The sequence below is a fragment of the Prionailurus viverrinus genome, chromosome A2, assembly GCF_022837055.1.
Source record: "Prionailurus viverrinus isolate Anna chromosome A2, UM_Priviv_1.0, whole genome shotgun sequence".
Taxonomy (NCBI): Eukaryota; Metazoa; Chordata; class Mammalia; order Carnivora; family Felidae; genus Prionailurus; species Prionailurus viverrinus.
In genome coordinates, this window is record NC_062562.1 from 162,417,683 (window position 1) to 162,488,303 (window position 70,621).

At 44.0% G+C, this 70,621-nt stretch overlaps 2 protein-coding genes across 4 annotated transcripts; both read right to left on the reverse strand.

Moving 5' to 3' along the window:
• Positions 1-16,543: 16,543 nt before the first annotated feature.
• On the reverse strand, positions 16,544-35,310 carry ZNF786 (zinc finger protein 786). Of its 2 annotated transcripts, XR_007150191.1 has the most exons (5): positions 35,178-35,310; positions 26,610-26,736; positions 22,898-23,050; positions 19,143-21,455; positions 16,544-16,601 (listed from the first exon to the last, which is right to left on the reverse strand). XR_007150191.1 is itself a non-coding variant. In XM_047849099.1 (4 exons), exons 1-4 carry the CDS (start codon positions 35,193-35,195, stop codon positions 19,393-19,395), a joined length of 2,361 nt encoding a protein of 786 aa, XP_047705055.1. In that variant the 5' UTR covers positions 35,196-35,310; the 3' UTR covers positions 18,684-19,392. The 2 variants fall into 2 exon arrangements, 1 of the variants encoding a protein (XP_047705055.1); XM_047849099.1 differs by lacking the exon at positions 16,544-16,601 and having other exon boundaries at positions 18,684-21,455.
• ZNF425 (zinc finger protein 425) lies at positions 25,239-56,767 on the reverse strand. Of its 2 annotated transcripts, XR_007150193.1 has the most exons (6): positions 56,674-56,767; positions 55,179-55,305; positions 51,806-51,961; positions 45,798-49,164; positions 26,320-26,327; positions 25,239-25,249 (listed from the first exon to the last, which is right to left on the reverse strand). XR_007150193.1 is itself a non-coding variant. In XM_047849100.1 (4 exons), the coding sequence occupies exons 1-4, from the start codon at positions 56,689-56,691 to the stop codon at positions 47,210-47,212; spliced, it is 2,256 nt and encodes a 751-aa protein (XP_047705056.1). In that variant the 5' UTR covers positions 56,692-56,767; the 3' UTR covers positions 45,476-47,209. The 2 variants fall into 2 exon arrangements, 1 of the variants encoding a protein (XP_047705056.1); XM_047849100.1 differs by lacking the exons at positions 25,239-25,249; positions 26,320-26,327 and having other exon boundaries at positions 45,476-49,164.
• Positions 56,768-70,621: the final 13,854 nt, after the last annotated feature.

A 70,621-nucleotide genomic window follows, 5' to 3' on the forward strand; every position in this document is an offset into this window, starting at 1 on the left:
TCTCAATTTTGTAGGGCAGAAAGACATTCTGCAACTAAGTATACACTGAGTGATTTATTAGAATGCTATTAGTGTAGAATATTGAATAATTCAATATCATTTTATTTTTATGTATTTTTTAATTCCAGTATATTTAACAGTGTTGTATTAGGTGTATAATACAGTAAATCAACAATTCTATACACTACATGATTCTCATCACCTAGAGCCCACCCAGAATTTTTGTCTTTCATGGCAATTTTCTACAGATCTATATTTTAAAGAAGTTTTTTCAATGTTTATTTTTGAGAGAGAGAGGGAGAGACAGAACATGAGTGGGGGAGGAGGGCAGAGAGAGAGAGAGAGAGAGAGAGAGAGAGAGATGAAGACACAGAATCCGAAGCAGGCTCCAGGCTCTGAGCTGTCAGCACAGAGCCCAGTGCAGGGCTCGAACTCACAAACTGCGAGATCATGACCTGAGCTGAAGTCCGGTGCTCAACCAACTGAGCTACCCGGGCACCCCTCTATAGATCCATATTACACTGAGAGGAAAGAGAGCCCCATGTGCCTGGATGTGGGACAAATACAACCAATTTCACTAAGAATCTCTATTGACACAAGGTGTGAAACGTTTCAAAATGCAGTATGAATATGTGTGTGTGTGTGTGTGTAGTCAGTAGCACATTACTTGTGAAACTAAACACATTCCTTTTTTAAATGTTTACTTATTTTTGAGACAGAGAGAGACAGAGCACAAGTGGAGGAGAAGAAGAAGAGAGAGAGAGAGGGAGACACAGAATCTGAAGCAGGCCAGACTCTGAGCTGTCAGCACAGAACGAGATGCGGGGCTCAAACTCACAAACAGAGATATCATGACCTGAGCCAAAGTCGGATGCTTAACTGACTGAGACACACAGGGGCCCCTAAATACATTCTGTTTTAAAGCATTTGTAGTATAGGGGTGCCTGGGTGGCTCAGTGGGTTAAGCTTCCATGTCTTAATCTCAGTGTTGGGAGTTCAAGCCCCACACTGGGGAATTCATTTCCACAAATACCTGCTTATTCAGCCAGATATTGTGACCAGAGATACACCTGTGTGTAATTTCCTATCCTACATTTTAAACTTAATATTACATTATAATCATTTTTCCCATACTGTTATCTTGTCTTCCTGGAGAACTGTGCTTTCTCTTGAAGGGTCTGCCTTTAACTAAGAAGATGAGAGATGGAGAAGAGGTCCTGGGCCCACACTCAGGACGCTGTTAGTTGCCTGAGAATACCCACCATACTCCTTCAATTCATTCTGTGCACTGTTAGGACACTGTACTTAGATTCTATCATTACATTTTAGGGTATAACGATATTTCAGCAGCTGCAGAAGAGACTGCTTTTGATATGTTTCAAAATAGGGAAACATTCACACATACAGGTGTGGCCAACCATTGAAAGTAAGGCCAAGTTGACATTTTTTTGGCAGGAGGTTGTCTGTGACAAGACATTCTTTCCAAGTTTACAGAAAGAGGTAACTGGCACAGTTATTTCTTGGTTAAGCCAATGGTCTTGGCCACTATTTCTCATTGTTCCAAGGTGAAGGAATTCTTAAGATGGTTTAAGAATAAACTAAGATTATTCCCTTAGTATTGAAATTTTGCTGTCACCAAATGCTAGAAGGTTCCAGGCATTTGGTAGCTGTTACTAAAAAGACATTACTGGTATTTGTGGAAATTAAACAGTAAGAGTTAGGGGCGCCTGGGTGGCTCAGTCAGCTGGGTGTCTGACTTTGGCTCAGGTCATGATCTTGCAGTCTGTGAGTTCAAGCCCTGCATCGGGCTCTGTGCTGACAGCTTGGTGCCTGGAACCTGGTTCAGATTCTGTCTCCATCTCTCTCTGCCCCTCCTCCACTCTCACTGTGTCTCTCTCTCTCTCAAAAATAAAATAAAAACATAATAAATAAACAAACAGGAAGAGTTAAATTAAAGATATAATAAGTTTATATTACAGACAAAAACTACTGTATTTGTTGTGAAAGGGTAGGAGTAGAGGCTCTGGAGTTATATTACATGGTCTTGAGGTTAGACCCGACCACTTTATTCACTCATTCAATATTTATTAAGTACCTACTATGTGCCAAGTAGTTATCAGTGTGCAATCTTCCATGTGCTTTGTAATATTTTATGCTATTATAAAGTACATTTTATTTTTTTTTTTTTAATGCTTATTTATTTTTGTGCGAGAGAGACAGAGCATGAGTAGGGGAGGGGCAGAGAGAGGAGACACAGAATCTGAAGCAGGCTCCAGGCTCCGAGCTGTCAGAACAGATCTTGATGCTGGGCTCAAACCCACTAACCGTGAGATCATAACCTGAGCTGAAGTTGGACACTTAACTGACTGAGCCACTCAGGTGCCCCCAAAGTACATTTTAAAAATTTCAAATTCCTACTGTTCATTGCAAATATATGGGAGTACAATCGATTTTTTGTATTGACCTTGAATAATGCAGCCTTACTAAACTCACAATAGTTTTGGTAGCTTTGTTGTAGATTCCATTGGATTTTCTACATAAATCATATCCTCTGCGAATAAAGACAGTTTACTTCTTTTTCATTATAGATGCCTCTCATTTCTTTGCCTTTCCTTATTCCACTGGCCAGAACCTCCAGTACAATGTTGGAAAGAAGTAGTAAGAGTGAATATCCTTGTCTTGTTCCTGATTTTAGGGAAATAATTCAGCCTTTCCCATTATATAGGATGTTAGCTATAGATTTTTAGTAGATGCCCTTTATCAGGTTGAATAAGTTTCCTTCTGATTCCTAGTTTTCTGGAAGTTTTTTGTTTTTTAATTAGGAATGGTTTTTCTTCTTTAGTCTTTTCTTATAGATTATTATATTGATTTTCTTTTTTTATGTTTATTTTTGAGAGAGAGAGAGAGACAGAAAGTGCAAGTGGGGAGGGGCAGAGAGAGGGGGACACAGAGGATCCAAAATGGGCTCTGCACTGACAGCAGAGAGCCCGATGCTGGGCTCGAATTCATGAACCACAAGATCATGACCTGGGCCAAAGTCTGATGCTTAACCAACTGAGCCACCCGGGGCCCCAATATAGTGATGGATTTTCAAAAATTAAACCAACCTTGCGTTCCTGAGACAAACTGCACTTGGTCATGATGTATTATCATTTTTACATATTGTTGGATTTCATTTACTAAAATTTTATTGGATTTATACATCTACGTAAAAGGGATATTTTTGATGTCACATAATGTTGGCCTCATAGAATGAATTTGGAAGTGTTTGCTCTCAGTTTTTTGGAAGACTTTTGATACATTTTTCTTTCTTAAATGTTTGATAAAATTCTCTAGTGAAGTTTTCTTTGTGGAAAAACTTGTAAGCGTAAATTCAATTCCTTAATAGACATAGGGCTATTCAGGTTTTCTATTTCTTCTTGGGTGAGCTTTGATAGTTAATGGGAATTTCCCCATTTCACATAAGCTATCAAATTTATTGGCATAAAGTACATAATATTCTTTTCTTATATGTTAAGTAACTATAGAATCTGTAGTGAGGTCACCTCTCAGTGCTATGTTGATAATTTTTGTCTTCTCTCTTTTTTTATTAGTCTGGCTAGAGATTTATAAATTTTATTGGGCTTCTCAAAGAATCAGTTTTTGGTTGCATCGATTTTTCTTTACTGTTCCACTGATTTCAGCTCTAATATTTATTTCTTTTCTTCAGCTTACTTCAGGTTTCATTTACCTTTTTTTTCCCTCCAGTTTCTTAAGGTGGAAGCTAAGGTCATGGCTTGGTCGCCTTTCTTCTTTTCTAATATAGGCATTTTGTGCTACAAACTTCCCTCTAATTATAGCTTTAGACCATGAATCGGGCAGGTGGTGATGGTGGATATAGGAGAGTCTACACAAGGAATTAGAACACAAAGGATGGGAAACATAACACAACTTGGATGCATAGTGAGAGGCATTCCATGTAAGGGGAGCCCATGCAAAGAACTGGAACGTGGAGAATTTGGAGAAAAGCAGGTTATTTAGTATAGTTGAGATATAGCCACAGGAGGTACGGCAAGGGATGAAGCTGAAGAAGACAGAGGCAGATAATAAAAGGCTTTGGGGGCACCTGGGTGGCTCAGTCAGTTAGGCACCTGACTGGTTTTGGCTCAGGTCACGATCTCACACTTTCGTGGGTTAGAGCCCCATGTCTGGCTGTGCGCTGATAGTGCAGAGCCTGCTTGGGATTCTGTGTCTCTCATTCTCTCTCTGCCCTTCCCTATTTGTGCTGTCTCTGTTTCTCTCAAAATAAATAAAGAAACTGTAAAAAAGAAAAAAAAAAAAAAAAAGGCCCTGGCCTGATGGCAATGAAGAGTGAGTAAAGAATTTTAAGCAGGGGAGTAGCATGATAATGTTTGCATTTTATAAAGATACTCCGGTGATCATGTGGAAGTAGAGAAGCACCCAGAGTCAGAAACACCAGATAGAAGGTGGTCTTGGGGCACCTGGGTGGCTCAGTCAGTTAAGCATCCGACTCTTGTATCAGCTTCATTGATGATCTCACAGTTCATGATTTCAAGCCCCATGTCAGGCTCTGAGGTGCCAGTGCTGAGCCTGCTTGGGATTCTCTCTCCCTCTGTCTCTGCCCTTCATGCATGCGTTCTCTCTCTCTCTCTCTCCTCTCTCAAAATAAATAAACTTCCCTTGGGAATGAGATTAGTCTCCTTATAAAAGAGATCCCAGACCCTAACCTCGAGGCCCCAGTGACAGACTGACATCTAGGGATCAGGAAGCGGTCCTCACCAGATGTGGAATCTGCTGATGCCTTGGTCTTGGACTTGTAGCCTCTGAACTGTGAGAAATAAGCTTCTGTTTTTCATAATCCACCCAGTCTGTGGAATCCTGTGATGGTAGCCCGAATGGACCAAGACAGGACATGATTCACATTGTATTCCCTGTCGGTTGTGATCCACCATTTACATTCACTTAGATTCCAATGTTAACAGTACTTCCTCAGTTGTGTGCAGAGTGGCCCTGAGGTTTCTTTATGATGTCTTTACAAATGTTCAAGAAGAGGAGATGATAAGCCATGACCTAATCACCTCTCAAAGGCTCCGCTTCCTAATACCATCACATTGGGCATTAGGATTTAACATATGAAATGGTGGGAGAGGGTGGACGGGGACACAGACGTTCAGTCAATAACATACTCCCTTGAGTTGGGCAGTCCATGGCCCTGTCTTTGCTGAAGCACAGTAGAAAAAGCAAAGCTCCCTGTGAAAGGAACTGATTTTGCAGTCTTGCCATCTAGTGCTCAAACCTAATACACACTCTGTAAATGGTATTTTGACATAATCTCTAAGGAATTCTGTTGAAAAAAATAAGTCTATGGCAGTAGACTTGATACATTAAATTGACCCACTCAGGGATTTTGTCCATCACCTTGTTCTCACTGCTCTGGTGAGATGTCCAGTTGAGCTAACAAGCTACTGATAGGCAATAAAGAAAAGCCACGGGGGGGGCGTGGGGAGTGGTGGTGCCCGGCTTTGGCTTAGGTCATGATCTTACAGTCTGTGGGTTCCAGCCCCGCATCGGGCTCTGTGCTGATGGCTCAGAGCCTGGAGCCTACTTCAGATTCAGTGTCTCCCTCTCTCTCTCTCTGCCCCTCCCCTATTTACACTCTGTCTCTCTTTCTCTCTCTCTCTCAAAAATAAATAAACATTTAAAACATTAAAAAAAAAAAAAAGAGGGGCGCCTGGGTGGCGCAGTCGGTTAAGCGTCCGACTTCAGCCAGGTCACGATCTCCCGGTCCCTGAGTTCGAGCCCCGCGTCAGGCTCTGGGCTGATGGCTCGGAGCCTGGAGCCTGTTTCCGATTCTGTGTCTCCCTCTCTCTCTGCCCCTCCCCCGTTCATGCTCTGTCTCTCTCTGTCCCAAAAATAAAATAAAAATAAATAAACATTAAAAAAAAAATAAAAAAAAAAAAGAAAGAAAAAGAAAACCCATTGGAACATACAGTCATTTCCAATGAGGGAAGTCTTTGGCCACTGGTGAATGAGAAAGTTAATTTCATAAGTCTTATGTTCACTGATATTTTAATATGGAATGATTTACTGTGGCTTTTTAAAAAAAAAAAACAAACCACAGAAGCTTGTACATCTGAAACTAATGTAACATTGTGTGTCAACTATACTTTAATGAAAGAAAAGGAGAACCTGGGTGGCTCATTTGGTTAAGCGGCCAACTCTTGGTTTAGCCTCAGGTCATGATCTCAGGGTTTGTTCATTCAAGCCCCACACTGGTCTCTGTGCTGACAGCACAGAGCCCTGAGTGGGATTCTCTCTCTCCTTCTGTCTTTGTCCCTCCCCTGCTCATGCACTCTCTCAAAATAAATACACTTTATAAATAAATAAATAAAATAAAACTTCTCACACAAAAACATTATGGTGATTTAAGTCCTAGAGATAGTTCACTTACATGATTTTAAGCAGCATAGAATAGTTGGTAATTTGTAAAAATCAGCATCATGTTTTTGATCCTCTAAAAAAAGCTGCAGTTGCATTTAGGTGAATTACATTAAATTGCTATAAATGCTGATCTCATTGCCATTGTATGAAAAGCTCTAAAGAGAAACATATTCTGTAGGCTTTAATTTCATGAATGAGCTATGGCTTCTCCATTTGGTTAATCAATATATTCTCAAATTGCTTGGAGGCATTTGGATAAGCCATATTATATCTGTTGTATAACTATGTAGGGATCATAAAACAATAAGCTCTCTTCCATTTTCACAGCCCTTGGATGTATCCATGAAAGTAACTTTTTTGTAAACAAAATGAGATTTAAATTCTAAGTTGGATATCTATGTCTTGTACATAAGGAAATTATTATCAGCCAATGTAAAGCTGAAACATTTCAATGAACAGATTAAGGTTATCAAACATCTGTTATTAAATTAATAATGTTTTAAAGGAGTATCTGGGTGACTCAGTCAGTTGAGCGTCCTACTTCTGCTCAGGTCATTATCTTGAAGTCCGTGAGTTCGAGCCCAGTGTCAGGCTCTGTGCTGACAGCTCAGAGCCTGGAGCCTGCTTTGGATTCTGTGTCTCCCTCTCTCTCTTTGCCCCTCCCCGCTTGCACTCTGTCTCTGTCTCTCTTAAAAATAAATAAACACTAAAAAAAAAAAAAAATAATGTCTCATAAAGCATAACACAATGGGACAACCTACATACTTCAAAAAGCTTTGTGGGGTACCTGGGTGGTTCAGTCGTTTCAGCATCCGATTTCGGCTCAGGTCATGATCTCATGGTTTGTGAGTTCAAGGCCCACGTCCGGCTCTGTGCTGACAGCTCAGAGCGTGTAGCCTGCTTTGGATTCGGTGTCTCCCTCTCTCCTTGCCCCTCCCCTACTCACACTCTGTCTCTCTCTCTCAAAAATAAATAAGACATTTAAAAAATGTTAAAAAGCTTCATTATAACTTGAGAGAGAAAAGTTCGGTTTTTGTTTTGTACAGTTTTGTATTTTTTAATGATTTTTTGCCAATGGCCCTGAAACACCAGCAATACACAGAGAGTATTTTAAGCTGCTACCTTTTGATCCAGGTTGCTGTAGGTTTTGTGCGCAGGGTCTCTGGGTAGAATCCCTGCGCGTGCAACTCTGGAGATGAATCTATGCGTATCCTCATAGGCTTAAGCAACCTGAGTGGTTGCTCGGCCAGTCTTTGCACAGAACTCTTCCCTTGCCTTTGAATTCTGACTTTGAAAATCTGTGTCCTATGGACTATGGCTATCTGACCTTCTCCAAAGCATCTTGTGGAGGAGAAAGTGACTTCTTGAACTTCAGGGAGGTTGTTAATTTCGTCCCCAGATTATTATTGGCATTGACCCTGAATACATGATATACCAAGGTATATGGCGATCAAAATAAGGATGCCAGGACTTGGGCAGATTCCCCATAAAAAACAGAGAAGAAATGGACCCAGATGCCTCAGATCTTCTCAACTATGTTACGGTCACATTTTCAGCTTATGACTGGTGTCAAAGGGAGACTTTGGGATAAGGCTCATTCTATAAAAGCAGAAACTTTATTTTATTTATTTATTTATTTATTTATTTATTTATATTTATTTTTATTTTTTTTTTAATTTTTTTTCAACGTTTATTTTATTTTTGGGACAGAGAGAGACAGAGCATGAACGGGGGAGAGGCAGAGAGAGAGAGGGAGACACAGAATCGGAAACAGGCTCCAGGCTCCGAGCCATCAGCCCAGAGCCTGACGCGGGGCTCGAACTCACGGACCGCGAGATAGTGACCTGGCTGAAGTCGGACGCTTAACCGACTGCGCCACCCAGGCGCCCCTAATTATTTTTAAAGAATGGCTTCCCAGGCCTTTATCCCCCCCACCCAAGTTTATTTATTTATCTGGGGGGCAGAGATGACGTCTTGGTCACCTCTTAGGGTTTTTGTCCTGTTTTTGATATCAGCTTTATAAATCAAACAGTGAATAAACCAACATCTCTTATTCCTTTCTAGAAGAGCAATGAGCCCTCTTTTCTAGTTCAGTCACTTCCATTCCCCGACCCCCCCATACCAAGGAGACTAAGAGAAGGGATTTGTAAAATCTCAGTACAGCGTCTCAAAAGCCAGTGCGATTGCCCCAAAACAGCCACGCTCTGGTCTCTTCAAATCCACAAGCTCACCAGCATGGGAGTTAACTGTCTTTTCTGTCTCCTTTCCCCTGGATCCCCAAAGAGCAAGTGGCTCTTGCCCATTTCAGTCTGGGGTATCGCGACTGGTTTGGGACTATCACCGTCTGAAGAGAGGTCACCGAGAGGTGGATTCGTTTCCCCCAACTTTACGTCCAAAAGCACATTCAGTGGTGCTAGAATTCCCATGTTTCACGAAAGGCACAAGATAACCGGGCGAGAGGAAATGCAAACAAAAACCTAACCCCCTGACGACCCTGTGGTGCCGGGAAGGGAAAATAAAACGGTCAGCACTCCAAGGATGTAACCTTTACTTGGATTTGAGGCGCCGGTTTTGGTACACCTGTCACGTGACGAAAAAGCCCCGGGTGGTAACATTTTGTGGTAGTAGGGGAGATACTACCCCAGGAGAAACGCTGGCAGGCATGCGCAGATGGTAGCCTCTAACCCAAGTATTAGGACTGTTGTGTTCAGAACAGGCCGTTCCAACCGTTCTCTAAGAGGCTGGACAACACGGTGCCAGGAAGGAGCGGAGGAAATGACTGGCTGCAGCTTAGGCAGCTGATGCCAGGAGACAGCGCGGTCGGGGCGGGGTCGGCGGGGGGCGGGGCCGGGTCGGCGGGGGGCGGGGCCGGAGGGGGGCGGGGCCGGGCAGGCGGGGGGCGGGGCCGGCGGGGGAGCGCAGCGGTCTGAGGTTGAGTCTACACTGCCTCCTTCCAGGGACCGGAATCTGCCTTCTTTCATAGACCGCACGTGGACCGCTTTGTCGAAAATGCGCATTCCTTTCCTCCCTGGCTCTGTTAGCCCGTCCAGTCTGCGCTTCTATCAGCTTCTAGTCTACTCGGGCAGCAGCCACCCACTCGTCGTGTGTCGGGACTCAGCTGAGATGACTGTTTCTCCAGGACCGCTTCCCTGGTCCCTCCAGGTTGGGTCAAGTGACCTTCCTGTGTGTTACCCTCACACTGCCGGTTTCCCTCTAGCCTGGCGCTTTTTCCACTTCACCATATCTGCCCGTTTACTCCTCTTTCCGCCCACTAGACTGTGAGTCTCCCGAGGGCAGGACAGTACCTGGCCATCTCAGTGCTGGGCAAACGCACAGGACTGCTTTTCTTTCTGGTGCTGCCCTTCGACTGGGTGTGATTTCCAAACCTCAGCCATGGCTGTCACACTTTGCCGTTGATGTTTATGATCTCAGTGAACTACTCCTAATACTATAGCATTAGATCACATTTATTTAAACGATTCCCAAATCTATAACTCTATAGACTCACTTTTGGGGTTAATTTCAGTCATATATCCTCTTGCATAGTACATGATCTCCTTTTGATCTTTTCTGCTTCTACACCGATTCGTTTCATCAACTAAACCCTTTCCGTGAACTGTGTCGCCACCTTTTCCTTTCCTTCCTCTTTCTCTTCTCTTCCTTTCCTGAACAATTCAGTTCCAAAATCATTAAGTGGAGCCATTTAATGGTGTGGTGGGCATCCACACCAGCGGTGGGCACCCCCCCCCACTTCAAGTGTGGGGGGAAGTCAGTCCAGAGCTCAGTGTCACACCCACAGTGGGGCAAGGAGGGCATCTGCTAAGGGCAGGAAGTGGCAGTGGCCAGGTGAGATGGGTTACATACAAGGGGATTGGTCAGATACATAACTATATTAAGGATAGTGGGAGCAAGGCTTCTCGTTGTCAGAGACAGAGTTACAAATATGGGAAGAGACAAACTTGAATGGACCCTGTGGTGTTGGATTGAAATCGGCAGTATTGCTGGGGAGTCATTTTTAAAAAAGAGAAAGGGAAATGTGTAAATGTAAACATGTATGTGTTATGTGTATGTACGTCCGCACTCTAGGCACTGAGAGGGCCCCAGAGTAACAATGAACACTGCTGGTGGCAGATCTTGGCTTCTGATCCACTGCCCACTAAAAGGTACCAGGGATCCCTGTTGAAATGTCAGCTCCAGCACTAAGACAGGGAAAAACGGAAGATGAGCCTGGAATAACTGTGCCAGAGAACAAAGGAAGTTGCTCAGGAATGATGGGAACATGTCAAAAAGACACAGAAAGAAGCCTGTGTAGGGGCCCCCTTGTGGGCCAAACTTGGGAAAATTGGAGCATTAAAATAAATACTGACAGAAAGGAATTATAAACCACCGGATAAAATAAGAATAAAAGAACCTATGGGGCCACAGAGATATAAAATTTATACCTTAATCAATGGAGAATTCGATGAGGAATGGGATATTTACATGGCTTCAAATACATCCCCACGAAATCACCACATAGTTAATAATCACAGAGAAGAAAAAAAGCAACTTCACAGTGGAGAAGCCTGGCAGACACGACCTGGGTCAACTGATTAAGGTGAACATCATCAGTAACAGAACAAATTGAAATCCTGTGCTACCCAACAAGATGTGATGAGAACACAGCATCGCTTCTTGTCCATCCCTCTAAAGGGAAATAACCTGAACTTAATCCTGAAGACTCATCAGGCACACTCAAACTGCGGGACATTCTACAAAGCAACTGTCCTGCATTCTTGAAAGGTATGAAGGTCCTGACAGCCTGAAGCTGTCTCTTTTTTCTAGAAACGTACCGAGGGCTGAAACAAGCAAGCTGCAACACCTGAATATTTTTTTCTACCTGCCAAGTCCACAGTGCTACATGCTAGTATGTACATGGTCGGAGCCCCAAGATTCAACAGGTGACAGTTACTATTAACGAAGACTGTCAACTTCTCAGACCAAAACACTCATTGCTTTTCTCCATTCTACTTTCTCTAAGCAGCCAATTCCAGACTTTAGTCTCTATTACTTGCAACCCCCCCCCCTTTCTGTTAGCTATCTCTATGTCTTTATTTTTTTAATGTTTTATTTATTTATTTATTTATGTATTTATGTATTTATTTATTATTATTTTTTTTAGAAAGAGAGAGACAGAGTGTGAGTAGGGGAGTAGCAGAGAGAGAGGGAGATACAGAATCTAAGCAGGCCATAGACTCTGAGCTGTCAGTGCTGATCCTGAGGCGGGGCTCGAACTCATGAACCATGAGATTGTGACCTAAGCCGAAGTCTGACGCTTACCGGACGGAGCCACCCAGGTGCCCCAATTAGGATTCTTTATTTTGTAAAAGAAAACTCAACCCGAAACATTTTAAACAAGAAGTAAATGTTTCTGGTTCACATAACTGAGGAGCCAGGGGTAGTATAAGTTCAGGCACAGCTCACGCCAGGGCTCAAATGATGTTAACAGGAAGAGGTTTCCCTGTCTCTCAGTTCTGCTTCCATGTGTTGGCTGAGCAGTTCTTAGGGCCACATCCTTCCTCGTTCTGATCCAGCAGGAAGGAGGGTGTTTTCCCCCATGTAAGTCACTCTCAAAGAATAAAGGAGTTATGACATGGTTTGCAAATAGTAAAATTGCGGGAGGTTTTCTCTTCTCCCTGCCTGAACATTCTAAGAGAATGGAGAAACGGAATGATTTTCCCATACAGTTACACTCTTTCACTCCTGTGTGGAAGACTTTCTGAATCGCTGCTGAATCTTCAACAGGAAGTGGCTTCAAAATAAATATATGTGACTTCAAAAGTCATTGGATGGGTAGGTCAGGAAATCCTACTGATAAAGAAGGTTGCCATCTCATGAAAGCCTGGCCAGTCAGCAAACATAAAGGAATGAATTGCTGAGACTTGCCTAGTCTTTGATTTCATGAATTACTCTCAATTTTTCAACAAAGCCCCATCATGCCTAGAAAGATCAGTCTCATAGATACTCTTTATAACATGCGTGAAGGGTTCCTTCGGATGCTTCTTCCAGATCTTCCTCCTGTGCTCAGAAACAGACGACTACATCATCAAAGGACCCTGCCGCCTGGCCCCACAAACACACTTGCCTTTGTCGCAGGATGGCTCCACACCTGTCCTCATCAGAAATATTTAGACACCTTCTACCTTTGTTCGTCTCAGATAAGGAGTTCGTGGATCTTGAGAAGCCACACTTTTCAATATGTACGACAGGCACGGCTTGCAACGATTTTGCTGGTCCTTTTTCTGCAAGTTAACCTATTCTTCACCCAAACCAGATTTGCCCCCTGGCAGAGGTAGAATATCGAATACATAGGTTCTTGTTTTAGAAGAAGGATCTGTGTGTCGTGGGGCGACTCGTAAAGTAGTCATTGGAAATGCCACATACACTCATTTGTAACTGGAGAAACACAACTTGAAATGAGTAGTTTGAATCAATTAAATGAACATTTGAGCACATACCACAGGACACGTGGTAGTGCGTGATGAAGTATGCACAGAACTGCCTTCAACATTTTCTGTGATTCAAACACTCATGCGTTTAGGAGAAAGAAATGCAGAAAGTTACGTCTGCAGAGGTTTCTACATTTGGTACTGTGTTGCTCCACTAAAATGAAATTTAAACTGAACACTGATTATTTGGCCCAAGAACACATTACAAGTGTCAGAACACCAATTGTCTTTAGCACCATAAAATCAGATAGTCACTTTACCTAGAAGAAAGTGACAAAGGGGAACAAGGAAAATGTCTGAAAGCTGGATATGTCTGATAACCTGGAAAACGTGGAACAGAAGCTAATTAGGCAGTCACAACCCAAGAGAAGCAATATTGTGAATTTTATTAATATTTGTTAAAGGAAGCAAGTCCTAATAGGTATTTGTTGAAGGGAAGGAAGGAAGGAAGGAAGGAAGGAAGGCAGGCAGGCATAGAACTGGAACTCAGGAAACCAAAGTCGTATTATCTGTCACGTGGAGGAAGTCACTTCAATCTCTGTAACTCGCTTTACTCACCCATAAAATGAGTGAGTTAGATTACAATCACTAAGGAGTCTATTTTTAATACTTTTTTTTTCTTTCTTTCTTTTTTGCATTAGTGAAAAAGGCAGTAAGAAATTAATTGCCATGTTTCTTGGGAAACATTGTTTCAAATTAGGCTAAGTATCGGAAATTGAGTTACTGTCACCCTGGGGGTCTTTGAAAACCTTGAAACTAAAATAAGACTTAGGACCATCATTACCATTTTCTTAAGAACTACTAGAGTGATGGTCCCTATCACTGCAATTTAGAGTTGTACTATCATACGTCCCCCCGTCCCCCTGTAGGGCTTCTTTCCTTTTCTCAGCCATCATTTCCTCTGTTCTTTCTCCTATTTTGCACCTCACCAACACGCAAACTCAGCTTCAGGGAAACTAGAACTCTCAGCCCAGGGCTGACTGTAGATTCAGTAGCTATGTGTAGGGCTCTACGTTCATTAATTCATTGATTCAACAAGCGTTCGGAGAGCGCCCACTGGGGCCATACACTGGATGGGTAAGAAGAGAAAAAGATCAGTCTCTGCTTCAAGGAACTCAGTTCAGGGCTGAGCGCATGGATTTGCCTGCACGGCCCTCTCCGGATCCCACAACACAAGCTCAGGTTGGAGGGCTGGGCCAGGGCTGCAGATTCCACCGTCCGACTTTCTCGGAGGGCGCCTCCTACTGGCCGGAACCGCACCAGCAGGCCACCCTGGGACCGAGGGCCAACCTCTCTGCCCCGCCGAGATGTCACGGCTCACACCTGATGCTGCACCTAAAGCATCTGCGTGATCCAACACCCCAGGCTGGTTCCAGCCGGAGTCTCGCTTCCGTCCGGCACCAGCTGCCCCTTCCTGATGCCCAGTCACTGCGGCAGCCCCCATCCCCACCCACCCCGCACACTGCCACCAGGAAGTCTGGGCGGTCGAGCTCTGGGGGCGGCGCCTGTCGCCCTGGAGATACGCAAGGCATCCTGGAAATGTTGCCTTTCCTGCGCCTGAACTCGGCTGCCACAGTGCCGCCTGCGGGCAGGAGGAGCAGATTGCTCCGGGAGCGTCGGCAGCTCTGTGCATCCTTTAACAGCATCCGGATCTCCCCTGGTCTCCGGACTGGGAGAACTGGAATTGCACTCCACAGCTCTGACCCTTCCTCCTTTGGAGGCTACACAAGGTTAGATCCAAGATTGGCCGGCATATAAATCATGGAATTGGACCATGCATAACGTTCCTTTTTCTGCTTCAATTTTTCCTGATCCAAATTGCCCCTCTTCAAAATGAAATTGTGAGTCATTGCACCACTCCACCCACCTCTCCGCGACTCACGTACTCACCATGGTGTTTTTCACCGCTCCGTCGTTTCAAGAAAGGTCTGGACTGCCTTGGGCTCAGAACAAGTCCTTTAGCTTCTATGAGGAACTTGGGGGTGGGGGGAGGTGACAGGGAGGCAAACTGAGGAAGGTACTCTAACGATGAGTAAAGGCTAGTTAGTAATGTTCGTTATGTAGATTTCTCTGGTGCTGTCCCCAGGCCGCTAGAGTCTAACGTTGTCTCTGGATTAACTTTTGTCCTTCCTGATAAGTAGTCATCGGTAGAAACCAATGGGCGATTTCCGAGGCACAGCTTTGGAAATTGACGTCCTGCTTTTCGGCAAATGGGGGGAAGGCAGGAAACTTGTATCTGCTTCCTTTCCTTTGCTTTCCTTATGCCAAAGTGGCATATTTGGGGGTGGCATATTCTACTACTATTCAATGGTCAGATGACCCAGCTAGCACTCACCAGCAGGAGTGTTTGTAAGTTAAGGATGTAATGTGGAGGCTGTTATTTTTTATTTATTTTGAGAGAAAGAGAGTCAGGGAGGGGCAGAGAGAAAGGAAGACAGAGGATCCAAAGAGGGCTCTATGCTGACAGCAGCAAGGCCAACGTGGGGCTCAATTCATGAACCATGAGATCATGGCCTGAGCCAAAGTCAGACGCTCAACGTACTGGGCCACCCAGATGCTCCGTTCCATTTCATTTAAAAACTTCTGATGACAGGGGCACCTGGGTGGCTCAGTCAGTTAAGCATCCAACTTCGGCTCAGGTCATGATCTCACAGCTCATGAGTCCAAGCCTCACATTGGGGCTCTGAGCTGACAGTTCAGAGCCTGGAGCCTGCTTCGGATTCTGTGTCTCCCTCTCTCTCTGCCCCTCCTCACTCATGCACTGTCTCTTTCTCAAAAACAAATAAACATTAAAAAAAAATTTTTTTAACGTTAAAAAACATTTCTGATAACAAACTGTCCTTTATTTTGTCAATTATACCTAAAAGTTTCTGGATCTGTAGTTATTTAATCACTCCAAACTGCCCTTGTTAAGTTGATGAAAACCTCTCCTGCAAACTTGCTTGGTAAAGAGTAAGGCAGTGAATTACATCCAGTCTGAAACATGTTTGTGTTTTATCCCTAATCATTTTGTTCTTATAATCATAAAGGGTTTCCATTAATTCTCTGCTTTTCTTCCCTATTAAAAAAAAAAATACCTTTCATTACTCTTTTGGTCTCTTCCAGATGCTAATAATCTCCTTAGGCCTGTGTGATTTTGTCCTCAGTAGTTGTTGTTTTTCTGTTCTCTTTCTTTGTAATCTTCTTTTGTATTTTGAAAACGTTTTCCCCTCTCTTCTGCAACAAATTAATTGGCTTAGTAACTGTACTGGTTTTATTACTTTAAGCACTTGGTATTTCTCATGCACAGAATATGAATTCCCTGAGTTTCCAATTAAGTTTGGTGGAAGGATCCCTGCCCTCGTACCTGGGGACCCACAAAGAGTCCCAACCCAGCCACTAACTATGGGTGAGACATTTACTATACCTTTGGTTTCCTCCTCTGTGACATTAGAGATTGGAATAAAAAATCTTCCTGCTCCTTATAATGCTAAAATTTGGAATTTAGAATTATAAATTATTCTATATATTTATTATATTCCTTATATATTTATATCTATATAAAGTCTAAAAAGAATTGAAAGGAGTACTTGGGTTTAGTTGGATCTTACCTTTCTTCTTGACTTTCTCCAGGGCACCTCTAGTTTTTAACAATATTTTGAACCCTCTGGATCTTTTACCATCTGTGAAATCCTGCAAGGGTAACAGGCAATAAGTGAGAACAGCAAACTAGAGGCTCCGGCCTTCGGTCTCCCATGAAACCTCTGCTGGGTTCCTGATCACATCCTGCTGGCAGGGTCCCCACCATGGGCATCCACCTTCTCTGCTTACATTGAGTCTAGCTCCACACGTCGAGATTGGCTACTCTGTGAACACAACAGACATCACCGTGGCTCTGAGTGATTGTAAACCTGCCTAAATGATGTAATCTTTTAACGTCGTCAGTGACCTTTGCTGGTGTCCCACCACTTGAGGAAAGAGGGTAGAGGGTACTCTTAAACCACATACGAATTTATTCTGACTTAAAGGTCTGTTTTCTTTGCCCCATAAAACCTAAGACCTCTTTTCCTTGGATTCTCATGCTTTAAAAAAAAAATTTTTTTTTAATTGACTTATTTATCCTGACAGAGACAGAGACAGCTTGAGTGGGGGAGGAGTAGAGCGAGAGGGAGTGAGCATCCTAAGCAGGCTCTGCACTGTCAGCGCAGAGCCCAACACAGGACTCAAACCCACGGAACAGTGAACTCATGACCTGAGTCGAAACCAAGACGCCAATGCTCAACTGACTACACCACCCAGGCTCCCCGGATTCTCATCCTTCTTAATGGACATAGGGCTGCTTTGCTGGAGCCAAAAGGGCTCTTCAGTAATGTTTTCCAAAATGAATCCTGCAGAACTCTATGTCCCCAAGGTCATAGTAAATGTTTTTGAAAAAGAAAGAATCCCGAGGTCAAATATATTCACAATTTAAGAATATACTATACATTAGGTATTCCTAATGGACTGCATGTGTGTGTGGTGGGGTGGAGGGAACGGGGGAAAACTGTTTTTACCTCAATTGGCCATGTGGTGCTTTTCTCTTTTTTTAAAAGTACACCTTTGGAGGGGTGCCTGGGCGGCTCAGTTGGTTAAGCGCCCGACTTCGGCTCAAGTCATGATTTCACAGTTCGTGGGTTCAAGCCCCATGTCGGGCTCTGTGCTGATAGTTCAGAGCCTGGAGCCTGCTTTGGATTCTGTCTCCCTCTCTCTCTGCTCTCCCCCCACTCATGCTCTTTCTGTCTCTCAAAAATAAACAATTAAAAAAAAGTATACCTCTGGAGCCAGTGTTCCAGAGCACATCATCTGTGAAACATTGTTTTAATAGCAAGTGTTTGTTGTAGGTTAGTTGCAGTCTCATTTTCTGTCATCCCTCCAAATTTCAGGTCAGCCATTCTTTACACGAAACATGAGCCCTCTGAAAGTCAGGAATTCTTCGTCTGGAGTGCAATTCTGTCCCTAATGTACAAACATTCTGTGCTCCTGCCGTCTTCACCTCATGTAACAAGTGGGGTAATCTCCTGGACTTCTGTTTACTTTTAACATTTGCTTTCAAACTCCACACTAAATTGTTGTTGCCTGTACTGCTGCATGACAAAGCTGTCTAGCTTTATTTTTTTCCTGAAGATTTTAAGTAATCTCCACACCCAGTGTGGGGCTAGAACTCACAACCCCGAGATAGGTTGCATGCTCTGCTCACTGAGCCAGCCTGGTGCCCCTTGGCTTTATTTTGTCTTTACTCAGATTTAGTCACTGCTTAGATAGGCACTCTTGGTAATCTCCTTCAGTGTCTTGGCTGCGAACAGCTTCTCTGTTCTGCAACTCCTAAACCTGTATCTCCTGTCCCAATCCATCTCTCATCTAAATTCTAGCCCTATACATCTTAGTATCCTCGCTTTAAAAAAAAAAAAAAATTGTTTTAATGTTCATTTGTTTTTGAGAGAAACAGAGTGCGAGCAGGGGAGGGGCAGACACAGAATCTGAAGCAGGCTCCAGGCTCCGAGCTGTCAGCACAGGGCCAGATGCAGGACTCGAACTCCCGAACTGTGAGATCATGACCTGAGCTGGCGCTTAACCAACTAAGCCACCCAGGCTCCCCTTAGTACCCTTGCTTTTACATTTCTTCAACTCAGATTACCAAACTTTGATGAAATTATCAGTTTTCTTTAGGGGGAACTATATACATCACCACCACGAAACATACCGTGAAGCCTCAGCATTCACGTAAACAGACCAGGATTCAGAGAACTTGTTTTATTGCTCACAGTTTCAAAATAAATGAATCAAAACCAAATTCAACATTATATCAGGGCTGCAACAAAATTCACACATACCTGAACCCCCACTTTAGAATCATACTGTGGAAAAGGAGAACAGTGGACATTTAATAGCCACCTCATCTCCTCAACTTTGGGAACAGTACTGGAAGGATTTCCTTTTGTCTTAATTCAAGCTGGGATTTCAGAGCTAGCTGAACATTTGGGGGGAAATGACTACTTAAGATGGTAAGAAGAACAGATATCTCTTTTATCAATGGATAGGAAATAGAACTGGTGATGTTTTAAATGTTTATTTTAGAGAGAGAAAGAGAGCGCCCGCGCCTGAGCGGGAGAAGGACAGAGGCAGAGGGTAAGAGAGAATCCCAAGCAGGATCGGGCTGTCAGCATGGATCCAGATCTGGGGCTCGAACCCACCAACCTGAGATCATGACCTGAGCCGAAATCAGGAGTCGGATGCTCAAGTGACTGGGCCACCCAGGCGCCCCTTCCTGGTGATGTTTTAGCCGAGAAAATCCTTTGTGGCTTCTCATACTCCTAACTTGGTTCCATTCTTGGTCAAAAAAGGGCCCCTGTTGCTAAAATCTGTCTCCCGGCGGGTTTCGCTATGGCTGCCGTGGATTCCCAGGGAACGTCAAGCCTGCCGAAGGCTCTGGACGCCCTTCCCGGCCTCAACTCCAGTCAGCCTCGATCATCGCGAACAGCTGGCTGAGCCTCTTCTTGACGTCAGGCTCGCTGGGGGCACTGCAGGATTTGGCGTGCACGCGGATGTGTTCGGCAAGTTTGGACTTGTAGATGAAGCCCTTGCCACAGTCGCCGCAGGCGAACGGCCTCTCGGGTCTGTGTATGCGCTGGTGCCTCAGCATGTGTCCCTTCTCCCGGAAGTTCTTATCACACTCGGGACAGTGGAAGGGCCTCTCGCCTGTGTGCAGGCCTTGGTGGCTGAGCAGCTGCGCCTTCAGGCGGAAACTCTTGTCGCACGTGGGGCACTGGAAGGGCTTCTCCCCCGTGTGCGTCCGGACGTGTTCGATGAGCTTGGACTGCTTGGCGAAGCCTTTGCCGCACTCGCAAGAGAAGGGCATCTGCCCGCCGTGCAGCAGCTGGTGGGCCTTCATGTCGGCCTTGACGCGGTAGCTCTTGCCGCACTCGGGGCACTGGAAGGGTCTCTCGCCCGTGTGCAGGCGCTGGTGACTAAGCAGCTGCCCCTTGAGGCGGAAACTCCGGTCGCAGCTGGAGCAGCGGAAGGGCCTCTCGCCGCTGTGCACGCGGAAGTGCTCGGCGAGCTTGGACTGCCGGGTGAAGCCCTTGCCGCACTCCCCGCACGAGAAGGGCCTCTCCTTGCTGTGGGTGCGCTGGTGGGCCTTCAGGATGCCCTTGAGGCGGAAGCTCTTGCCGCACTCGGGGCACCGGAAGGGCCTCTCCCCGCTGTGCACTCGCAGGTGCTCCCGGAGCTTGCAGCGGTGCGCGAAGCCCCTGCCGCACTCGCCGCAGGAGAACGGCCTCTCCCCGCCGTGCCGGAGCCGGTGTGCTGTCAGCATGCTCTGGAGGCGGAAGCTCAGCCCGCACTCCGGGCACTGGAAGGGCTTCTCGTCCGTGTGCAGGCGGCGGTGCCGCAGCAGCTGTCCCCTCTGGCGGAAGCTCCGGCCGCAGTCGGCGCACCCGAAGGGCCTCTCCCCGCTGTGCACTCGGACGTGCTCCGTGAGCTTACACCGCTTGGCGAAGCCCTTGCCGCACTTGGCGCAGGAGAAGGGTCTGCCGCCGCCGTGCGCGAGCCGGTGGACCTCCAGCGAGCCACCCGGGCGGAAGCTGTCGCCGCACTCCTGGCACCGGAAGGGCCGCTCTCCCGCGTGCACCCGTTTGTGGCTGGCGAGCTGGGACCCGGCAGCGAAGCGTTCGCCACCCTCGGGGCAAGACAATGGCCTCTCCCCGGCGGGGCGGTGCCGGACAGTCTCCGCGGCCCCCGGCCACGGGCCTGGCTTCCCTCCCGAGCGCAAGCTGGCCCGCCGTGCCTTCCCTGGGAGGGCCAGGTCGCCTTCGCCACGGGAGACCAGCCTCCCCCTGCTGGGCTGGCCCTGGGGAGCCGCCAGGCTGTTCTTCGGGAGAGAGTTCCGGTCGTACCTGGGGCACTGGGAAGGCCTCTCCCCCCTGCGCCGGAGGCGGTGGCCGAGAACGCTCTGCTTGCGCGGGCCGCACCGTTTACATCCAGGGCCCTGCGGGGGGCTCGTCCCCGCCGGTACAGCCAGATGCCTGAGCAAATACCGCTTCCGGTGGAAGCTCCGCCCGCAGTCGTGACACCGGAAATGCCTCCGACCCTGAGGGATGCTGCGCTGTTGCTGTGGATCGGCTTGTTTGCTGAGTTTCTTCCAGGGCCTACATGGCTGGTCACTCAAGTGGCTCTGGTGCTTCTCTAAGTGATTCTTCTTCCAAAAGCTTTCCTCGCTAACAGCGCTTGGGTGCTGGGTGCCCTCCCGGGAGGGGACCTCCTGAAAGGCAGGGGGAGCCAGAGTTCTGGGACTTGGGATTCCTTCTCTCCGGGTAGGTTCCCTGCAGCAGGGGACTACTGGAATTGGAGCCCATGCGACTTGTTTGTGTGGATTCACGAGAGCGATCCTCCCGTCAGGCCTGAAGGAAGCATCTGCCCTTCCTCCTAGTGAGGGTTCAGAGGGGCACTGGCCCTGTAGATCTACTTGGAACCCGCATTTAGCTTCTCCTGAATTCACAGCTTGTTGACTTCCTGAAATGGAAAACAAAACTTCAGTCCGTATTCCTGTCATGACTAAAGGCTTATATCACCAGGAAAGGGAGCAGTAACAGTGACCTCTGGGAACCCAGCTCCCACGGAGCTCCACAACCAAGGACATTTCAGTATGGTTCCATTTAATGACCAGGAGTTTGGTGAGAGTCTGCTAACATTAAACCGAAAAAAACTTTTCTTAAAAGAGGAAAATCTAGGAGCGCTTGTCTGGCTCAGTCGGAATAGCATGCCACTCTTGATCTCAGCGTCATCAGTTCGAGCCTCATGTTGGGTATAGAGATTACATAAATAAACTTAAAAAAAAAAAAGGAAAATATAGGTCTTAATAGGGCCTATGCTCTGAAATGAGACCGTCTGGGTTCAAATCCCACCTTTCCGCTGTCTAGCCTCTGTCAAGTGAATCTCTCTTGGCTTTGGTTCCTTCTCCCGTAGAAACAGGGAAACAACAGGACATTTGATTGTCATGATTGAGTTCCTGCAGTTACGGTGTTGAACACGTGCCTGGCATACTGCACACCCCATGTGCTCACCGCCATGACTACAGGACCATCCAACTTGTGCCGTTTTGATGTGGAGGCATTTCTGGAGTCAGGATGATGACGGTGTCACTATTAGACCCTAACACCACAGTCCCATGTCACCCAGGGGATGTCCCTCAGGCCAGGCAGCAGGGCTTGGGCTCTGTTCCCCACTCCTCGCCCCTATTTCCACCAACCTTTTAAAAAGGTTTCTTGGAAGAATTGATAACAGATGGTAAAAAGTGAAAGAATTTGTGAAGCAAAACTCCTTTACTGTCCAGAAAGCAGCAGCAACAAACTAAGCAAACTAAACAAATTTCTGGGAATGATGCTCCCGTTGGCTTTCTCATTCCGTATTTTAATGCTGCCTTTTAAGAATCCAAAAATTTCAGACTCTCCTATGATAACAAGAAACAACAGAGGAGAGCTAAGTTTTAGGTATTCAAGTAGAGACAACAGTTCCCAGATAGGAAGGAAGCAATTTTGGTCACTAGGATTTAGATAACCAGTTTCGCTACCACCCCGCCCCACACCAGCCCTGCCTACTAACAATAGTGCCTACTTACTGAGCTCTTACTGTGTGCCATGTATCATTTTAACACTTTATGTATACTAACCTACTTAAACCTATAATGTAGGTGCTTTTATTATCTTCATTTCATAGGCCAGGAAATTGAAATATCGAGAGGTTGAATAACTTGCCCAAGGCGACCCAGAAAAGCAAGATCCAGACTCAGAGTCCAGGACCCATACTCCTAACCACTGTGCTTTACTGCCTTTTTCTAGAATATGCCAGACATCAAGCCTCAGCCTAGCCAAACAGGAAGACATGATCAGAGAACTGGAACAAAGATATCTGAATGTGATGTCCTCAGGAAAGGGCCCTAATTTCTTAATACTCACGCCAAAACAGATGTCCCTCAATAACTGGATCAAAATGCAGATCAGCTGAAGAGCAAATTATGTTTCCTGATTTCTGTGATTCTCCCCAGTTCTTGAAGAACTCTTTCCCCTGTTCAATCCGTGATATTAGCTCTGGTTTGGGAAGTCCATCATCTGTACAAAGAAGTTAGACAGGGTATTTTGGTTTCTTTGAGCACTAAATTTAAAGCACGCGGAGTTGTTTTTAAATTTTTTAAATGTATTCCTGGGATAATATATGAGAAGAGATGTCAAAAAATAGATTATAGGTTTGCACAAAGAGGAGTAAAACTGCCCACACATCCTAAAAGTTCTTCCTAATCTTTCTGGACCTGTTAAATCAGTTATACTGTTTAAATCCTGTCTTGGTCCCCATATGTCTAGCAATATGTATTTAGCCATGGGTTTCATAAAACTCACTAATAGGGTGCTCTGAGAATGGTGGGACAGCCCTGGAGACAGCTGGACAGATATCACGAGAAGAGGGGGAGATGGAAAAATAACTCGAATGCCTGTCCTAGGCAATTTCAAAGTAGGTAGCTCCAGCTAAAATATTCTCAGAAGTTCTCTGGTGACGGTGCTAATCATGACTCCAAACATGGTGGAGTTCTGCTAGAATAAAAAGGGTTGTAAGCAATGAAATAAACAGATGAAAATAGTTGCAAGATTCTTTAATATATGACCCCCATTTCCCAAAAGAAATGTTTAATTTATTTATTTTCAAGTAAAATTTTCTTTCAATAAAATATATTTAACAGAATCTAAAGTATGCTTCATAGGTTGCTAAAGGGAGATCAGTGTATGGTTCAAATAAGAGAAAGAGGGTACACTGGGCAATGCCTGCCTCAGGAAGAAAATGTCAGACTGGTGTAGTACATGTGGAGACAGATCACTGTTCTAGATTCCTCCTTGTCCTCTGAAATCTGACTTCAATCCCAAAAGAATTCTAAGACTTCTTTCATGAGAAAAGGAATCCCTATCTTTTGTTTAAATCCATATACCTATTCTCAATCTTCATCTGTTGAAATCCCAGCATCTTTTAAAATGAAAGTATTTTTCCAAAAGTAAAGCCTGGGTGGCTCAGTCAGTTAAGTGTCCAACGTTGGCTCAGGTCATGATCTCACAGTTTGTGAGTTCAAGCTCCACATCAGGCTTTGAGCTGATGGTGCAGAGCCTGCTTGGTATTCTCTCTCCCTTTCTCTTTGCCCCTCCCAAGCTTGTGCTTGCTCTCTTGCTCTCTCTCTCTCTCTCTCTGAGTGAATAAACTTAAAAATTAAAAAATAAATTAAAAAAACAAAACCAAGAAAACAATTCAATTTATAATAACACAAAAAAGAATAAAACATTTAGGAATAAATTTAATAAAAGAAATCCAAGACTTATACAATAAAAACTATAAAATATTGTTCAAAGAGATTTTGTCATAAATGAATAGGAAGATATCCCATGTTCATGAAAAGGAAGCCTTGATATTGTTAAAATGACAATATTCCCTGAATCCAATCTGCCTTGTTTTTTGACAAACTGATCCTAAAAGTAATGGTAATCAAAAAGACAAACATATATACATCAATGAAACAGTATTGAAAATCCACAAATAAAACTCTACATTTATGGTAAACTGATTTTCCAAAAGGGTGCCAAGAGAATTCAATGGGGAAAGACTTTTCAACAAATGGTGTTGGGACAACTGGATATCCATATGCAAAAGAAGTTGGATCCCTACTTCACACTGTATACAAAAATTAACTCAAAAGGGATCAAAGACCTAAATGTAAGCAATGAAACTCTAAACCTCTCAGAAGAAAACATAGGAGTGAATCAGTGTGACTTTGGATTAAGCAATGGTTTCTTAGATATGACACCAAAAGCTCAAGCAACACAAGAAAAAGAAGTTGGGCTTCATGAAAATTGACAACTTTTGTGCTTCAAAGGATAGTATCAAGAAACTGAACAGGGGCACCTGGGTGGCTCAGTCGGTTAAGCATCCAACTTCGGCTCAGGTCGTGATCTCAGTCTGTGAGAAGAGATGTCAAAAAACAGCACCAAGCCAGCTTAGGATCCTGTCCTTCCCCTCTCTCTGCCCCTCCCCCACTCATATTTTCTCTCTCTCCTCTCTATCTCTCTCTCACCCCCCCCCCCCAAATTTAAAAAATAAAGAAAGTGAACAGACAACCACAGAATGGGAGAAAATTATCTGCAAATTATGTATCTGATAAGGGTCCAGTATCCAAAACAAATAGGGAATTTGTTTTTAATAGGCTTTGAATACAACACAGGGCTTGAACTCATGACCCTGAGATCAAGACCTGAGATGAGATCAAGAGTCAGATGCTTAACAGACTGAGCCACCAGGCGCCCTACAAATGGAGAACTCTTAAAACTCAACAATGAAAAGACAAAGAAATAAATTTAAAAATGAGCAAAGTATTTGAACAGACATTTCTCCTAAGAAGGTATACAAATGAAAAGATGCTCAACACGATTAGCTGTTAAGGAAATTCAAATCAAAACCACAACAATATACCACTTCACATCCATTTAATCCTGATGTTTGGAACATTCTTTCTGGGTAGAACAGGATGGATGATAATAAGATTATCTTTCTTTCTCTATAGATTCAATTACTTTAATTGGTTCTTCAGTAAAAATAAAAATATGTAATATCTTAGATTATATGTTTTAGAAACAACACTCTCTATGTAAAGACTAGAAAACTTAATTATGGTGAAAGAATAGAATATAACGTATTAGAAACCTTATGATATAAAGAAGTGGTATGGCTGTTAGGAGCTAGCAGAAGAGGTGACAGGAAGTACAGGAGAACTAATCACCTTATCTTCATACACTGAAGTAATTGAGATGTAATATGAAGTTCACAGAACATGATCTAGAAGTTTATTATTTAAGTTATAAAGTTAGCCCATAGAGGCCTGAAAAAAAAAAAACCCTCAAAATTCGGGGGAAAGGGAAAAAAGGAGACAGAAGATCCTATAAGTGAGTTAATCCCTCATTTTTCATAGTAATGAGTTAATGCTGTCTAGACGTGATAAATCAAGAAACTGAGATACAATCATGATAGTAAGATTGGAGGAAACCACAGTAAGAACTAAAACAGAAAAGGTTAAACGTGGTTGCCTTGGGAAATGAACTGAGTGCAGGAGTGAGGATGAAGCAGAGACTTTATCATTCGACACTTCTCTGAACAGACTGATTCTTAAAAATCACATTTGATAAATTAAAAAAACAAACAAACATATGAAGACCAAGTAAGGAAAAAGACTAAAAAGAACACATTAATATAACCAAGCAGAGACAGCTCCTGTTAAACATCTCAGGGTATAACCTTACAAAATCTCACTGCAGGGAAATATTATAGCTTTTCTGAGTTATACAGACCCCACTGTAAAAGCTGACAAGTAGGGACACTACCCATATTAAAGATAATATGGGTACATTATGGATAGGAGCTAGGAGTGCTCCAATATGGAAATCATGGCACCCTATGACTGTGTAGCGACTAAAAGTCCCGAGGTGTATTTAACATATGACTCTAGGGTAAAACAAAAACAAAAATACCTTTCTGAGTTAATTTCTGAGAAATCTGGCCACCTACCAAACAGGAAACTCAAGTGGCCAAGACCTCTGTCAGGCCCATTTCCAGGATCTACCCACAAAATCAAGCACTTCTTACCTAGAGAAACAAGAATCTCATAATTGGTTCTCATTACATGCTTGTAAAGCTCCTTCTGCCATGCGTCCAGATTCTGCCATTCTTGTTCAGAGAAATAAATGGCAACATCTTCAAAAGTCAGAGGTAACTGAAATTACAGACATAATACATACACAGTCATTATTGCTTCAAAATGATTTCGGCTCCTTCTCATCAATGTATTTATTTTCTTTCTTCAGTAAACTCTACCCTCAACGTGGAGCTCGAACTCACAACTCTGAGATCAAGAATCACCCGCTTTACCCACTGGCCAACCAGGTGCCCCTCCTTTTCATCAATTTAAAAGACTTTTTTAGAGGATCCTGTTCTTGTGTATTCAGCAGCTTCCTCCTTGAGAACTGCTCCTCCCCCTACTCCAACCATGTGGTTTTGTTAACCGTGGTTCGTTATGGTTGTTCAAACTACATATGCATTTGTATAGGATATTTTTCTTCTTTTAAAAACAAAAGAGGGAATAAAGCACTGTGTAACTTCATTCACTTAATATGTCAGGTGTTTTTCCAGGTCAGTGTGTACAGGCAAAACCAGGTTTTTGCAAACTGCATTATATTCCATTGCATGGGCACATATACCCCATGAATGGGACATATAGTTTCCATTTCCTTTATAAATTACAAACAATGCTCTGATATGCTTCCTGATATACTAGTGCTTTTACCACTGTAAGATAAAGCCTAAAAAGGAGAACTACTAAATCAAAAGGTATAAAAATGTTCAGTTTAATAAATACCACTAGACTGCCTTCCAAAAAAAATCCAGCACTTTTGCCCTTTTGCTAATAAGATGACTTATTTCTTTGCACCTTCATCAGCACAGCACGTTTTTAAACCTTTATTATTTTTTTTGGCAGTGCAATGGGTAAAAAAATTTCATTGTTTTAATTTGCATTCATTTGTGAGGCTTAACATCCTTTTCATACTTTTCGGGTGTGGAGGATGTTCCAGTATCTTTGTACATGTCTGTTCACATCCTTTGCTCAACATTCTCGTGGACTCCTATAATTTGAATGAACTTTTTTTTTTTTTTTTTTTTTTAATTTTTTTTTCAACGTTTATTTATTTTTGGGACAGAGAGAGACAGAGCATGAACGGGGGAGGGGCAGAGAGAGAGGGAGACACAGAATCGGAAACAGGCTCCAGGCTCTGAGCCATCAGCCCAGAGCCCGACGCGGGGCTCGAACTCACGGACCAGGAGATCGTGACCTGGCTGAAGTCGGACGCTTAACCGACTGCGCCACCCAGGTGCCCCATGAATGAACTTCTTTATATCAGGGTGAATCATCCTTTGATTGACTAGCAAACATTTTCTCCCCCAGTCGTTTGTATTTTGATTTTATCTTCTGCCAAATAGAGCATTTTGAGTCTTTAATTTGATCTGTCAGTCCTTTCCATGGTTTCCAGGTTTGTTTTTTAATTTTTTAAAGGTTTATTTTGAGAGAGAGACGTGAGACTGAGCCACCCAGGTGCCCCCATAGTTTCCAGCTTTTTAAGTGTCCCCCACACCAAAAAGTTATACAAATATTCTACTAATATTTTTTGCCCTTAGATTTGCAATTTAATTCTATAGATGAGGGGCACCTGGGTGGCTCAGTCAGTTGAGCTTCTGGCTCTTGATTTTGGCTCAGGTCATGATCTCACAGTTTGCAAGATGGAGCCCTGCATCAGGCTTAGTGCTGACAGTGGGGAGCCTGCTTGGGATTCTCTCTCTCCCTCTCTCTCTGCCCCTCCCCTGCTCACATAATCTCTTTCTCTCTCAAAATAAGTTAATATTTTTAGTAAAAATCAAAGAAAATTCTACAGATGAGATTGGCATCTTTAATAGATACATATGGAGAGCCAATCACACACCAATAAGTATACTATCCTTTCTCCTTAGATTGGAATGCCAACCTTTAATCTTTGCATGTATTAGATTTTCATAAATATGTGAATCTATATATTCTCTTACACTTTCTATATGTGTCTGATTACAGTACCTATGCAATATTGTAATAATGGGATGGTAAGTCTTACCCTCTCCTCACATTCTTTTCAAAGTTACTGCTGTGAATTCGTAGATATGTATCCTTTCTTATAAACTCCAAAATTATTTAGTCCAACAACAAAAAAGTGCATTGGAATTCCAGTCTGGACTGCATTAACTGTATATATGTATTTAGGAAAGATTGATCTCATCTAGAAACATGTTCTACATTCATTTGGTCCAGCTTGCTATCCTTAATAAAATTATTTTCTTCATAAATGTTCTGAGTCTTTTTTTATTAACTTTATTTCTGGTATTCTGTGGTCTTTCCAACAATTGTAAATGAGACCACCCCTTTTGGGGTGCCATTTCAAATTATTATTAATAGTTTTTTAAAAAAGTTACTGATTTTTGTAAACTTACTGTGTATCCAATTAATGTGCCATATTATTTATCAATCCTATTAAGTTTATGGTGGGATACAATAAAAATTCTCAAATAAAGATAATTTCTCCATCTTCTACACTGCTTTTCTCTCATATTATTATAGTTTTCAGGAGAAAACTTTAGGGTTTAGTATCTTGATTTGGAAGACTTTTCCTATTCTAAAATTATAAAATATTCTCTTAAATTCTTCTTAACATTCTTATAACTTTTATTAGACTTAGACCGTTTTCCATCTGGAACTTATTTATGTGTAACATAACAGGAAGGAATATAATTCTTTTTCCAAGTGGATTTTCAGTTATCACAAAACTTACTCAACAGTCTATTCTTTCACCATTGATTTGGAATTGTTTTTCATTAATTAGGCTTCCATTTATACTTGGCATTTATACTCCATTTATACTTCCATTTATCCTTTTTTGCTCCAATACTGCAGTATAATTCTTATAGTTTTATCAGATATTTTGCTTTATTTAAAAAAAATTTTTTTTAACCTTTATTTATTTTTGAGACAGAGAGAGACAGAGCATGAACGGGGAAGGGTCAGAGAGAGGGAGACACAGAATCTGAAACAGGCTCCAGGCTCCGAGCTGTCAGCACAGAGCCCGACGCGGGCTCGAACTCACGGACCATGAGATCATGACCTGAGCCACGTCGGACGCTTAACCGACTGAGCCACCCAGGCGCCCCTAGATATTTTGCTTTTTAAGGGGGCATGGCCATCCACCACTAACCTCCATCATTTCCCATAGGAAAACGTCTTGGCCTTTCTTGTCTGTTTTCTCTTCTACATAAATAGTAAAGATATTTTGTCAAATTTATACAAATTCTCATGGGATTCTGATACGAATATGCTTAATATATTAATTTGGGGAGAAATGGACCTCTAAAATATGGGTTCTTTCCACGCAGAAACATGTCTCTCATTTTTCTAGACATTTTATGTGCTTTAGTAAAATTAGTTTTCTTCATGTAGATTTTACATAATTCTCAACAGGTTCATTTCTAGGGATGGTAGAATTTTTGTTGCTACCATGTTTTGGGTTCTTTTTCCCCCCACTAAAATTTCTAATTATGAAAGGTTGGGAAGCTAATTTTTGTGTTTATTCTGGAAATGAATTCCCTTGTTGGCTAACACTTTAGTTGACTGCCTTGGAGTGTCTGTGTTGAGAACGAGATCTGCAAATTAACATTTCTTTTAACCATTTAAGCCTATCATTTCTTATTTTTCTTATTGTATTGGCTGGAATGATGTTGAATAAGAGTGGTGATAGCATGCATCTGTCTAAGGTTTATAACTAGAAGCATGTAAATTATATATTTGTTAAAGTAATTTACATTAAATGCACATTCTTTTATGGTTTCCTTTTCTCTCTTTTTCAAATTATATTTAAGATTTTTTTTTTTTTTTTTAGGTAATCTCTACACTCAACGTGGGGCTTGAGCCACAACCCTGAGATCAAGAGTCACATGCCCTCGGGGCGCCTGGGTGGTGCAGTCGGTTAAGCGTCCGACTTCAGCCAGGTCGCGATCTCGTGGTCCGTGAGTTCGAGCCCCGCATCGGGCTCTGGGCTGATGGCTCAGAGCCTGGAGCCTGTTTCCGATTCTGTGTCTCCCTCTCTCTCTGCCCCTCCCCCGTTCATGCTCTGTCTCTCTCTGTCTCAAAAATAAATAAACGTTAAAAAAAAAAAAATTAAAAAAAAAAAAAAAGAGTCACATGCCCTACTGACTGAGCCAGCCAGGAGCCCCTACTGCTTTCTTTTTTAAGTTTTTTTAAAATTTATCTATTTTGAGAGAGACAGAGAGAATGCAAGCAGGGAAGGGGCAGAGGGAGGGAGAATCCCAAACAGCTCCCCACTGTCAGCACAGAGCCTGACGTGGGGCTGGAACTCACAAAACCGCAAGATCATGACCTGAGGTGAAACCAAGAGTCAGAGACTCAACCAACTGGGCCACCAAGGTGCCCCCTATTGTCTTCTTTACATCAGTTTTAACTCCCAATGTTTTGCCGTATGTGTTTACTTCCTATGGGTATTAAAGTACAGTTTGTTTCAACTTTTATTTTCATTCATCTTTTCGTTATATGGAATATGAAGCTTAGATTTACGTTTTTAAAAAAATCTAATTATTCCTTTACATTTATATCAGCAATTCATTAAGTTTAATGAAACAGTCATTTCTGCTATGTTTTTAAAATGTGAATTTGTCCTAACATGATTGATATTGGGGGCCTGGGTGGCTCAGTAGGCTGGGCGTTTGACTTCAGCTCAGGTCATGATCTCACAGCTCGTGAGTCCGAGCCCCAAGTCAGGCTCTGTGCTGACAGCACGGGGCCTGGAGCCTGCTTCGGATTCTGTCTCTTGTCTCTGTCTCTGTCGCTCTGCCCCTCCCCTGCTCACGCTTTCTCTCTCAAAAATAAACATTAAAAAAAAATTGAAACAAAAATAATTTGTCACAAAGTTTTACACTTGCTTATATGCAAGTTTGTCAGTGAGAAACTCTAGGTCAGTTCCACATGAGGACAATTTTACACCCCAGAGGACGTTTGGCAATGTCTGGGGACGCTTTTGTCAGGACTGGGCAAGCTGCTACTTGCATGTAGTGGATAATGGTAAACATCCCACAGAGCACGAGACAGCCCCCTACAACACAAACTAGCCAGTTACAGAATGTCAGCAGCGGCGGGGGAAGGAACCGTGCCAGGCTGCCACAGAGAGATGAGAAGGAATATACAAAACACGCCCGCGCATACCCTTCGAGAAGAATCCGCCAGCTTCCTCAGATTAATTACCCTGTTTTATGAGCCCAGCCTCTCCAAACCTGGTGTTGAAACTTTCCGTCTGATTTCGGATAATGGTCCTTCCACCTCACTGCCCCTTCTTACACCCACTTCCATAAGCAAATTTCAGGTAGTTTTTAAGCTAGTTTATTTTGTTAATAATTTAACATGCATAAAAGTGTGTTTTTACTAGGTTCCTATCTTTTCAACATGTCACTGACAAACTTTTTGAATGTTGTGTATCTAAACACCATTCCTCCGGTAAGCTATGGTTTTTACTACATGATTTTGCACTGCACTGTGATTTTTAGAAATGCATGTGATGTGTTATAGCAGAAATGAATGCATGTTTTTGTTTAAAATGTACTTATTCTCCTCTGATTAAATTCCTTACTTTAAAAATGTTTTCAAGAAATGCTCAAAAAGCCTTCATTATTACTTTAATTTTCAGAAGTTAAAGATTCAGAAAATTATAACATTATAACAAGTATCCTGGGTTGTTATCAGTATACTACTGATTTAAGAATTCAACATTTTTCGGGGCGCCTGGGTGGCGCAGTCGGTTAAGCGTCCGACTTCAGCCAGGTCATGATCTTGCGGTCCGTGAGTTCGAGCCCCGCGTCAGGCTCTGGGCTGATGGCTCAGAGCCTGGAGCCTGTTTCCGATTCTGTGTCTCCCTCTCTCTCTCTGCCCCTCCCCCGTTCATGCTCTGTCTCTCTCTGTCCCAAAAATAAATAAACGTTGAAAAAAAAATTAAAAAAAAAAAAAGAATTCAACATTTTTCTTTAGACTTCCTTTTAATGAAATAGAATATGACAGATGAAACTCAAGTCCTCTTTAGTCCCTCTTCAATATTTTTAAAATCTTTCTAAAATTTATTAAAGTTTTTTTGAGGGAGAGGGAGAGGGAGAGGGAGAGGGAGAGGGAGAGGGAGAGGGAGAGGGAGAGGGAGAGGGAGAGGGAGAGGGAGAGGGAGAAAATGTGTGAGTGGGGGAGGGAGAGGGAGAAAATGTGTGAGTGGGGGAGGGGTAGAGAGCGAAAGAGAATCCCAAGCAGGCTCCCAACTGTCAGTGCAGAGCCCAACGTGGGGTTCAGTCTCCCAAACCATGAGATCATGACCTGAGCTGAAATCAAGAGTCAGCTGCTTAACCGACTGAGCCACCCAGGTGTCCTATTGTTTTTTAAAAAATGTTTATTTATTTTGAGAGAGAGGGCATGGGCACTGGGAAGGGGCACAGAGAAAATCCCAAGCAGGCTCCATGCTGTCAGCACAGAGCCTGACGTGGGGCTCGATCTCACAAACCGTGAGATCATGACCCGAGCCAAAATCAAGAGCCTTATGTAAGCTCAACAAATCGAGCCACCCAGGTGCCCCTTCAATATATCTTATACTCAGTCCTATTCTCTCTTCCAAGAAGCGAACATTATGTGCGTGTAGTAACTTTTCAATTCATGTTTTTAATTTTTAAATACACATAAGTATCTATAAATAAGTATTACTTTAATTTTTGTGCACAAATGCTTTATTATACTGCAGCTTGGATTTTTCATTCAACATTTTGAGATCTGTCCATATTGATATATACAGAATTGATTTAATTTTGTGTCCTGTTCTATTATCTGAATATGTCACAATTTTTAATCCATTCTTTTATCCACTGACCATTTGTTTTCAGTTTTCTGAACTGACTGTTCAGATCTTTTACCTATATTTTTTACTGGGTGACTTATGCTTTCATTTCTAGGATTTCTTTTTTTTTAGGTAGACTTATTTTGAGAGAGAGAGGGACAGCACAAATAGGGGAGGGACAGAGAGAGGAGAGGGAGATTCCCAAGCAGGCTCCACGTCATTAGCGCAGAGCCTGATGCAGGGCTCGATCCCACAAACTGAGATCATGACCTGAGCCAAAACCAAGAGTCAGATGCTCAGCTGACTGAGCCACCCAGGTGCTCATTTCTACAATTTCTTTACATAACTTGTATATTGATTAATTGTTGACTAAATTAGGTTACAAATACTTTCTCCTTGTGTATGTCTTCTTTTTTTTTTATTTTTTAAAATTTATTTGGGGGGGGGGGGAGAACGAGCATGGAAGGGCAGAGGATCCAAAGCAGGTTCTGTGTTGACAGCAGAGAGCCCTACACAGGGCTCAAACTCACAAACCATGAGATCATGACCTGAGCTGAAGTCGGACGCTTAACCGACTGAGCCACCCAGGCGCCCCTAAAAAAATGTTTTTAAACAAAAAATAAAATCTGTTTACATTCACAAAAATCTTACTGCCATTTTGATAAAACTGCGGTAAATTTACATATTAATTTGGAAGAAAAGTATCATCTTTACTGTATTTAGTCTTTCCATCTACGGGCCTCGCTATCTCCCATTTATTTATAATTTCTCCATAAAAGTGTTGCATATCTTTTGAATATTTAATCCTAGGAATTATGCTTTCTTAGCTGAGACTATTAACGCTACTTTGAAATAACCTCATGAATTCATTTAGTGATCAGAAAAAAATGCTCGGGGCGCCTGGGTGACTCAGTTGGTTAAGCGACCAACTTTGGCTCAGGTCATGATCTCTCAGTTTGTGAGTTCAAGCCCCGCCTAGGGCTCTGTGCTGACAGCTCAGAGCCTGGAGCCTACTTCAGATTCTATGTCTCCCCCTCTCTCCACTCCTCCCCTGCTCACGTTCTGTGTCTCTCTGTCTCTTAACAATAAATAAACATTAAAAAAATTTAAAAAAAAAGAAAAAATGCTCAATATGAAAGTTTCTAAGGTATTAAACAAAAACATAATAAATGGTCATTCCTTCTAAACCTCGATTGCAACAAAACATTAAACAAATAGTGTGCATTCTGCTTAGATTTTTATATCCTATTCTATTCCTTCCGACCTGTCTTCCTTCCTTCTTACACTCAAACGTTAGCAGGTGAATTATCGTATTCAAGCCGCTGCCAGCCATCATTTCAATCACTCAGAGTCTTAAATTTTTTAAACACTTGTTCTGAATTCAGTAACTGCCATGTAAAACTGGCTGAGCTGTGACACCCACAAGGGAACCAGACCCATTTCTCTCCTTTCCCTTGTCAGCCCCCGCCACGCCCGGGCGCCCCCGGCCAGGCAGGGCCCGCTGCTGAGTGGGCCTGGTCCACGCTCGGCTTGTTCGGGAGTGCGGCCACCGGCTCCGTCCACGGTCCGGACCTTACACCCGGACAGACGCAGCTCCACCCGTCCTCCGCTGCCACCCCGCGAGGACCCCGGATGGAGGCCCGCCACGCCGGAGCCCGAAGACCCGCCCCGAGCCCCGAAACTGGGCGTCCGCGCACGGAGCCTTTCTTACCGGAGCCGGCTCGGCCATGGCCCTTCACGGTCCCTCCAGGCCCGCGGCCCCGCGGGGACGCTAAGTTCCCGGGCGGTCCCGCGGCACCTCCTCGGGCGCGCGGCCTCCAGCTCCGCCCAGCCCCGCAGGCCCAGCCCCCGCGCGGTGCACGCTGGGACTCGCGCCCGGCCCGGCCCCACAGCGCCCCCTGCGGCCGGGAGGAGCCAGCGCCGTCCCCGGGTCCTGGCGCTGGGTCTGGGTCTCCAAGCGAGGAAGACAGACCGAGAGGCACTGAACGGAGCTGGAGAGAGGAAGACGGAAAGGCGGACGTGGGGCTTCAGCTGCAAGTGGGGAGAAGGCTCGCTCTTCACTGAGCCCCGGACGGAGAAGGGGCGCGGGGCTGGTTCCTCCCCGAAGCGGACCCCAGGCGAGGGGAGGATCATCTGTGAGGCCATCCCGGGAATGAAGCGAGGGAGGTGAACCGGCCGAGGGGGTCAACGAGCAGGTCCCCGTCATGGGCAATGGGGAGTCCGTCCGGCGATTCTAAGAGTGTGCAATACCCCCCTACCCGCATCAGAATCCTCCCACCAGGGACCAGAAGGCTGGGAATTCATCTTCAGGGAGTCAGGCAGACACATGGCATCGCTGACCCCATGGACTTAAATTAGGACGTGACTTACAGTCTATAAAATCCAAGAAATGGTCTTATAACCTAAATGTGAAATGGATCTTCAGTTTACTTTGTCTTTCACTCTTAAGTACCCAGTGTGATTGAAGCGCTGGGATATATGTCATTGCTTCCCCCTAAAAGGTTTTCTTTAAAAAAAAAAAAAATTGGGGGGCGCCTGGGTGGCTCGGTCGGTTGAGCGTCCAACTTCGGCTCAGGTCATGATCTCGCGGTCTGTGAGTTCGAGCCCCGCGTCGGGCTCTGTGCTGACAGCTCAGAGCCTGGAGCCTGTTTCAGATTATGTGTGTGTGTGTGTGTCTCGCCCCCCCCCCCCCCCGTCAAAAAAAAAAAAATAAACATTAAAAAAATTTTTTTAATAAAAAAATAAATTTAAAAAAATTTGAAATTTAACAATAATAAAGCAAATTTAAAAAGAAGTAGGCAGCTCTTTCTGCCCGTGGGTCGGTCCGGTGCTTTAGTAAAACCACATTTTTACACTGAAGACAGACATCTCAAGAATTATTTCTTGGCCATTGGCTCTGAACCCTGACACTTCAAACCGCATCATTTGGCATCCTAATGATTCTGAGGCTTAGTCCAAACTTGGACGCCATTCGAAATACTGTTTATATTACCAAGACTTTGGCTGGAATGTCATTTGAGAGCCATGCATAGACTCAGCTAGATGGCCAAAGCTTTAAGGAACTAAGGTTGACTTGTCGAAGAATGAAGCCAATAGAGCCCCTTGGAACTATTGACCTTGATGACGTTTTGGGGTGATGGTGGGGCGGGGCGGTCCAGAGCCAACAACCAAGAAAAAAAATCCTTGAAAATGTCTTTGGTGCAAAAAAGGTGATTTTATTAAAGCGTGGGGACAGGACCCATGGGCAGGAAGAGCTGCACTGGGTTCCTGACAGGTAACTCATTATATACCCTCAGGTTGGGAGGGAGTTAGGGGTAGCGTAAGTCTCGAAGGTATTTTGGAAGCAAGGTTTCCAGGACCTTGAGGGACTACCTGTTGCTAGGGAAACTTTTATTACCATTTAAGAAAACCTCAGTCATGAGACCCTTCAGATGTATATGGGGGGTGAGGGGCATAAGCTTGGAGTAAGATTGCCAGTATGTATCTCGGGGCGGTTGAAATGAAGTAGAATTACAGGATCCTCGAGGTTGAGGTAATGTTACGCTAAGATTCTCTTTTGCCTGTAGCAAAGTGTCATCATCTAGGCAGCTGAGCTCCTTACAGGGAGGTCACTGCCTGTTTCAGGGACTTACCTATGGGCTGTAAGGCAGTAAGGGAATTTAATTTTTCATTTGCCTTAGTTTCCCACATTAAGCATGGCAAGCACGTAAACCTCTTTCCTTTGTTCTTGGGTAGGCAGGAGTGTCCGAGGAATATCACACATATTCCACCGGGGGGGGGGGGGGGGTGCTGTTAGCCTGTACTTTGCCTTCAGCTTGCCCCACGCTCCCTCATCAGCCTGGTACCTTGCTTAGAGTTTCCAGCAGCCTTACCAGGAGTCTGGTATGTCAGCTGACACGGCTTCTTATTCCTGTGAACCTGTGGAAACCTCAAATTGCTCTTCAAACGACAATGAAGGACTTTGAGGAAAGTTCTGATTAACTATCAGAGTGATGTGGGAAACAAAGGCAGAAGGAGATAGCAGATAACATTGAATTTCCTTATGGCCTGCAGCCCACTGACAAATACTTGAGGCCAGCAGAGTATATAACTTTCCTGCAGGAACTCCCTACTGTCTTAATGTAAATGCTTTGCCAGAGGGGAAAACCGCCTTAGCTTGATAATAGCTAGGCCTCCAGGATCCAGTGTCTTTAGCATATGAAAATCCTTTGGGAAACTTCCTCTAGCTTTTACCTCCCCCAACTCCCAAGTGTATTATCAGTCACTCCATGGGGCCTGTCCCCATGCTTTAATAAAATCAGTTTTGCAAAATAAATAAATAAGTGTAAAATTTGTTTATAATTCTGGCACTCCAACGTAAATGGTCTGTTTTTTTTAATGTTTTTATTTTTGAGAGAGATGGAGTGAGCGGGGGAGGGGCAGAGAGAGAGGGGGACTGAGGATCCGGAACGGGCTCTGTGCTGACTGCAGCAAGCCCAGTGTGGGGCTCAGACTCACCAACCGGGAGATCATAACTTGAGCCGAAATCGGACACTCAACCAACCGAGCCACCCGGGTGCCCCAAGATTTTCACATAAACTTCCAGTCTCTGCCCGCAGACATGTACTTGTTATATGGTTCTGAGACATGCGTCACTTTGTTTCTTTTGTTTTTCATTTACCACATCAGAGTTTTCCATGTTTCTCATAATCTTACAGTTCTACTCTTAAATGGATGTAATGCAAGGCAATGCATTAATCTGCACGGACTGGGCACGTTAAAGACAGAAATGAACTCTCTCACAGTTCTGGAAGCCCAAAGTCTGAGATTAAGGTATCAGCAGAGTTGGTTTCCTCTGAAGACTCTCCTTGGTTTGCAGATGGATGCCTTCTTCCTGTGTCCTCCCAAGGATGTTCCTCTCTCTGGGCGTTCGGTATCCCAATCTCTTCTTATCAGGATACCAATCTTATTGGACTAGGGCCCACCCATAATGACCTTTTACCTTACTTACCTCTTTCAAGGCCCTGTGTCTAAATATAATACTGTTCTGGGCACCTGGGTGGTTCAGTCCGTTAAGCATCTGACTGCGGCTCAGGTCATGATCTCCTGGTTCTCGAGTTCAAGCCCTGCATCGGGGTTGTCGGGTTCTGTGCTGACAGCTCAGAGGCTGGAGCCTGCTTTGGATTCTGTGTGTCCCTTTCTCTGTGCCCCTCCCCCGCCATCTCAAATAAATAAATATTTATATACATATTTATATAACATAAATAAATAAAGTCCTGTTTTGACATACTTGGGGTTAGGACTTCCAACATATGAATTTTTGGAGAATACCAGTACATAGTAGGTAGGGTAGTGTAAAATATTCAGGGGCCATTAAAAAAAAATGTGGCCATAAATAATGCTCCTTGAATATTTCCATGCGTATAATCTTAAAACACAAAAAGTACAAAGTGCAAAGGACAGACAAATACATGAAATTAGATTAAGATTTAAAACTTTTTTTTCGGGGCGCCTGGGTGGCGCAGTCGGTTAAGCGTCCGACTTCAGCCAGGTCACAATCTCGCTGTCCGTGAGCTTGAGCCCTGCATCAGGCTCTGGGCTGATGGCTCAGAGCCTGGAGCCTGTTTCCGATTCTGTGTCTCCCTCTCTCTCTCTGCCCCTCCCCCGTTCATGCTCTGTCTCTCTCTGTCCCCAAAAAAATAAATAAACGTTGAAAAAACAAAATAAAATAAAACTTTTTTTTCAAGAAAAAAATTAAATTAAAAATAAAACTTTTTTTTCCCCATCAAAAACCACAATAGCCTAACCAAAACTAAGTCAGACTGGGGAAAGATTTGCAGTAAGGAACAACATCTAGAGAATATAAGTAACTTCTAAAAATCAAAAGACTACTCAGGAGGATAATGTGCAAAATTATGAATAGTGAACTCAGGAAAGGGGGAAACATGAATAGGCACAAAATACACAAAGATGTTCTCTCTTACTGTTAGGAAAATGGCAGTATCTGCTCTTGAAGATGCGCCCATCCTACACCCAGCAAGTCTTAACCTTGGCACTGTTTTTGCACATTTACATAGGAGCCACGTTCAAGAATCTCCATAGCAGCATTGTTTTAAGAGCAAAAACAGGAGAACAATTTAAGTGTCTATCACCCAGAGGATGGATCTCTTGTGGTTTTTTTCCCCCATACCCTGAAAAGTAGCAGCAAAAACTATTGAGCTACAGCTGAAAAGAGCATACGTGAATGACATTAACATAAGGATGACTGAAAAGGCACGTTGTAGGTTACGTACAATATGGTAGCCCTTACAGAAATTTTAGGACATATAAAACAGTACTATGTATTATTTAGAAGTAACATGTATGTAGGCAAAGTATACTGACATGTACAGGAATAAATACCCAGTTTGGGATAGTAGCCATCGCTGGGAGCTGGGATGGGGAAGGGGTGTGCAGGAGAGGATGGAAACCAAGGTTACACAGGTGCTCCATCAGTACAGATGGTCCCCGATTTGTGATGGTACCACTTACGATTTCTCAGTTTTACAATGGTACGAAAGCAATACGCATTCCATAGAAACTACGCTTTGCATTTTGATCTTTTCCTAGGCTTGCGATTTGTTGGAGGATCCTCTCTCATGATGCTGGGCAGATGCAGCTTGCAGTCAGCCACACCATCACAAGGGGCACAAAACTGATGTGCTTACAACCATCACCCACACACCCGTTGTTTGTCACTTTCGCTACAGTATTCATACATTACACGAGCTATGCAACACTTCATTATAAAATAAACTTTGTATTCAGGGATTTTGCCCAACTGTAGGCTAATGTAAGTGCTTTTAGCACGTGCAAGGTAGGCTGGGCTAAGCTATGATGCTCATTAGGTTAGGTGTTTTAAACAGTATTTTCAACATGCAATGGTTTTATCAGGTTGCAATCCCATTTTAAGTCACAGGTCTGTACTGCAAATGACTTATTCAAGAGGAGCCAACTGCTCACAGGTGAACATTCTTTACACCTTCTGAATATCTTTAACACTATAAGGAACATTTAAATAAATGAATCAAGCCATCAGAGTATTTGCCATCTTGAGGGGAGGGACACAGGCTTGTAAAGAACAATGTGAAAATAATATCCAATACTATTAGCAAAGTACAAAGTGCTGTGGGAGCATCAGACAAGGGATTAGCTGGCTATCTCCAGAGGTAGAGTTCATTGAGAACTCCTAGCTTTTTGACTATGAAACTAATTCTTTCACAAAATTTTAAAAAGTATTTACGTACACACACACACACACACACACACACACACACGATTTATGTCTAAACTTCATCTCACAAATTTGGTATATAGAACCTAGAATGTTTAGTTCTAATATTGCATTGTGATTTCCTCTTTAACCAGAGTTCTTTAGTATATTTTTAAAGTTTCCAAGCCTAGGAAGTTTTGTTTGTTGTTTAAAGTTTTCTTTTTTATTTCTAAGTTAATATTTCATGGTAGAAGTTGGATCACAATGAAATGAACTTTAAAAATATGTGGAGACTTCATTGTGCCCTATTACATAGTTAATTTTTGTAAGTGCTCTGTGTTTAAAACTGATGTTATTTCTGGGGTGCCTGGCTGGCTCAGTCGGTTAAGCGTCCGACTTCGGCTCAGGTCACGATCTCGCGATTCATGAGTTCGAGCCCCATGTCAGGCTTTGTGCTGGCAGCTCAGAGACTGGAGCCTGCTTTGGCTTCTGTGTCTCCCTCTCTCTCTCTGCCCCTTCCCCAACTCACACTCTGTCTCTCTGTCTCAAAAAGAACTAAACGTTGTTAAAAAAAAAAACAAAAAAAAACCTGAGGTTATTTCTCATACAGGGTTTTCTGTTGGGTAAAACTTACAAATTTTTTGCTGTTCACATCAAATTATTAATGCTTATTATTGTCTGCTAGATGAATACATTTACGAAAGGTGTGCTAACTACTCAACTAAAATATGGTATATTTATTTTGGTCATTTGGGTAACTTTTGCTTTTCATAGCACAAGCCTACATTGTTAGGTGTTTACAAGTTCGTGATTCTTAACTCTTCTTAGTTGATTCTTTTTATGGATTTTGCTATAAATTCTAACTTGTTCTCATGTATAGTTTATTTCACTAGGCTTCATTTGACAAATCTTTTTCCATCACTTTATTTTCATTGTTTAGTGTTTGTAGTCCTGTCTCTTGTAAACTTTGTATAGTATGAACTTTTAAAATATCTGACAGTCTTCTGATTGTGTACTTAATTCACTATTTTATTATTTTCATCATTTTCTTTTTCTGCCTTCAGATGGATTGGTGCTCTTTCTTTCTTTCTTTCTTTCTTTCTTTCTTTCTCTTTCTTTCTTATGTTTTATTTATTTTTTAGAGAGAGCACAAGGGGGGGAGGGACAGAGGATCTGAAGCAGGCTCCGCGCTGACAGCAGTGAGTCTGATGCGGGGCTCAAACACACAAACCGCGAGATCGTGACCTAAGCCAAAGTTGGAGGCTCAACTGACTGAGGAACCCAGGCGCCCCTGAATTGGTACTTTACTATATTCCTTTTTTCTTCAGCTGTTTTAGAAATTATATATAACATCTTAGTGATTGCTGTTGATTTTTGAACCGTTTTATTGAGGTACAATTGACACACTATAAACTATATATTTAAACCTTACAATTTGGTAAGTTTTGACATATGTAGAAGTTCGTGAAACCATCCTCAAAATCAAGATAATAAACAGACCCATAATCCCCCCAAATTCTCCATGCCCTTATGTTCTTCTCCTTATTCTTGATGGTAGTTTTACCATCATTGCTAGGTGTGGATTTTTACCATCCTCTCATGTAATGGAAGTGCACTTTTCCTTTTTTTTTAAATGTCTATTTAATTTTTTTAATGCTTATTTATTTTTGAGAGAGAGACAGAGTGTGAGTGGGGGAGGAGCAGAGAGAGAGAGGGAGACACAGAATCCGAAGCAGGCTCCAGGCTCTGAGCTGTCAGCACAGAGCCCGATGCGGGGCTCGAACTCATGAACCGTGAGATCGTGACCTGAGCTGAAGTCGGACGCTTTCCGACTGAGCCACCCAGACGCCCCATATTTATTTTTGTGAGAGACAGAGTGCGAATGGGGGAGGGGCAGAGAGAGGGAGACACAGAATCCAAAGCAGGCTCCAGGCTCTGAGCTGTCAGCACAGAGCCCGACATGGGATTTGAACCCACAAACCGCGAGATCATGACCTGAGCCGAAGTCGGATGCTCACCTGACTGAGCCACCCAGGCACCCCATTAAATGTTTATTTTTGAGAGCACAAGCTGGGGAGGGGTAGAGAGAGGGGGAAAGAGGAGGCTCTGTGCTGACAGGAGTGAGCCCAATGTAAGGCTGGAACTCATGAACCCCGAGATCATGACCTCAGCTGAAGTCAGATGCTCAACAGGCTGAGCCACCCAGGTGTGGGGTAGTGCACTTTTCATTTGAAGATTTTGGAAACCTCTCAGCCATTTTCAAGTATTGCTTCTCAGCCACTCCCTTTTATTTATTTTTTCCTTCTGGAATTGTTAGGTATATATCAGAAGCTCTCAGTCGATTCTCTATGGATCTTCACTGCTTTCATACTTTTATTATTTGTATTTACCTATCTACTTCATTCTGGGTAAATTCCTAAAGCTTGTTTATTCTATTCGAGATTTTCGTTCAATCAGTAACTTCGCTTTCTCATTTCCAAGGTCTTTTTTCATATCCACCTGTTTATCACTTCTGCTTATTTTTTATTTCCTAGTATTTTAAAATGTTATAATTCGTTTATATTTTGGTGAATCAAGTGCACTGGTTTTAAGGTATCTTCCAGGTATCTCTATTTAAATGTCTACGGAGTGAATTCATCTTCTGATTTTGTTTTGTTGGCTCACTTAAACTTCCATCTCTTTATGGGTTTTGGAATTATGGATTGCAGGATCATCGTGCATGGGGATGGGTAGGGTTTGTGTCTGTGTGAGAACGTATGCACCTCCAACCGTTCTTGGTTAGCTGTCCTGCGACTGTGTCTGCCTGATTCCCTGGGGCCCTCAGGTCCATAATCAAGTCCTATGTGGTTCAGTGCTCCCCCACTCCGCCCTGTTAGTGGGTACATCACAGATCCAGGCATTAAGCCAGAGAGTGGCTTGATCTGGGTGGGAAAATGCAAAAACAAGATTAAACCCCTGCCCTGGCTGGAGTGCAGTCTCTGAGGGAAGCAGGCAGGTTACAGTTGAACACTAAGTGCTATTAGAGAGTGCTATTAGAGAAAGGGTGCTGTGGCATTGTGCACATACCGAAAATGCTGCTGGTGTGGAAACTGAAGGTGGAATGTGCAGGAGTCGGGAAGATGAGGGAGTGGTCATGAGGATATGACACACTTGGGAAAGACCAGAGTCATTTGGTGAGAGTGAGGTTGATATTGTGAATAGGTAACAAGATTAAGCTGAAAAGGCAGGTCTGGGTCAGCTCAAAGGTTTCTTTCTGATGTCACGTTAGGGAGTTTACGTTTGTAATAAAATTGGAAGCTTATAAAAAATATTTTTTGAGAATAACATTAGAGTTGGATATTAGGGAAATCAACCTGTTATAAGGGTAATGAATGCACTGCAGGAGAAAGCAGGAAAATCTGCCCATAAAAACACTAAATTTTTTTTAAAGTTGGCTTTGGGAGGAGGCAGCTGGGTGGCTCAGTCCGTTAAGCGTCAGACTCTTGATTTCAGCTCAGGTCATGATCTCATGGTTTGTGAGTTCGAGCCCCGCATCAGGCTCTGCGCTGACAGCATGGAGCCTGCTTGGGATTCTCTCTCTCCCCCTGTTCTTCCCCCGCTTGTGTTCTCTCTAAAAGAAATAAACAAACTTAAACAATAATTTTTTTAAAAGTTGGCTTCAGTCAGTGGTGACGGTAGAGATAAAGAAGGGCATTTGTTTGGGAGGAATTTAGGAGACAGATTGGGTGGAGGAAAACCTAGGATCATTATCAGATTTACAGCTTTGGGATTAGTTAGGGTAATTTTAGAGGTGGGAAATACAAGAATGTAAGGAAGAGTGCAGAGTGAGGATTGATATGGATACAGAATCTTTTTTTTTTTATTTTTTAAATGTTTACTTATTTTTTGAGAGAGAGAGAATGTGAGTGAGGGGCAGAGAGGGAGGGAGATACAGAATCCAAAGCAGGCTCCAGGTTCCACGCTGTCAGCACAGAGCCCAAGGTGGGGCTCGAACTCACGAACCATGAGATCACGACCTGACCCGATGACGGATGCTTAACCGACTGAGCCACCTAGGCGCCCCTGGATGCAAAGTCTTATCTTGGGCCTTTTGTGTTTGAGATGCCTGTGGAAATCAGAAATACTCAGGGGGAAGGTGAACTAGGGAGACGGATGTACAGATCTGAAAGTCATCAGCACCTAGGAGATAAGACATTACTGCACAAGTGGTGGCTCAGGAGAGGAACCGATGACAAACATGCACAGCTAGCAGTGGCTGGTGGTGGTGGTGGTGGTGGCAGCGGCAGAGGAGGAAGTACTTCCTCCCCATTCTTGGTATTTCTTTCCATTTAGGAACACACAGCATTCTTTTTTTTAATTTTTTTTTTCAACGTTTTTTATTTATTTTTGGGACAGAGAGAGACTAGAGCATGAACGGGGGAGGGGCAGAGAGAGAGGGAGACACAGAATCGGAAGCAGGCTCCAGGCTCCGAGCCATCAGCCCAGAGCCCGACGCGGGGCTCGAACTCACGGACCGCGAGATCGTGACCTGGCTGAAGTCGGACGCTTAACCGACTGCGCCACCCAGGCGCCCCAAGGAACACACAGCATTCTTAATCTCCACGCCTCCTTATTCGCTTTGCTCAGGTCTACTAGTTAAGGTTAAATGAGGCCATAGGCTTGGGGCCCTAATCCAATAGGGCTGGTATCCTTCTAACAAAAAGAAGAAACACCGGCGATCCCCCACTCCCACCCTGTGCACAGAGGAAAAAAACAACATAAGGACACAGGAAGCCAGCTCTCACCAGACACCAATCCTGCTGGCCCCTTGGTCTTGGACTTCTAGCCTTTAGATCTGTAAGAAAACAAATTTCTGTGCCTTAAGCCCCCCAGTCTGCGGTGTTTTGTTATGGCAGCCTGACCTAACACACACATAACGTAAGAAACTTTTATCCCAAGGAGCTTGATTACAAAATGGAGGAGGGAAAGGCTTAAAGGAAAAGGTCTAACCTGAATTTCACGGCAGGATGACTAGAATGCTTTCAAAGAGTTTTCCTTCCTCCAGTCTCTCCACTCACTAGAACAAATGTTCTGGAGCTTTTCCAACAAGTTCACTTGAACAGACTGTCACTCAGTAGGTGTGGGAAGGGTCCCTGGGGCCTGCGTTTTCCACACGTATCCCAGGCGAAGGCACGGCGTTGTCCTGAGGTGTGCTGGTGAAGAGGCCGCCGAGGCTGACATCCAGCCCACACGCGCCCTGGCACAGGTTTTTCTTTGCACAAAGACACCACTGACTCGCCAAGAGGCTTGCACCTACAGGAGTGTACCGACCAGACGTTGGTTCTCATAGAGACACTGTGACTTGTAGGGTGTCCTTGATTCCAGCTGATTCTGACTCAGGTGATCAGCAACCACCGTGTACTACAGCAGTGGAATTTTCCATAGGCCCCAAAGATTCCCTAAGGAAGCACAGCCGTACATTTTTGTAGGAATGATGTTAAAAGACTGACAGTCCATGAGACAGATGAAGGTTCGCTAGAACAGGCTGGAAAATCGCCTTAGAATGATCGATTGGGCCACAGAACAAAAAATGGAGTGATGTCTTGGACTGGCAATATTTTTTCCTTTGGTATTTACCCAAAAGCCCCAATATTAAGGCAAGTATGTCTCCTGGAGAATTGACGTATACTACTGAAAATGCAGAGGGGTTAGTTACATCATTGCTTGTTACCAACAATGGTGGATTTTTCGGTGATTTAAATGAAACCAGAGCGAAACAAAAATTTATGTGCACCATCGTTAACAAAGGAGATGGTAGACAACACTTATTTTTGGTAATATAGAGAAATTCCCCCGCGACACAGATGCTCTCACCATGTGAGAGAAAATGAAAATTCACTATATGAGAAAAAACTGAAAGTCTCAGTACAAATTTAAATAAGGAGGCCTGATAATAGAAAGCAGACTGAGGCGTCTGAGGGGAAGCATTTCAGTCTGTAACATTTCTTCAATCGAGCTGTGGTTTCGGAATTTCTTTTATTGTTATTCGAGAGAGAGCTCGCGCGGGAGTGGGGGAGAGGGGCAGAGGGAAAGAGAGAGGGAATCTTAGGCAGGCTTTAAGCTCGGCGCAGAGCCCGACACGGGGCTCGATGCCACAACCCCGGGATCATGACTTGAGCTGAAATCAACCACTCAGCCGAGCCACCCAGGTGCCCCAAGGTTTCAGAATTTAATACAGGTATTACCGTGCTCTTGGATGACGCTGCTAAAAACTGCCGGAATGGCGGCAGAGTCGAGTGTTTCTACCAGAACCGGCAGGCCTGGTCCACAGGAATCACAGAGGGGAGACGCCTCTTGTGCCTGGATAACCGGGGACCATTGTCAAGGAGCTGTCACGCCCTGCCTGCTGTGCATCTGGCCAGCGTATGTGAGGCCGGTGTCCCGTGAATCCCTTATCCCCCTCTACCGTGGATCCGACAGAGCTGCTAACGCCACCTAAGAGCTGTCACTGCTGCCTTTCTGCGTGGCTTGGCCTAGACACTGAGGGGCTTCGCCCTGGCATGTACGGCCATATGGGTGTTGAGTGCTCCCATGTACGTAAAGCTCCTTCCACACTCGTCACAAGAAAAAGGCCTCTCCCCTCTGTGATGGTGCAGGTGGGTCTTCAGACTTCTCTTCTGGAGGAAGCCTTTGCCACATTCCGGACACCCGAAGGGCTTCTCTCCACTATGCGTGTGCAAGTGGACCTTCAGGCTTCCCCGTATGCAGTAGCTCTTGTCACACTCGGGACACCGGAAGGGCTTCTCACCACTATGGACTCGAACGTGTTCGGTGAGCCTGTACCGCTGAGTGAAACTTTTGCCGCACTTAACGCAGGAGAACGGCTTTTTGTCACTGTGCTGGAGCAGGTGGCTTTTCAAATTCCCTTTGAGACGGAAGCTTTTATTGCACTCAGGACACCGGAAGGGTTTCTCTCCGCTGTGGAGTCTCTGATGTTCGGTGAGCTGAGACTGCTGGGTGTAGGTCTTCCCGCACTCGCTGCACGCAAACGGCTTCTCGCCCCTGTGTATCCGCTGGTGGAACTTCAGGGAGGCCTTCCAGAAGAAGCTCTTGTCACACTCAGGACACCGGAAAGGCTCCCCCCCGCCGTGAAGCCTCCTGTGCTCGGCGAGGTGCGAGTGTCGGCTGAAGCTCCGGCTGCACTCGGGACAGGAGAACGGCTTTTCTTTGGCGTGGACCTTGAGGTGCTCCGTGAGCCTCGACTGCCGAGGGAACGTCTTTTTGCACCCATCGCAGGAGAATTCCCTCTGCCTGTTGTGGACTCTGCTATGGCGAGCGAGCTTCGAGGGCCGGGTAAACCTCTTGCCACACTCCCCGCAGGAGAACGGCTTCTCCTCGCTGTGTAAACGCTGGTGGGCCTTCATGGCGTTCTTCCAAGAGAAGCTCCTGTCACACTCGGGACACTGGAAGGGCTTCTTCCCACTGTGCTGAAATAGATGGGCTTTGAGGCTTCTCTTCAGGCGGAAGCTCTTCTCACACTCGGGACACTGGAAGGGCTTCTCTCCCGTATGAACTCTGATATGTTCAGTGAGTTTCGTCTTGTGCGTGAATCTCCGACCACATTCGTCGCAAGAAAACGGCTTCTCTCCACCGTGGATCCTCTGGTGGGCCTTCACGGCAGCCTTTCGGGAAAAGCTGCTGCCACACTCCGGGCAGCGGAAAGGCTTCTTCCCGCCGTGTCGGCAAACGTGGGCCTTCAAACTTCTCCGCAGGCGGAAGCTTCTGTCACACTCTGGACACCGGAAAGGCTTCTCCCCAGTGTGCACCCTGAGGTGCTCCGTGAGCTTGCGCCGCGAGACGAAGCCCTTGACGCACCGCTCACAGGAAAATGGTCTCTCCCTTTTGTGCAAACGCAGATGCTTCTTCAGAGTGGCTCTAAACTGGAAGGTCTGGTCACACTGGGGGCATGGGAGGGGGCGCTGGCCCGTGTGAACAGCCTGGTGAATGATCAGGCTGCACTTCAGATAGTAGCTCTTCTCGCACTTGCCACACCGGAAACGCTTCTTCTTACACGGGACTGGCCGGTTCCACCGGAGTTCAGAGCTCCCTCTGGATTCGTTTCTGTGCTGTGGATATTTACAGAGCTGGCTCTTGGCGTGGTTTCTTTTGTGCTTTACCAAGTCTCTCTTTACCTGGAAGGCCTTCCTACAGACAAAACAGGAATAAATTCTTGGCCCCGGTGGAATTTCCAAGTGACCTGGGGTACCTACCCGCGTAGGCCATGGATCGTTCTTATCCCGATTAGAGGATATGCTGTCAAGGTTTCCATGTGGAATCCCTATTTCTTGGAGACTTGGGTGCCGTAAGGTGGCTCTTTGATCTGGTAAGATCTTTCTTTCCTCCCCTGGGAAGGTAGCACACGAACCCTGCTTTTGGAGGCCGTTTGAACGGCATTCCTCCTCTTCTGCCCCAAGATTTCCTTGGTCACCTGGAGAGAAAAAAAGAAGACCCACCCTTACCAATGACGCGTCTGTGCTACGATGGGGTCAAGAATGGTCTTCACGTCACTACCAGCACGGGAAAAGGAATCCCATTGAGCTTGACGACCTTGTGTATCTGCTTGCCACAGGCCAAGTATATCTAGCTGTGACATGCAAATTCTTCCATCAAGTGTTAAGAAATGGCTGCGTGTGGAAAAAAAACTGCAGGCAAATACATCTTGTGAACCAATGGATTATCCTCAGAGAATAAGCAGAAGTTGAAAGAAAATAAAAATGAGCTAGTCTGAGAATATGACCATTCTATTCTAGTTCCTTAAATCTGTGAAGTAAATCACATAATACTGAAGTATAAAGGGTTTGGGTCATATTCTTGCCCCTTCTACCACAGATTTCAGGAAAAGCTTTCTGGAAGAAATGCTAATAAAAAATATCTTTCTTGGCACCTGGGTGGCTCAGTCAGTTAAGTGTCCAACTTCAGACCAGGTCATGATCTCACAGTTCACGAGTTCGAGTCCCACATTGGGTTCTCTGCTGTGAGTGCAGAACCCACTTCAGATCCTCTGTCCCCCTCTCTCTGCCCCTCCCCCACTTGTGCTCCCTCTCTCAGAAATAAACATAAAAAAAAAAAAGAAAGTATCTTTCTGAAGAATGTCAAAATGACAATTTACTAAATTCCACAAAGAACACTATGGAAATAATGCCCTTTTCCAAGGAACTTTGCATTGTAAGAAAGATATTAATAGACGCATAGTCACTGCTGTTCCCAGAGCAAAAACCATGATGACAGGAAATGGGGAGCTGAGCTCGCACCGTATTCTCACCCGCAAAAACTGGAGCGGTCAATTCCAGATGCTGGCCTGAGCTGATGTATTTCAGGACCGCTTTTTCTCCTGCCTGTTGAACTGGGTCCTAGGCCTCTCCTTTTTTAAAATCTCTTAACACAGGAGGAAACCTCACCTGTCAGGAAGGGTGGGCCTGCCCCCAGAGAACTCTGATTATGCTCTGTGGTCACTGTTAACAACAACAGGATGATGTCATTTACTAAGGTAGCACTCCATAGCTAACGCCTAGGTCATGGCAAAAGCGTACTTACCTGTCTCCTTGAACTCTATTTCTTATCACTTACTATTTATTCCAGGCAGAGGAGCAGTTGTGATTATTGGGTGAGTACCACTTGGCACGAAGGGAACGTTCATTTTTAGGGACAGCCACCAAAGTTGGCTTTGGTACTCAAAAACCTTTCTGGGTCCTCCCTTTCTAAAGGATGAAGTCAAACTTCCTCCTTGGAATTTCTGGCCCCAGCTAATCTGACATCATGTCATGCGTCCCCTTCTCCACCTCCCATACGCTCCCAAGAATCACATTCAGCTATACGTTTTCTAAACACAATGGGCTTGTTCCCACCTTTGAGACAGCTCATGTGTAACCCCTGCTGATCTTCTCTAACCAAATCCGTCCATTCTTTGCTATTTAAATCCTAATTCCTTTAGAAGGCCTCCTGGGAAACTGCTGTCTCTACTCCACTCACTCTCCTCTAAATCCCTACACAACTCCTACTACCACTGCCACTTACTATTTTATTAAATTGTACACAGTCCCATTATACAGATGACTAGTCCAAAAGTTCAATATGATCGACTAACAACTGCCATCCCAGGTGAGCACGAAGACCAAATCCTCCAGCGGAACATGTATATGGGTATATGTACGTGTCTCCTTCCCACCCCCAACCTGAGTAATAACTAACACAGTCCTATGAACATGGTAGGGACTCAATGCTCGTTAGATAAATGAAATAACAGACAGTGGCAATGAAATGAAGTCCTTGGGAATTCTTTTTTTGTTTTGATGGAGCTAGTCCATACGTTCCCTGGGCTCAAATCCCTTCTTCTTAAGGGGAGTCCTATGACTTCCAGGGACTTAGATCTCCGTTTAATAAAACATTAGTATAGTCTAAAAAATAACATATTCCCTTAAGCATTTAAAGTATTTCCAACGTTTTTCTTGTGATACAAGGAATTCAAAAAGGAATCCTTCTGGGGCAGCTGGGTGGCTCAGTTGGTTGAGCGTCCAACTTCGGCTCAGGTCATGATCTCACAGCTCATGAGTTCGAGCCCCGCGTCGAGCCCTGTGCTGAGAGCTCAGAGCCTGAAGCCTGTCTCCCTCTCTCTCTGCCCGTCCCTCCTTGTATTCTGTCTCTGTCTCTCTCAAAAATAAACATTAAAAAAAAAAAAAAAGGAATCTTTCAACAGGATTTTAGAACTCAAGTTCTAAAAATCTGTACAATAAAAAAATAGTATGTTATACCAAATTGGACGGTTTTCCATTTCTCTATACTCAAATGGACACAGTGGTGTCATGGGGAAGATGGCTGTTCCTCAGGATTTGACAAATGGGTCCTCAACTTGTTCTTTCACAGGGAATTCTTCTTTCCAGGGTCGTAATTTTTTTTTTTTAACAAAACATACACAATTTCCCTCCTTATAAAAGTAATACGTTCTTGTATTTGCTTCCCACTTGAGGGAAAAAAGAACACTCTCCATCAAAACAATGCTTATTCACAACGTCCAGCTGACTATCCACAAAGATAAAAGAAATCAGTCACGACCCTAAATCCATCACACTCACCAAAATACAGCAACTTTCCAGTCTTCTGCGTGCTGCACTGCTCATCAGCAGAAGGGCTAAGTGTCATTCTTTTCTCCAAGGGTCCCTGGTCTCTGATTAACAGCGTTCTCCCTTGTTCCATCCAAGTGATCAAATCTGGCTTGGAAAAAACACTACCTGCAAAGAGAGTCCACACAGACGCAATCTGGATTTATCTGAGTTCTTCACTGAACATGATTATCAGAGTTGACTTTGATTCCTGAAGACAGGACATCAAAGTTAAGTTAAAAAAAAAAAATGGAAACCCGGGGCGCCTGGGTGGTTCAGTCAGTTAAGCGTCCGACTTCGGCTCAGGCCATGATCTCACAGTTGGTGGGTTCAAGTCCCGCGTCGGGCTCTGTGCTGACAGCGGAGAGCCTGGAGCCTGCTTCATATTCTGTGTCTCCTTCTCTCTCTGCCCCTCTCCTACTCACACTCTGCCTCTCTCTCTCTCTCTCTCTCAAAAATAAATAAGCGATAAAAAAAAAAAAAATTGAAACCCTTGAAATTACATGAATGACAATAAAATATAGCCTAACCAAGACTGCTTAGCTTAAATGTTCTCTGCAATGTTTCATAAAACTAAAGGAGATGGGGAAGTTAAGGACAATGATTTTTACTTTTATTTTAATGGTTATTTATTCTTTTTTTTTTTTTTTTAATTTTTTTTTTAATTTTTTTTTCAACATTTATTTATTTTTTGGGGGACAGAGAGAGACAGAGCATGAACGGGGGAGGGTCAGAGAGAGAAGGAGACACAGAATCGGAAACAGGCTCCAGGCTCTGAGCCATCAGCCCAGAGCCCGACGCGGGGCTCGAACTCACGGACCGCGAGATCGTGACCTGGCTGAAGTCGGACGCTTAACCGACTGCGCCACCCAGGCGCCCCAATGGTTATTTATTCTTAAGAGAGGGAGAGACAGAGCCCAAATGGGGTAGGGGCAGAGAGAGAGAGGGAGACACAGAATCCATAGCAGGCTCTAGGCTCTGAGCTCTCAGCACAGAGCCCGATGCGGGGCTTGAACCCACAAACTGTAAGATCATGACCTGAGCCGAAGTCAGACCCTTAACCAACTGAGCCACCCAGGTGCCCCTGGACAATGATTTTTAAAAGGCCAACAGACCCAGGCAGAAAGTCTTAAAAAATGATCATTATGAGAACAATGTGAGTGCAATAAAAAGCAAAATCACAGGAGGTCAAGAAGGGAGCCTGATCACTAAATGCTTCTGACTAGACTCCCCATATTCAAGGACACTAACTACTGAGGTGCAGTGAAGGAACCAGGAAGTTGTTAAATGATGGCAATGATGAAGGGAGAGAGAGTAATGTGTCTAGTGACATAAGCATGAAGGGAAGAAGGACAGTTCTAAAGTAAAGGAATGATTTTAGAAGATCCAATGGATGCCCTGTAGTAGTGTCACCTACCGCTGAGACCTTGGATCAAGCATTGGCAGCACCTGAAGGGCTTGTGAAAAATGTGGACTCCTGGGCCTGAGGCTGGACCTGCTAAATCCTAATCTCTGGGGCTAATATCTGGATGCCCGTCCAGAAAATCATTTGTAAATAATGCCCTTCGGGTTTTAAAAAGTGGGAAAATCAGACTGGATTTTCCAAGCACAAGGACACTAGTTGTGATAACTCCCAACTCAACCCTGGATAAGCACGTAGCTCGAGTGTCTCCTACCTTACTGGACTGAGACTGCTCTGCTTGACCTCCAAAAGTTGAGGTGTCCCGGGGCTCTGTCCTATCTACACATTCTCCCTAGATGATTCCACCTGGCCCTGAGATTTCAAACACCATCTTGGGCCACCTGGGTGGCTCAAGTCGGTTGAGCGTCCGACTTCGGCTCAGGTCATGATCTCACGGCTGGTGGGTTCGAGCCCTGCGTGGGGCTTTGAGCTGACAGCTCAGAGCCAGAAACCTGCTTTGGATTCTGTGTCTCCCTCTCTTTCTGCTCCTCTCCCAGTCATGGTCTCTCTCAAAAATAAACATGAAAACAAATTTTTTTTAAACACCATCTATACAGTGACTCCAAATTTGTGAATCCAGCCCTGATCTTCACTTGGAATTCCACTCTTGCATACCCAATTATAAATATTTCCATATAATGTCTAATAAATATCTCACACTTAAGGTCCTTTCCCCAAGCGTTCCTGATGTCATCGAATAAAGCCACTGGCTTCAACATACTCAAGCCAAAAATCTAGGAGTTGATTCTTCTTTCACTTTTAGGCTCGACATCCAACCCACCAGCAACATCCGGGACGCTACCTCCGAAAGACATTCAGAGCCTGTCTACCTCTACCTTTATCACCACCTACCTCGTTCAGCTGCCATGAAGCCTCACCTGCACTGTTGAGGTTCTTGGCTGGTGTCTCTCCTTTCATTGCTGTGAGCTACAATTCATTCTCCCCATGGCAACCCAAGTAATTAATTGTTCCAACAAATTTTGTCTTACTAGTCCTGTATAAATCCTCTCATCACCTTCCCTTTGTATACAGAACTAAATCGAACTCTGTACCTTGACCTAGAGGCCCCTTCCAGACTTGGCACCACAGTTCTCATCTCCTAGCCTTCTCTGCATGTGTGACTAGCCTTAGCGTGGTTCCCATCACACAATGAGCTCATGCACTCCAACCCTTAAACTTCTGCACTAATCTTTCCTCTGCTTAGAATTTTCTTCCCTCTGATTTCGCACAACTGACTCATCTTGTCATCCCTATCTCAGATAGAAGAGATTATAAACCCCAAAAGAGGGAGAGAATCCTACAGGCTATATTGAGATCACCTGTTAAATTGGTAACGGTAGAAATGGTTTTAACGATGTAAGAATGAGTTAAAGCAAGTTGGATAAACGGCAAAGTATAATCTAAACTTTCTCTTCAAATCTACCCCGTGAGTATTTCTCTGGGTATACCTACGTGTCCCATCCCACCACCCCTTCTCCCTCTACCAGGGAACTTTTCCCCCAGTTCTTATGAGGACAGAAAACTCATCTTGTTGAGGCAACATAAGTAGGCACCAGAGTATCAGTTTTTAAAAAAGGATACACTTAAAAAAGAGAGAGAGAGAGAGAGAGAGAGGCAATGAGGTTATTTAGTAATTCTAACTGTGGGACAAACAAGGGAGGTTTGGGGTGAAAGAGAATTCTGAATTAATAAGACTGGGGGGGGTGCAGATATCACTAGATAAAATAATGACCTGTTAAATATTCCCAGGCCATAATAGGAAGTTAAGAAGATATTCTAAGTGGAAACTGGCCACAGAATCATACTCAATAGCTAATACAGAGTGGAAAGCCTAATAGTATTAGGCTGGTTCCCCAAAAATGATTTCTTTGAAGCCAATCCTACCCAGGGAATCAAGAGTCTCATAATTGGTCTTCATCACTTGCTGATACATTTCCTTCTGCCACTTCTCCAGGATCTCCCACTCTTGTTCCGAAAAATATAAGGCCACATCATCAAATGTCATTGTCACCTGGAATCACAAACAGTACATACATACATTTTCACTTTCAGGCTACCATCTTTCAATGCCCATGTTTTAAGAGACGAGAAGAAGCTATATTAAAATCTCATTCTTGGGCGCTTGGCTGGTTCAGCTGGTGGAGCATGCAACTCGTGATTTTGGGGTTGTAACTTTGAGCTCCACAGGGGTGTAGAGATTACTTAAAAACAAAATCATATAGGGGCACCTGGGTGGGCTCAGTTGGTTAAGCCTCGGACTTCAGCTCAGGTCATGATCTCGTGGTTTGTTGCTTTGAGCCCCACGTTGGGCCCTGTGCTGACAACCAACTCAGAGCCTGGAGCCTGCTTTGGATTGTTTCCCTTTCTCTGCCCCTCCCCTGCTTGTGTGTGTGCACACACGTGCTGTCTCAAAAATGAATAAATGTTAAAAAATGTAAAAAAAGAAAATCATATACATATATAATTATATGTGATATATATATTCTATCATTCTCTCTGGATGCTGCCATGAACAATGTAATAAAGGGGTCACAGAAGTCTATTTGACCCACATAGTGAATTAATGACCAGCAGGCCTTTGAACACATGCATCACCTAAAGGGGGATCCTTTACTTAGCAACAACCAATTATTGGTATGCAAGACTTTTAAAAACTTTTTATTTTGAAATATAGACTCAGGAAGTTGCAAAGATAGTACAGTACAGAAAGGTTCCCTGTGTCCTATACCTGATGGGGGAGGAGGTGAGAAGCGGAAGGGGAAAAAATGCATTACATTAGTAAGATTATTAGATATGAAAATCTCAGTAAGGGTAGAAGCAAAACTTGCATAAGTAGACAGGTTATATACTTAGTTGAATTTAACAGAGTTTCCTGGATTGAGCCCAGGATATGCCTATTAAACTCTAAAACCGGTGTTGAAATTTCCCATCAACCACCCCAACTGGTTTCAAATTTTCTGTTATTTCCTAGAGGAAGCAGTCTCCAGTTCCTTTCATTCCCAGTCTTCCTTCCCCTAACTTTTTTTTCATCCGTTTATACAGATGAGCTTCTCTGAGGTTACATCCATCAGCAGAGCACAGAACGAGAACCCAAGAGAAACCAAAGAACTCCGACCGACACACGGCGGAAACAGCGGGTGACAAGAGGGGACGCTTGGTTAGACCCTGAATTTCTCCCAGTGACCCCTTCTCTTCCTATTCCATTGCAGAAACAACCTGAGCACCAAAACCGTCCCTTTACCCGCCGGGGGCTCCGAACTCAGTCCAGGGTCACGCACGGACAGTCCCCCGCCGCCTCACTGCCCGAATCGGGACCCCACACCAGATCGCGACAGGGACGAGTTTCGACAGGGCCCGCATCCTCCAAGGCCCCTCTTACCGGAGCCAGCTCAGCCATGGCCCTTCACGGCCCCCGCCTCTGCCCCTGCCTTCGCCGCTGCCCTGGAGACGCCGAGCTCACGGGTCAGCCCCCCCCCCCGGCACCGCCCACGGCGCGCGGCCTCCCACCCCCGTCCAGCCCCGCAGGCCCAGCCCCCGCGCGGTGCACGCTGGGACTCGCGCCCGGCCCGGCCCCACAGCGCCCCCTGCGGCCGGGAGGAGCCAGCGCCGTCCCCGGGTCCTGGCGCTGGGTCTGGGTCTCCAAGCGAGGAAGACAGACCGAGAGGCACTGAACGGAGCTAGCTGGAGAGAGGAAGACGGAGAGGCGGACGTGGGGCTTCAGCTGCAAGTGGGGAGAAGGCTCGCTCTTCACTGAGCCCCGGACGGAGAGGGGACGCGGGGCTGGTTCCTCCCCCAAGCGGACCCCAGGAGAGGGGAGGATCATCTGTGAGGCCATCCCGGGAATGAAGCAAGGGAGGTGAACCGGCCCAGGGGGTCAACGAGCAGGTCCCCGTCATGGGCAATGGGGAGTCCGTCCTGCCAGGGATTCTGAGAGTGTGCAACCCCCACCCCCCGCCCCCGCTCAGAATCCTCCCGCCAGGGGCCAGAAGGCAGGCAAGTCATCCACCAAATCCTGCTTCTTCAGTGAAACCACTTCTGGTCTACCTTGGACACACGTCGAGCCCATATTTAACAGTAGGTTTTTGTAGATAGGTCTCAGGTTGAGGGCGTGCTCTTCTATTCTGAGTTTGCTGGGAATTGATATTGTGAGTGGGTGTTTTGTTTGGCCCAAAGCCTTTTCTGCATCAATTTATATTTTTATGTGGTTTTTCTCTCTTAAACAATTAATACGGTCGGTTAGATAGATTGATTTCTGAACGTTGAACCAGCCTTGCATTCCTGCCATAAACCTTACGGGGAAGACCTGTGGAGGGTTGAAATGCTACTCATCTCACAAGCCGACAAATCAGCCTGCCATAGTTTCATAGGCGTTGACAATAGACAAAATTTATGGGTCATAGGCAGCTTGAGATTTATGTTCACATCGTTCATTACCTTGTCCTCAAGTCCCATGGGAATGATATGGGGTGGCCCAGGTGGATCCTGCACACATGATGGCTTTGTGTTGCAGGTGAGGAACCCAAACCATGGCATTCCCACTCTTACAGTGGAGCTGTTAGCAATTTGCTCGAGTACTCTGATCATCTCTCTTTTATTGTTAATAACTGCCCTAAACGTAGTTATTAAAGTACTTGGATTTAGATCTTTTTTATTATTAGTCTTCTGCTTTTCCTCTCTGCCTTTCATTTCTCTGTTTTCTCTTCTGGATTATTTGACTTTGTTTTAGTATTGCATTTTAATTTACTTATAATTTTCACTGTGTCTTTTTATTTTTTTTTAATTTATTTATTTATTTTGAGAGAGAGAGAGAAAATCCCAAGCATGCTTCACACTATCAGAGCAGAGCCCCATATGGGGCTCAAACTCACAAACCGTGACATCATGACCTGATCCGAATTCCAGAGTCTGGGGTTTAACTGACTGAACCACCCAGGTGCCCCTCACTGTATCTTTTTATATTCTATTTCGTAGTTGCTTTAGGAACTCTAAAATACGCATTTAATTTTCTTTTACCGTTTTTAAAAGTTTGTGCATTTATTTTAAGAGAGACAAAGAGAGCACAAGCAGGAGAGGGGCAGAGAGAGAATCCACACGCCGTCAGAAGCAGTCTCCACACGCCATCAATGTGCAGAGCCCAATGTGGGGCTCAGACCCATGAAACTGTGAGATCATGACCTGAGCTGAAACCACATCAGTCCCTTAACCGACTGAGTCACCCAGGCACCCCTAATTTTCTTTTACTTTGTTAAAAGAGCAGCTTTATTCGGATATAATTAGTATACCATACAATTTTCCCATTTAAAGAGTACAGTTCAATGACTTTTAGTCTATTCACAGCTTCTTCCTTTATTCTTTCTTTTTTAAATAATAGACTTTTTAAAAGTCAGGTTTTTTTTTTTTTAATTTTTTTTTTCAACGTGTATTTATTTTTGGGACAGAAAGAGACAGAGCATGAACGGGGGAGGGGCAGAGAGAGAGGGAGACACAGAATCGGAAACAGGCTCCAGGCTCTGAGCCATCAGCCCAGAGCCCGACGCGGGGCTCGAACTCCCGGACCGCGAGATCGTGACCTGGCTGAAGTCGGACGCTTAACCGACTGCGCCACCCAGGCGCCCCTAAAAGTCAGTTTTAAACTCACAGAAAAATGAGTGTTAAATACAGAGTTCTCATTAGTCCCCCACCTTCCCTCGATTTCCCCTATTAAAACAAGCATGCAGGATTTTCAAGATTAAGAAAATCCAAGGAAACAGAACTGCACAATGACCTATATAAAATTCTAACTGTAGAAAATTTAAGTCTGTCTCAGAGCTGATTGGACTGACTTGCAATGTTATTATCAATATAAGAATATTACATGTCTCCCATCCTTTTGCCAACATTGTTTTCAAGATTTTATTTTTAAGTAATCTCTGCACCCAACATGGGGCTGGAACCCACAACCCGGAAATGAAGAGTCACATGCTCTACCAACGGAGCCAGCCAGGCACCCCTGCCAACATTTTTCATTTGCTCTGCCATCCATTTCATGGAATCATATTTTAATTTTGTTTTGATTTACATTCATTTCACAAAAATTGATTGACGCTGTGTTCTTTTCTAAATAGAAAAATTTATCCACGTAATTGTAGATTCACATGGGAGTATAAGAAATAATACAGAAACATCCCATGTTTTACTGGTGCGCATTTGTCTGTGTGCGTTTGTTTAGTTTCATGAGGCTGTAGGCTTTTCTGTGCACTAATTTCTTTTTCCTCCTCTGTAAACTCTTCATTTCCTATTTGGCAATTCACTGGTCGATCCTAGAAAACGATTTTACCTATTTAAATAAATTTCATGTCACATCACAGTCACATCACAAAATCCAGTGATTTTTCTCATATTTTTTTTGATTCAGTAGCTTGACTTACTAGGTCTTACAAAATGTATATATTGAGATGTATTCATTTTTGTCTTTGAATTTCTTAGAATTTCTCTCTATGCAAGAATTTGTCTTTGAATTGTCTTAGACACTCTGTACATATAAGGTAGGGTAAAAAATTACGGAAAGGAATTTTTTTTTTCTTTGAGTAAACTCATTGGCCATGTGGAATTATTGCAGGTTATGGTGTTAGATGTGGATATGGAATAATTTTTATTTGTTCTAATATCCACTTTTACCACGTGGACAGCCTTTGTCCTGTTTTAGTGAAATTCACTTTATGCCAGTAACTAGAAGTGCTCATGAGCCTTTAAAGCCAATGGAGGGGTACCTGGGTGGCTCAGTCGGTTAAGCAGCCAACTTCGACGCAGGTCAGGTTTGTGAGTTCGATCCCCGCGTGGGGCTCTGTGCCGACAGCTTGGGCCGGGAGTCTGCTTTGGATTCTGTGTCTGTCTCTGTGCCCCTTCCCTGCTCGCACTCTTCTCTCTCTCTCTCTCTCTCTCGCTCTCTCAAAAATAAACAGTAAAAACAAAATTTTAAGCCAGTGGAGCCCCTTCTTCTTTATGAATGTCAAGGACACTCACTGACTTCCTTAGTGGTTCCTCTATTTCTCCAGCCTTCTGCCTTCCCCTGCTGCCGGTGAGCTTGGCCGGGTCAGCTCCACATCTTTACTGTTGTCATTATAGCCAAGGACTATTTCTCCTAAAGCTGCTACCAGGTCCTCAAAGTTAGGGGCATGTATATTTTTTCCTGGAACGATTACAGTTTTCAGTCTAAGTAAGGTCTGTCCTCTGGGTTTACTGTGACTTTTACTGGACACTCAAATGATATTCCCAGGGGACCGGAGAAGTGAGCACCTGAGGAACACCACCACGTGTTACACACTTGCTGTGTACATGACAGCCCAGTATCTTGATGTCTCTTCCATGTGTTCAGAAGGAAAGAAATCACGAAGAGGCATGGATGCAGCTATTTTTGTAAAATTCTGCTTACTTTCCTAAACTATCCATTCCAGGTCAGCCTCTCTGCTCTCCACGAGGAATGAAGGTTTTCCACTACATGGCCTGACAAGAGTCTCGCCCCAAGCTTTAGGCCATCCCAAGACAACACATCTCCGTTCCCCAGAGTTCTTTCTGGCTGACTTCAGGAGGTCCTAACCCACAAAGAAGCCAGCTATGGTGGAAAGACCTTGAATTTTAGAGTGAGACCTGGGTTTGGGTGTTGGCTTTACCATTTGCCATCTTTGTGACATCAGGCAAGTCATTTGAATACCTGTAACTTTGGTTTCCGTATCTGAAGGGTTGCTGTAATAATTAAGTAAGGGGGGGCGCCTGAGTGGCTCAGTTGGTTGAGCATCCGACTTTCAGCTCAGGTCATGATCTCGCAGTTTGTGGGTTCGAGCCCCGCGTCGGGCTCTGTACTGACAGCTCAGAGCCTGGAGCCTGCTTTGGATTCTGTGTCTCTCTCTCTCTGCCCCTCCCCTGCTCAAGCTCTGTCTCTCTCTGTCTCAAAAATAAATATAAACGTTAAAAAAAATTTATTTTATTTTTTTTTTTTAATTTTTTTTTCAACGTTTATTTATTTTTGGGACAGAGAGAGACAGAGCATGAACAGGGGAGGGGCAGAGAGAGAGGGAGACACAGAATCGGAAACAAGCTCCAGGCTCTGAGCCATCAGCCCGAAGCCTGACGCGGGGCTCGAACTCACGGACCGCGAGATCGTGACCTGGCTGAAGTCGGACGCTTAACCAACTGCGCCACCCAGGCACCCCCCCAAAAAAATTTTTTTAAATAATTAAGTGAGATAACATAGATAAAGCACTTTCACCACAGTATCTAGCATTTATTCCTCCTGGCCTTGCCTCCTTCCCATCTCCCTCAGCTTTAGATTGTGTAGTATGCTGATAGGCACCTCTTTCACCCTACGTGGAAGTCTCCTCAGTTCCCTTCTCTCGAGTCTTCTTTTCTCCCCTAACCTGAATCTCTTGGTCCGGTGTTATTTCCCCACGAATGATTCAGCATAAAGCCAACCTAATAGGCAAAAAATCTTACAGAGTCAAGTCGCCTTTGACATTTCTTAAGTTGCTCCTAAAGTACGGTATAAATGGCTTTACGCAGTTCTGCACAGCATTTCTTATATACACCGATGTTTCAGAACCACTGACTTAGATCAAGGGAAGGAAGGAAAGGAAAGCCCGTTTATAGATGTGTATGCATTCAAACCATTCTGCCTCTAAGATAATCATCAAATCTCTGGAGGTAGTGAAGCAACAAATGGAGAAAACGAAAGTGTTGCTGCTTGCCTATTGGGCCTACTCCATTCCACATTAATATTAAATTTCTATAACCTTAACGGAGTCAATAGGCTTGTTTAGTTAGAGGATTACCCCACCTTATAAGCACACGGGATGTGACTTAAGAAGTATCTATCACGGGGTGCCTGGGTGGCTCAGTCGGTTGGGCGACAGACTTCGGCCCAGGTCATGATCTCATGGTCTGTGAGTTCCAGCCCCACATCGGGCTCTGTGCTGACAGCTCGGAGCCTGGAGCCCGCTTCGGATTCTGTGTCTCCACCTCTCTCTGCCCCTTCCATGCTCATGCTCATGCTCTGTCTCTCAATAATAAATAAAATGTTAAAAAAAAATAAAAAAAATAAAGAAGTATCTATCACATGGGGGCATTATGAGGGCGAAAAGCTACAAAGTATGTGCTTATTCACACAGTGCTTGGCATATAGTAAGCATTTAATATAAGTTAGCAATTGTTTTTATCATCTTCTTGAAAGGCTTCAGATAAAGAACCTAAAATCTCAGAACCAGATGGAAAACTGTCTTTCTCATTTCACTGAGAAGCATCATATGCACTTAAATGAAAATACATGACGAGTCCCTTTTAAATATGGGGTTAGGAGAAACCAGAGACTCCAAAAAATCATACATATACTCACAAGAGGAGGAAGAATCTTACCTAGAATTACGTATACTATTCTAATGTTTTATTTCTACTTTTTCTTTTGAAGGCCTTACTAAGCCAGGATCTGTTTAAGTTACTAGAATTCACTGTTCACTGGGTTTTGTTTTTTGTTTTTTTTTTTTTAGTGTTTATTTATTTTTGAGAGAGAGAGAGAGACAGAGCATGAACAGGGGAGGGGCAGAGAGAGAGGGAGACACAGAATTGGAAGTAGGCTCCAGGCTCCGAGCCATCAGCCCAGAGCCCGACGCGGGGCTCGAACTCACGGACCGCGAGATCGTGACCTGGCTGAAGTCGGACGCTTAACTGACTGAGCCACCCAGGCGCCCCTCACTGTTTTTTTTTTTTTAATTTCTTTAATGTTTATTTATTTTTGAGAGAGAGAGAGACAGAGAGACAGAGCATGAGTATGAGCGGGGGAGGGGTAAAGAAGGAGGGAGACACAGAATCCGAAGTAGGCTCCAGCCTCCAAGCTGTCATCACAGAGCCTGATGCGGGGCTTGAACCCACAAACCACGAGATCATGACCTGAGCCGAAGTCGGATGCTTAACTGACTGAGCCACCCAGGCACCCCTATTCACTGTTCTTGTTTCCAGTGGGTGCTAGAAATGAGGTGGCCAGGGTACATTAACCCCCAAGGAGAAAACACACTCTAAACTGCAGCCAAGATTGTACTGTTAATATTTGTCAAGTTTGAAGTCTGAGTTGAATCGCCACTTATAGGCAAACAAGGTTGTTTTCTCCTTAATAAGCAGGAGGCAAAATCCTGTTTTCCAAACAGGAATGAATGGAGGAATCTGTGTTGAATCTAGAAATTCAGGGCGAATGTGACAGTCTGATCCTCAGTCACACATTAACAGACCCCTGTCGTAGTGTTTTGTTTGGAGACCATATTAGCCATGCCTTACTTGCCATAAGGGGCAAAAATGCATGACCTGGTAATCAAATTACCCTTTCCTTTCTTTAAAAATTTTTAATTACATTTCTTTATTTTTTGACAGGCAGAGAGAGAGAGCACAAGCAGGGGAGAGACAGAGAGAAAGGGAGACACAGAATCCAAAGCAGGCTCCAGGTTCCGAGCCGTCAGCACAGAGGCCGATGTGGGGCTCAAACCCACGAACCGTGAGATCATGACCTGAGCCAAAGGCACACACTCAACCGACTGAACCACTCAGGCGACCCCCTTTCCTTTCTAAAGATCTGACACTGCTAATCTTACATTGAGGAAGCTCTTCTGGGAGTCGTGGTGAACATAAAAAAAAATATGTGAGTTCAAGACTCTCTACCTGTTATAGTCGAAGAAAATGTAACAATAATACAGATAGGGAGTTCCTGAAATAACTCCCTCAGATCCATATATGAATTTACAAAATGTGGATTTGGAGAAAGAGGTCATGTGGAAGCGTTGGGACCCTGTGGTTGCCTCATCATCTTGTTGAATTATATGACTTTTGTTGTTCTGTCTGTGTTTTGCTTTGGTGATGTGAAAATTTCTGTTTCCTGAATAATGAAACTTGGACAGAGAGAGGTCCCTTGGGACTTGCAGCACCCCAGATATGATCAAGAGTTTCCTCTGATAAATCTCATGGTAGCCTGTGCTGTACCAATGCTGAGAATCCCACAAGTGTGCCAATTGAGTAAATACTTTGTGCTGTGAAAATGCCAGTGATCCACAAGGATCCCAGAGATGATACAAAATGCTTCCAAAGGGAGGCTGAAGTATTGAGTCATTGTTTCTTTCACAAAGTCTTCTTCAAAGAATGTGAAGGATTTGGGCACCTGGGTGGCTCAGTCGATTGGACCTCTGACTCTTGATTTTGGCTCAGGTCGTGATCTCACAGTCGGTGAGTTTGAGCCCCGCATTGGGCTTCACGTTGACAGTGTGGAGCCTGCTTCGGATTCTGTTTCCCTCTCTCTCCCTACCCCTCTCCTGCTCACTCTCTCTCTCTTTCAAAATAAGCAAACATTAAAAAGATATATATATTTTTTAAATGTGAAGGATTGGAGAAACAAAACAAAAAAACTGAGAGAGGGGAGGGCCTTTTTAAAATTTTTCTTCTAATGTTTTTATTTATTTTTGAGACAGAGACAGACAGAGCATGAGCATGGGAGGGGCAGAGAGAGGGAGACACAGAATTCGAAGCAGCCTCCAGGTTCTGAGCTGTCAGCACAGAGCCCAACACAGGGCTCGAACTCACAGAGTGTGAGATCGTGACCTGAGCTGAAGTCGGACACTTAACCAACTGAGCCACCCGGGCGCCCCGAGGGGAGGGCCTTTTTAAGCAAGGCATCAAAACCAAACCAAAGTGTTTACCAAAACACTGAAAACGTTTACACAAAAATTTTAAATTTCTATTTGGCAAGATGCAAAATGGCAGACGTCTTTAGGTAAAGTATATATAACAAGAAAAACAAGTGTTTAATTTATATAAAGAATTTGTGCAACCCAATAAGAAAATATCAACAACTCATAGTGGAGGGGAAGATGATGGTGGAGTAGGAGGAGCCTAGGCTCACCTCGTCCCATGAATACAACTAAATAACTATCAAATCATCCTGAATACCCCAGAAATTGATCTGAGGTCTGACAGAAGAATCTCCACAAATAAAGGTAGAGACGAGGCCACATAGAAGTGTGGAGACATGGCTTGGGAGAGAGACAGATCCTGACCACTGTGGTGGGGAAGGAGCCACAGTCATGGAAAAGAGTGAGAGACACCTAAGCGCTCGACGGAACACACGAATCCCCATAGCAATTGGCTTGGAAAGCGAGAGGGCCTGAGTTTTGTGAGTTCTTGCAACCAGTGGGGCTTAAAGCTTGGAGTTTTGAAGGTTAGCGTGATTGGCTCCGTGAGCTTGGAGGACACGGGGCTGCTCTTGGAGAGAAGGCAGGGCAAACAGCCCATAGACATACAACATGGAAGCAGTCAGTGAGCACCTGGGGCACACAGTGGGGAGGTTAGTTGCTCATCTTGAAGTGCGTCCCAGAGAGGCGGCATTCATGGAGAAAGCGCTCTGGGAACAAAGAAACTAGGCCTGCACAGTTTACGTCATAAGCACAGAGCACAGTGGCTGACACTCACTACTTAACTTGCTTACACCAAGCCCCGCCCCCTCATGCTCTGGTGGAACTGCCCTTCCGATTTACACTTGCCTCGTTCCCAGCACAGTGGGTCCCTCCCCCAGAAGACAGGCCTAACCCCCTGCCAACACTGCACTTACTGACCCAGGAGTTTTGCAAGGCTTGGTTCCAGCGGTGGTGATCACAAGTCTCATTTCACAAGAGCACACCTAGTTAAAATGTGCCACATTCAGGCCACAGACTAAACACTGCCCACAAGAGGCAAAGAGAGCCTCTGCAGACTGGCCTGAAGAACCAAGCGGCCAGGACACAACAGCAGAGCACATGTAGCCCATAGCGAAGACACTCCCAGCCCTACACTACACTGCAGGGCACTACAGGACCTCTCCTAATAAAGGCATTACCCTCAAGAACAGGGGACATAGCTGACTTTCCTAACACAGAGAAACACACACAGAGACTTAGACAAAATGAGAAGACAGAGGAATTTGTCCCAAATAAAGAATATGACAAGGCCATGACAGAGATCTAAGGGAAACCGATATAAGTAACATGCCTAATGGAGAATTTAAAGCAATGATCATAAGGATGCTCACTGGACTTGAGAAAACAGTGGAGAAATCAGTGAGACCGTTAACACAGAGATAAGGAATAACATAGCAGAGATAAAGGGCTCAATAAATGTAAGGAGAAACATGCTTGATGGAATGAACACTAGGATGGAAGAAGGAGAGTAACAAATCAGTGATCTAGAAGACAGAGGAATGGAAAGTAATAAAGCTGACAAAAGAGAGAAAAAATAATTATGCAAAATGAGAATAGACAGGGAAACTCAATAACGTATCATGGAAGTCCCAGAAGAAGAAGAGAGAGAAAGGGGGCAGAGAATTTATTTCAAGAAATAATAGGTGAAAACTTCCCTAATCTGGGGAAGGAAACAGATATCCAGATTCAGGAGGCACAGAGAACCCCCAACAAAATCAACAGAAGCAGATCCACACCAAAATATATTGTAATTACAGTGGCAAAATGTAGTGATAAATAAAAAATGATTAAAAGCAGCAAGACAGAGAGGACAGTTACATACAAGGGAAACCCAAAAGGCTATCAGTGGATTTTTCAGCAGAATCTTTCCAATCTACAAAAGACTGGCATGATATATTAAAAGTGCTGAGTGGGAAAAACCTGCAGCCAGGAATACTTACCTCAGCAAGGCTATCATTGAGAACAGAAGGAGAGATAAAGAGTTTCCCAGATAAACAAAAACTAAAGGAGTTAATGAGCACTAAACCACTCTACAAAAAATAGTCAAGGGGACGCTTTGAGTGGAAAGGAGGGACCAAAAATGACAGTATGAAGGTAGGAAACACAAAAGCAGTAAAATAAAATATTTCTGTAAAAAAATCAGTCAAGGAACTCACAAAATAAAAGGATGTAAAATATGATACCATATTCCCAAAAAATGGGGAGGAAAGGAGGAAAGAATGGGTTCAAACTTAAATGGCCATTAACTTAATATAGACTGCTATATGTAGAAGATGTTGTATACAAACCTAATGGTAACCACAAATCAAAAACCACTAATACATATACAAGAATAAAGAGAAAGAAATACAAACATATAACTAAAGAAAACCAGCAAACCTTGAAAGACAAGAAACATTCACAGAAATCTTCAGAAACAACCACAGAACAAGTAATAAAATGGCAGTAAATACATATCTATCAATAATCACTTTGAATGTAAAGGAATAAACATTCCAATCAAAAGACATAGGGTAACAGAATGGATTAAAAAACAAGATCGATCTATATGCTGCCCACAGAAGAATCATTTTAGACCCAAAGATACCTGCAAGTTGAAAGTGAGAAATATTTATCATGCAAATAGATGTCAAAAGAAAGGTGGAGTAGCAGTACTTGTGTTGGACAAAATGCACTTTAAAACAAAGACTAGTGGGGCACCTAGGTGTTGAGCGTCCAACTTCGGCTCAGGTCATGACCTCCTAGTTTGTGGGTTAAGGCCCCACATCAGGCTCTGTGCTGACAGCTCAGAGTCAGGAGCCTGCTTCGGATTCTGTGTCTCCCTCTCTCTGTGCCCCTTCCCCACTCACGTTCTGTCTCTGTCTCTCTCTCAAAAATAAATAAACAAAAAAATTTTTTTAAAGTAAACACTATAATGACTCAACTTGGAGGCACTCAAATATATATGTTAGTAACAAAACTAAAAGAACTGATTGATAATAATACAGTCATAGTAGGGAACTTTAACACCTCACTTACATTAATGGACAGATCATCTCTTTCCTTTTTTTGAAAAAAAATTGTTATGTTTGTTTGTTTGTTTATTTATTTATTTTGAGCGAGAGACAGAGCATGAGTAGAAGGGCAGAGAGAGAAAGAGAGGGAGACACAGAATCCAAAGCAGGCTTCAGGCTCTAAGCTGTCAGCACAGAGCCTGATATGGGGCTTGAACTCACTGACTGCGAGATAATGACCTGAGCCGAAGTCAGATACTTAACCAACTGAGCCACCCAGGCACTCCATTTTTTTTTTTTTTTAATTTTTTGGGAACAGAGAGGGCACAAGTGAGCAAGGGGCAGAGAGAGAGAGAGGGAGAAAGAGAGAATCCCATGAAGGGCAGACAGAGAGAGGGAGAGAGAGAGAGAAAAGTGGGGCTCACCCAATGCAGGACTTGAGCTGACCCAAAATGAGGCTTGAGCACACCTGATGTGGGTCTTGAACTCATAAAACACGAGATCATGACCTGAGCCAAAGTCAGGTGCTTTACCAGCTGAACCACTCAGGAATCCTAATGGGAAGAGCATCTGAACAGAAAATCAACAAGGAAACAATGTGTTTTTTTAAAATGTTTATTTATTTATTTTTGAGAGAGAGAGAGTAAGAGAGAGAGCAGGGGAGGGGCATAGAGAGAGGGAGACAGAGAATCCCGAGCAGGCTCTGCACAGGCAGCGTAGAACCCAATGAGGGGTTGGGGGCAAGTTCACAAGCCATGAGACCATGACTGGAGCCGAAATCAAGCCAGATGCTCAACTGACTGAGGCATCCAGGCATTCCAAGGAAACAATGGCTTTGAATGACACACTGGACCAGATGGGTTTAACAGATATATTCAGAACATTCCATCCTAAAGTAGCAGAATACACATTGTTTTCTGGTGCACATGGAACATTCTCCAGAATAGATTACATACTACACCACAAAACAAGTCTCAACAAATTCAAAAAGATTGAAGTGACACCATGCATCTTTTCTGACCACAATGCCATGAAACTAGAAGTCAACCACAAGAAAGAATCTGGAAAGACCACAAATACATGGAAATTAAACAACATGCTACTAAGTGAATGAGTCAGCCAGGAAATAAAGAAGAGATAAAAAAAAATACATGGAAACAAATGAAAATGAAAACACAAAGGCTGAAAACCTCTGGGACGTAGCAAAAGTAGTCGTAAGAGGGAGGTTTATAGCAATACAGTTTTATGTCAAGAAGCAGGAAAAATCTCCAATAAACAACCTAGCCTTATACCTAAAGAAGCTAGAAAAAGAACAACAAACCTAAAAAACCAGAAGGAAGGAGATAATAAAGATTAGGGCAGAAATAAATGATATGGAAACTAAAAAACAAAACAAAAGCAATGAAACAGATGAATTAAACCGGGAGCCAGTTCATTGGAAAAATCAATAATATTTAGCCAGACTTACCAAGAAAAAAAAGAGAAAGGACTCAAATAAATAAAATCACAAATGAGAGAGGAGAAATAACAATCAACACCACAGAAATACAAACAATCACAAAAGAGTATTATGAAAAACTATATGCTAATGAATTGGACAACCTAGAAGAAATGGATAACTTGTTAGAAACATAAAAACTACCAAAACGGAAACAGGAAGAAATAAAAAATTTGAATGGACTAATAACCAAGAAATAAATTGAATTAGTCATCAAAAAACTGCAAACAAACAAAAGTCCGGGACCAGATGGCTTCACAGGCGAATTCTACCAAGCATTTAAAGAAGAGATACTGGGGTGCCTGGGTGGCTCAGTCGGTTAAGCGTCCGACTTCGGCTCAGGTCATGATCTCACGGTTCATGGGTTCGAGCCCCATGTCCGGCTCTGTGCTGACAGCTCAGAGCCTGCAGCCTGCTTATGATTCTGTGTCTCCCTCTCTCTGTCCCTCCCCTGCTCACACTGTCTCTCTCTGTCTCTCAAAAATAAATAAATGCAAAAAAAAAAAAAAAAGAAAATAAAGAAGAGTTACTACCTATGCTTCTCAAACTATTCCAAAAAATAGAAAAGGAAGGAAAACTTCCAGATTCATTCCATGAGGCCAGCATTACCCTGATACCAAAACCAGATAAAGACAGCACACACAAAAAAGAGAAGTTCAGGCCAATATCTCTGATGAACATGGAAGTAAAAATCCTCAACAAAGTATCGACAAACCAAATAAAAAAAAATACATTTAAAAAATCATTCACCATAATCAAGTAGGATTTATTCTAGGGTTGCAGGGGCGGTCCAGTATTCACAAATCAATCATGATATATCACATAAATAAGAGAAAGGATAAGAACCATATGATCATTTCAATAGACACAAAAAGCATTTGACAGAGTATAGCATCCATTTATGATCAAAACCTCCAGCAAAGTAGGTTTAGAGGAAACCTACCTCAACATAATAAAGGCCATCTATGAAAAACCCACAGCTAACATCATTCTCAATGGGGAAAAACAGAGCCTTTCCTCTAAGGTCAGGAATAGCACAAGGATGTCCACTCTCAACACTCATTCAACACAGTACTGAAAGTCCCAGGCACAGAAATCAGA

Bases quoted from the DNA above. Each gene is read 5' to 3' on its own strand.
- ZNF786 (XM_047849099.1), bottom strand. The intron at 23,051-26,609 runs GTAAGAAGTGCT...TTCTTTGTACAG, and splicing joins TGAGATTCTTGTTTCTCTAG to ATGATGGACTTCCCAAACCA. The intron at 21,456-22,897 runs GTGAGTATTAAG...TTTCCATTTCAG, and splicing joins TGAGGGACATCTGTTTTGGC to GAAGTCAACAAGCTGTGAAT.
- ZNF425 (XM_047849100.1), bottom strand. The intron at 51,962-55,178 runs GTAGGATTGGCT...CTCTCTTTGCAG, and splicing joins TGAGACTCTTGATTCCCTGG to GTAGTGTTTTTTCCAAGCCA. The intron at 49,165-51,805 runs GTGAGTGTGATG...TTTTCTCTCCAG, and splicing joins TGGAAAGTTGCTGTATTTTG to GTGACCAAGGAAATCTTGGG.